Source organism: Mustela putorius, unplaced genomic scaffold (assembly GCF_011764305.1).
Source record: "Mustela putorius furo isolate JIRA1106 unplaced genomic scaffold, ASM1176430v1.1 tig00000743_pilon_pilon_pilon, whole genome shotgun sequence".
NCBI lineage: Eukaryota > Metazoa > Chordata > Mammalia > Carnivora > Mustelidae > Mustela > Mustela putorius.
Genome location: NW_025421464.1, coordinates 549,114 through 619,407, shown reverse-complemented (window position 1 = coordinate 619,407; position 70,294 = coordinate 549,114). Strand labels below are relative to the sequence as shown.

Genomic DNA, 70,294 nt, shown 5'->3' with positions numbered 1-70,294 from the left:
CTGCTGACCAGGGAGCCTGATACAGGGTTCAATCCCAGGACCTTGAGATCATGACCTGAGCAGAAGTCAGACCCTTAACCAACGGAGCCACCCAGGCATCCCGGATTGTGCTTTTAAATAGCTTGGTCAGGGGTGCCTGAGTGGCTCTGTTGGTTAAGGGTCTGACTTTGGTTCAAGTCATGATCTTGCGGTCCTGGGATCGAACCCCACATCGGGCTCCCTGCTCAGCGGAGAGCCAGCTTCTCCCTCTCCCTCTGCCACTCCCCCTGCTCGTGTGTTCTTTCTCTCTCTCTGTCAAATAAGTAAATAAAATCTTAAAAAAATAAATAAAATAGTGTGGTCAGGGCAGGATTCCACAAGCAGGTAATATTTTAGCGGAGACTGGAAGGGGGCACGGGAAGCCTCATGGCTGTGGGCAGCAAGACTGTTGTGGCAGAGGAATGGGGTGAGTGGTGTCACTGCTGTGTTTGAGGAACAACATGGAGGCCAGCTGGTGGGAATGGAGTGAGCGAGGGGGTCAGGGCTTGGAGGTGGGGTCAGTGTGTAACAGGACTAAATAGGGTAGGGCCTACAGGTCATGGTGAGGATGTTGGCTTTTGCTCTGAGAACCCATGGGTGGTTTCTGAGCAGAGGTGGGACAGGATCAGACTTGAATTTGAACATCCTCCCCCGCGCCAGGCTGCCCAGTGCAAATGGGCTGCAGCCAGGGACGCAGCGGGGAGGCCAGTGAGGAGGGTACTGCAGCAGTCCTGGCGGGAGATGAAGGAGTGGGGCTGGGGTAGCAGGGGCAGAGGATGTGGATGCTCAGATTCTGGATCTGCTCTGAAAGTGGAGCCGACTGGGCAAGAATTGGATGTAGAGGGAGGGAAAGAGGACATGAAGGGTGATAGACAGACTCTTAGGTGGCCTCTCAGATAGGGGCCGAGAGTCTTCCCCCCAGCCAATAGCCAGCAAGGAAATGTGCACTTCAGATGGCAACCCCCAGGACCTGAACTTGGCCAACCACAGGAATCGCTCCGAGCCTCCACAAAGAAACAATGCCCAGCTGACGGCTAGATTGCAGCCCAGAGAGACCCTGAATGGAGACCCCAGGCTATGCCTGGACTTGTTATCTACAGAAACTGTAAGGTTGTGGTTTTCAGTCACTGCATTTGTGATAATGTTTACTCAGCAAAAGATGACTGATACAAGCATCCTAGAGTGGGGAAACTGAGGCCCAGCGAGTGGCTGGTACTCGAACACAGGTTCTTGCAGGGAGACACCATCAGGCAGAACCTGCCCCAGTTGCAGAGGCCCCACTAGGCCCAGCCTCTCGTCTCCTAGGAGGCTGTGGTCTGAGCCCCTCTGCCAATACCTCCTCTGTCAGGGCCCTGGCCCCCCAGAGAGCCGGCTTCTGGCCACCCACTAAATGCCCAGAGCTCCTAGGGCAGCAAGCTCAGGCAGGCTCCCAGCTGGGCCAAGCCAGGTGGCCGGGAAGTAGAGTTCTCACCCCCACAGCAGAACAGGTCCCGAGGGCATAGGAGCCAGGTCCAAATCTGAGACCCCAGGCGAGAAGGACAAAGCACAGGCTTAGACCTGTGGTTAGGATCCCAGCCCTGCTACTCACCAGCTGCAGGACTCCGGTCACAGGGCAGTGTCCAGTAGGTAAACTGGGAGCAAGAATACCCTCCTCCAGATAGTCAGTGAGCTAAGGTGCGTGAAACTCTTGGCAGGAGCCCCGTTAACGTTCAAGTTCAAGGCCCCAAACTCTACCTTCTTATGGGCCTTGGTTTCCCCATCTGCGAAATGATCTTGTTCCCTAGATGGGTTTGGAGGGCCCTGGTAGCTCTAACAGTTGGCCACTTGGGGGTTCAAATTCTGGCTCTGCCTCTAATTAGCTGTGACCATGGATAAGTCACTTACGCCCTCTGAGCCCCAGTCTTCTCACCTGTAAAATGGAGCTATGAGTCATTCCTCCCATTTCATGAGATGCAGGTCAGAGACCGAGTTGAGTGCCTCAAAAAACTGTCAGCTGGTTTTACCATCCTCACTGTTGTTCCAAGTGCCTGCTGGAAAGGGCGGCAGGCTAGACACCCCAGGGCGAGGGAAGTTTGGTTTCCTTGGAGACAAACGTTTGAGGGCTGGGCCAGGCCTACATATATTTCTGGTCAAAGCTAGTTTTTTCCACCCAACTCTCTGGCCCTGCACCATCTAAAACCAAGCCCCAGGTATCACAATGCTTCTAAACACTAAACCCACAGGCAAGTTTTGGGAAACAAAAATGTGCATTCATTTCTGTTTGCAGTTCTGGGAACTACCTCCTAGTTTTCTCTAGAGGGATGGCAGTAGCTTTGTGCAAATGCCTGGAGGTGGGAATGTGTGTCATAGGCACAAATGGGTGGCGACAGCGATGTCCCCACTGGCCACATTTGAATTATGCCTGCTGTCCTCTGCACAGACTCGCTGGTGGGAACAGACACCTGCCTGCAGGCTGGACAGCCAGGGTCTCTCCTGGGAAGTTGATACTTGAATGGAGGTCACATAGGCAGAGGGTGGTTGGAGATGTGTTGTCCCTGGCCAGTACCCTAGAGAGGACAGCCATAGGCTCTGTCACTGAGTCCTCTGCACATGCCTGAGTCCTCATGCTTGGGCTTTGTTCTTTCCCCATCCGGGGGACCCCTTCCCATAAATCTATGGCTGGTCTTCTTGCTTAGTCCCTGTCTGGTGTTTGTCACCCAACTCCCCTTTGCCAATGTGGTGTTGGGGGGTGGTGGGGATAGAGCCTTGTTGGGGGTTGAGGGCAGACTGTGAGATGAAGCAGTTACCCTTCTGGTCTGTGAAGGTAGTTTGGGGCGCTTCTGTGCAGAAAGAGCACTGGACTCAGAGTCTGTTTCTGTACATGTGACTTTAGGCCAATCACTTAGCCTCCCCATATGGTCCAGTGGGATGGTACCGGGGAGGGGGGAGAATCTCCATCAGCGGATGGGGAAACTGAGGACCAGAGAGAGGGAGGCTTTATTTAAAGCCACACAGCAGGTTTGGGACAGACCCTGGAGAGCTCCTGAGTCCCCTAGGTCCTGGCCCTGTGGGGGAGGAGTGGAGTGGGCAGGAATAGTTTCCCCCAGACGAACCTCAGGCCCACCAGCAAGTCACAGATCAGATTCCTTTCCCAATTAATGGTCCCATTTGGCTCTGCAGTACCATCAACATCCCATTTGGACACTGAGCAAACTGATTCCAGAGAGGGGCTTGTCCACGGTCACAGCACAAGTTCATAGCAGAATGAGTCTGAGCCAGATATGAAACACCCATGCTTTTTGCTCTAAATCAGTGTTTTCCAAGCTGATGAATGGGGATGTTTGGGGATGGTGGTTAATGAGTTCTTCAGAAAAATTTTTAAATGGTTTGATTTCATTTTGGTGATAACCCTAGATGATCTCAAACAGCTCATGCATCACCTGCATGACCCCAGGTGAGTCCTGCTGGAGACGGTGCTTAGGATCACACTGGACCACACAACTATGTTTCCTGAGCACTAATTAGGGGCCAGGCACTGTGCTTGGCACTTTTCACAGAGTGTTCATTTAATCCTCGCAACAACTGTCTAAGATAGGGACTACTCACATCCCCATTTCACAGATCAGGACATTGATGCACAGAAAGGTGAAGTAACTTGCAACAAAGTCAACAGCGAGCAGGGGGTACAGCCAAAATTTGAACTCAGGCTGACTCCAGAGCCTGTGATCTTGACTCCTGTGCTCTCCCACTGTCACCAGCTCTGAGGGATGAGAAGAGGGCAGGAGTGGCTTTGATATGCTAGGACGAGTTTCTGCCAAGTGAAGGACAGGTGACGCAGACGTAGAGGGTGGGAAGGAATTTTCACCGTGGGTGAAATAGAGCCCAGTGGTGGGAGAATAATGTCATTAGGACGCGGAGTTGGGCAGAAGCGTGTGAGCAACCGACAGAAATGGCAGCTGGATCGAGTGTCCCACATTCTCACTGCTAGTGGCAATTCAGGTTTAGCAAAACAACATCATCCCTATCACCAAATTAATGTTGTTACATTGATGCCATGGCAGCATCCATGCCTCGGTAGTTAGGGCCACAAGCTTCAGAGTTATGGCTTTTGAGGTCAGATCCATCTTCCTCCTTGCTTGGTTCTCAGATCACTGGCAAGTCACTGATTTCTCTCAAGTTCATTTTTTCTCATCTCTAAATGGAATTCTAATAGCACCCAAAAGGCTGCCAGTTGCCTATGGAATTCCCTTCTTTCCTTAATCTTTGTTGACCAAACCCTGATTTTATTGCGGTTGCAATGTACACAGTTAGAAGACTCCATTCTCAACCTCTTGCAGCTACTGGTGGCCAATGTGTAGAAGTTGTTAGGTGGGATTTCTGGGAAATATCCTTGGAAGACACAGATGCAGCTGGGATGAAAGCCGATTTGCCCTTCTTTCTGCTTCTTCCTACATGGGACTCGGGCATTATGGCTAGAGCCCCAGTAGCCATTTTGGGTCAATAACTGATCTTGAGGATGAAGCCACAAAGTAAGAATGAAGCAACACAAAACTAGCAGGAAGATGAAATGTTGATGATACCATACAGACTGTACCAGCCCCGGCCTGGATTGATCTTAAAGACTTATTTTTTTAAAATATGCTTTTAATTTTTTTACAACAGCTGTTAATTCACAGAATTGTTGCAAAGATAGTGCAACATTTTTATATAACCCACATCCAGTTGTCTACCTTATTAACATCTTGGTTATTATTATATTTATATATTATCATATATATTATAATATTAACATACTGGTATGGTACATGTGTCGCAATTAACAAACCAATACTGTTATATTACTATTAACTAAAAACAATCTATACTTCATTCAGATTTCCTCAGGTTTTCCTAAATGTCCTTTTCCCATTTTAGGATCCCATCCAAGATCCCAAATCACATTTAGTTGTCATGTTTTCTTCGACTTCTCATGGCTGTGACAGTTTCTCAGATTTTTTTGTTTTTGTTTTTCATGACCTAAACAGTTTTGCGGAGGACTGGTCAGATATGTTGTGCCTGACTTGTCTGAAGATTTTATGATTAGACCAGGGGAATATATTTTTTGAGGAAGACCACAGAGATAAAGCGGCTCTTCTCACGTTCCCTCCAGGATAGATACTGGCAATGTGACTTATCCATATAGATCCGAACTTTGATCACTGTCAGATTCTCTGCTGTCAAGTTACTCTTTTTTCTTTCTTCCCATGCTGTGCTATTTGGAATCAGGTCACTATATACCACCCACACTTAAGGCGTGGGGACTTATTTTCCCCGTCCTGAAGGGTAGACCATCTTACATAAATTACTTGGAGCTCTTCAGCACAAGAGATTTATTTCTCCTATCTTATCTGTCTGTCTGTCTATCCATATATCCATCACTGATTTACTCAATCATTTATTTGATATATTTGATTTGATAAATATCGTATTTGAATATATCCATATTCCAGAAAGGACTCATGGATATTTATTTTATTCTTTAAGTTATAACTCTACATACAACTTTATATTTTCATTCAAATTGTTCCAACTTTGGTCATTGAGCTTTTCCTGATTGGCTCCCCAGACTTTTTTCATTTCTTTCTTTTTTTTTTTAAGATTTTATTTATTTATTTTACAGAGAGAGAGAGAGATCACAAGTAGGCAGAGAGGCAGGCAGGGGCTGGGGTGGGGTGGGGAAGAAGGCTCTCTGCTGAGCCGAAAGCCCGATGTGGGACTCGATCCCAGGACCCTGAGATCATGACCTGAGTGAAGGCAGAAGCTTAACCCACTGAGCCACCCCAGCGCCCATCCCCAGACTTTTTGACACGAGAGAAAAACAAACTGAGGTGGGTCTTTTGCAGTCATGATCTCAACTTCCTCCCATTCCTGTATGCTCACCCTTTGCAATGTGATTTTGCAGTTTTCCTCATCAAGACCCGAGTCCCTGGAATCTGGGCTGAGCTGTGTGACTTGTTTTGGTCAATGGGGAAAAGCCAAAGCTTGGAAAGGCCTTGTGCCTGGGGCTTGCTGCCCTAGGGGCTCTGAGAGCACCATGGGGGCAACCCTCCAGCCTGGGGAGATAGAGGGTGTGTGGCCCACTTGCCTCCACTGCCCTTGCCCACAGCAGTGGGAGGGAGGCCTTTTACCACAGCTGATAGCAGATGGGAAATGAGCTCAGACACAAGCTGTTCCCACTGAGCCCCGTCCAAACTGCCAGGCCGAGGAGTCAGGAACAAAGCCCAGGTTAGTTTAAGCCTGCACATGGTTGGGGGAGAGGGGCACCCACATAAGCCACTTTCTTTCTAAGTCTATGTTGTTTGAGTTTTCTGTTATGTGATGTTGAACCTAATCCTACAGGGACACAAAGTTGATTTCATGGGAGGTGGTGAAAGTTGAATGAGTGAGACAGGTCAGTACATAGAACTGCTTGAGTTGATTAATAATAATAGTAATAAAATAACTAATTTTATAGTGTGTTATTATTTAATTTGTAGTTTTATCCCCAAATTTTAGTTTTTTAAGAACCGTGTTCAGATTTTTTCTTCCTTTTTCAAAATTTTAAAAAGATTTACTTATTTATTTTACAGAGAGAGACACAGCAAGAGAGGGACCACAAGCAGGGAGAAGCAGGCTTCCTGCCAAGCAGAGGGCCCCATGTGGGGCTCAATCACAGGACCCTGGAATCATGACCTGAGCCAAAGGCAGATGCTTAACAACTGAGCCATCCAGATGCCCCTCTTCTTTTCTTTAAGTAGGCTCCACGCCCAGTGTGGGGCTTGAACTCATGACCCTGAAATCAACAGTCACGCGCTCTACTGACTGAGCCAGCCAGGTGCCCCTAGTTGTTTGGGAACCACAAGAAGCTGAGAGCCCATCTTTATGCATATACACAAACAGTGTTTTTTTGTCCATGCCCTCCAGCCTGAGACCACCAGGAGTGCTGGGAGTCAGACAAGCTGGGCTGATGACTCATTGCAGTGGGAGAGAACGCACACCCGAGGGGAACTCTGTGGCATCTCAGTGAGATGCTGTTGGAAAAGGCTTATTATAAGATCTGGGCTTGTGTTGGATGATCTAGAGGAGAGTTTAAGGAAGTAGGTTTTCCTCTAGGTTGTGTGCTGTCAGGAAGTGGGAGTAGTTCCACAGATAGGCTCTTGATAAGCCTGCTCTGCGCGGAAGGCGGACTGGAGCAGGGCAAAGACTCCGAGTGAGTCCTGCAGGGGCCGGGACACTGGACCAGCCAGGGTGGCGGCCTGTGCCATCATTTTGGTGGCTTGGAAGTTGTTGAGTTTTGTCTTTGTTCAGCCAGATTACAGAGCGTCTTGCTTTTGTCTTGGCTCATCAGGCACAGAACACCTTGTCTTGGTTCGGTTCAGTAGGACATCATCTGTTACCTGTGAGTATTGGGCTCCGCCAGTCACATCCAAGCCAGCTCCCCGGATACTGGGACTGCTCTCTCTTTCCTACTTGAAATCAATGCTGGTAGGTCCAGGAGGATCCTTCTCCCTAAAGATCTCCAGCGATTACTCACCTTGGAGCCACAGGCTCATTCCTGCTCCAATCGGGCAGGCATCTTTAGGTAATTTTTTGCCAAAAGTGTTTCCTTTCCCATTTATGTATTCTATTAACAATATCTTAATCTCACTTTCGGTATTGATTATACATAAATGGATTCTATTAGTAACAAGATATGATGATACTAATATTTATCAAGCATTTGCTATGTACCAGGTGCTGTTCTAAGCATCTTATATGTCTTAGCTCAAGGATTCTTAACTTGCGGTCCTTCTGGGGTCCATAAATGCCACTTATCTTCATTCATCTATAATTAAATTCAGCATTTCCTTCAATATGAACGCAGGATACAAGCACAGAGTGTCAACAGTGCTTGGAACTTGGCCACCATTAGAAATCATAGCTACTTGCGTATCCCGCCACAGTAGTTAAGAGTATCTCCAAGTATCCTTGGCACTCATCATTACTTTGCCATTACAGTACTTATGAATCTTAGACGATGAGAGCTTGTTATTTAAGTGTTCACCAAATACCATGATAATACCATATCACATATCACAACTATGTTCTTAAAACTATTTTGAGTACCATGTTTCTAATGAATATAATTGGTTTCCTTCAGAATTCAATGTATTTTATTTCAAGCAGTTGAAAGCCGCTTTCTGAGAAGGGTTCTCCAAGGAGAACCCTGTGCATTGATTCACTCCTCCAGTGACCCCACAGACAGGTCTCATCATCAGCTAGTTAATGGAGGAAACATGAGGCACAGGGAAGGTGTGTAGTGTGCCCAAGATCACACAGATATTGAGTGGTTGTGCTTATTAAATCTGCCGGCTCTTTGCACAGCCTATGGGCTGCTGTGGGGTTGTTCTCTGTATTATGCACGTGCGTATGATTATCCCGAGGCTGGTGTCAGGCACATGGGCCTGTGGATCTCCATTTCTGCATGTGGGTGTGTGTAATGCGTATGTGTAGCAAAGGGAACCATTCTGGGCCTTCTGACTCCTGGGATCACTTTGAGGAACCGCATCCTCATATCATAACTTCATCCTCATATCCGGCTGAAGGGCTGGGCTGGGGAAAGCTCAGGGGCCAGGCTGGGCGTGAGGTGGGCAGCAGGTGAAGCAGGGGTAAGAGGGCCAGCATCGTTTTGGGTTTTGGCCTCTGGCCTGAACCTACTCTTGTGACCTGGGACAGCATGGGGACAGGGAATGTGGAGGAAAGAGGATGAGACCTTCTGCCCAGGGACATGTGAGTCAAGAACACCTGAGACCATGATTCTTGTGCCAGGCTGCCTGGTGGGGTTGCTGTGGGCAGCTGGAAGGGAAAGCCACCTTCAGGTAAGGCCCCTGGGCTCTCAGCACTCCACTGCAGCACCCCTACCCTTCAGAGCCCAGACGTGTGGTTTTCCCAGGATCAAGGAGTTGTGTGACACTAGCTGGGTGTCCCACCACTTAAGTCCATTCTGACACCCTCCCTCCCTTCAGTTTCAAGTTCAAGTTATCATCAGATTTGAAAAATCGCTGAAGCAGCTCCCAGAACTCAGGGAAACGGTTTATTTCCTAGATCGCCTGTCTGTCATAAAGGGATCCGACTTAGGAATGTGGAAAGGATGCGTGGGGCAAGGTAAGTGGGAAGGGCCCAGAGCTTCCGTGTCCCCTGGAGTGTGTTCCTCAGCCTGCTGCCCCACGTGCTCACCAACCCCGCGGCTCTCAAAGCCCAGCCTCTGGGGTTTGAATGGAGGCTTTTTTATATAAGCACAATCGATGAAATCATTGGCCAAAGATTCTACCTTCAGTTCCTAGCTGCTGCACACGGTCCTGGGGGTGCGGGTGGGGTGGGGCCCGAAAGTCTGAGGCTGGTTGGGTCCCCTGACAACCAGTCCCCAGCCATGGGGCTTTCCGAGAGACTCACCTCATGAACAAACACTCAGGTGAGGAAAAGGAAATTCCTTTCACCTTCAGGGCTGGGAGCGTTTTCAGGAACCAATGACAAACCACCAAACCATGATGAAGGCTACTTTCCTGGATCTTATCACTCAGGGAATTCCAAGCATTTAGGAACTGTGTGCCAGGAATGGAGATGAAGACCAAACCGGGATGTTTCTTATGACAGATCATAACGTCGCAGGAACCTAGGAAAGCCTGCCACCCACACAGGGGCTTTGCGGTCCCCAGCCTGAAGGCAATTAGCCCCCAGAAAGGTCTTTGGATGTGGGCCATCCGAGTCACAGAGCGGAGGGCTCCTCCTACCCTGTGGGCCTTGGGACGGGGAGTCACAAAGAAGAGTCCCTTTGATCGCAACTCTGGCTGGTTGTGTGCCTCTCCAAGGTGAAGTGACAGCAGTAAACATAACACATTTTTGTCCCCTGGATTACTTGTGGTCATTATTTGCTAATCCTCATATCTGTGTCATGTTGGATCAATTATTACAGTTTTGTGAGATGCTTTACAAGGAGCGGGGGCAGCATGGAAAAATCACAGCAAGTCACTTTACTTCATTTTCTCGTTTAGAGAACAGGGATAGGGGCGCCTGGGTGGCTTAGTTGGTTAAGTGTCTGACTCTTGGTGTTGGCTCAGGTCATGATCTCAGGATCCTGAGATCGAGCCCCACATCGGGCTCTGTACTCAGTGAGGAATCTGCTTGTCATTTTCCCTCTGTTCCCCCCCGCAGCCAAATACATAAATAAAATCTTTAAAGAACATGGACAATTACGTGGTAAGCTGTGAGGACTAAATGAAGTATTGCATTTTCTCAGTTCTAAATGGTAGCCTCCCTGTCTGGTGGATGCTGTGTGTCTGAGGAACTTTGGACAGGAAGAGAAAACAGTAGCTTGCCTCTTATCTAGTGTTTAATTCAGTAACTTTTCTTGCTTTATTGAAGTAAAATTGACATGTGATAAACTGCCCATATTTAAAGTGAATCATTTGAGAAGTTTTAACATATGTGTGCACCTGTGAAGCCACACCCATGGTCAAGGTAATGAGCCTGTGCATCCCCCATAAATGCTTCCACATGAGTAACTTAGAGGAAAGTGTTGTCTCAAAGCAGGAGCTCTGGAAGTTCTCATTTGTTTGAGTTTTTTTTTTTTTTTTTTTTTTTTTTTTTTTTTTTAAGATTTATTTATTGGGGGTGCCTGGGTGGCTCAGTCATTAAGTATCTGCCTTTGGCTCAGGTCATGATCCCAGGGCCTTTGCATGTGCTATCACCTCTGCCTGGAACCCTTTTGCCTTTGCTCCAATAGTACCATATAGTTTCCCTCTCACATTCATTGTACTTCAGGTGGTTTGGTTAATTTGTATTGAATTTGTCTCTTTCTACCCACCCCAGACTATTAGCACCTGAGGACAAGTGTCGGTCTGTCTTGTTCATGGCCATGTCCCCAGTGCCTAGCACAGCTGCTGGCACATAGAAGTAAATACTGAATGAGGGAAGGGACCATCTTATTTGAATCTCATGACAACCCCATGAAGCAAGCAGAGCAGGGCTGCTCACTCCCTCTTTACAGATGAGGAGAGTGGGGTCCAGAGAGAGAAGGGGTTGGTCCAGTCTTCTCATTTGTGGACACAGCCAGACCTGGGCAGCTGTGGTCCTGACGCCTCTCCCAGACACCAATGGGCCGGTAGAGGCGGAGGGAAGAGACCTCGGCCAGCCAGGAGGTTTTCAGTCTCCCCAGATTAAAGTGGCCTGTTCCTGTCCCTCCACTGCTCAGGCCACAGGGGGCAGGTCAAGGAGGTCGACAAGGAAGAAAGCTAAGTCCTACTCGGAAAAGCTTTGGGGCCAGTGAGCCTGTGGCCATGTGTTCTGAAGCCGGGACAGGGAAATCAGGAAGTCAGAAGCAGGAAGGAAGGTCCTATCCCTGCCCTGGGGGTGGGGGTGGGGTGGACGTCAGGCAGGGACAGCAGGACTTTATTTTCCTGTATGAGCTTCAAACACTGGCAGCTTGGCAACTGCTTATGCATTTATTTATTTTCCTTGAACCCTGGTCACTGGGAACACGAGACCCAGGTGAAGCAACCCCTATAGCCGGGGATTCGGGTCCCGACCCACCTCGGTAAATTCTTCCTGTGTGACTTTGGCCAAGTGACTCAGTTTCTCCATTGGGAAAGGGGAGAGATGATAATAGTACCTATCCCGTAAGGTCATTAAGGGGCTTCCGTGGAGAGTCTAAGGGAAGCTCTTCATGGGGTGGCTGGCACAGAGAAATAATTGGAGACAATTTGCAGAGCGTTTACTATGTACAGGTTCTCTGATGGGTGCCTGACAATTTACTAAGCCGTCACGGGGATTTTGGAGGCTCTTAAGTTATCCTTGTAAGGAGCAGAAGTGGACTTGGGCCCAGCTCTTGGCAGAACCAGAGGGTTGAACCAATACATTGTGCTATCTACAAATAGTAGCCACTGCATCCTGGGCCCGGAATTCGGTGCCATGGGGATGTGAAAGTCCAGTGGAAATGGACCATCCTCCAGGACAACTGATGGCTGCCTGGCACCCAGAAGGAATTCCTCAGGCCCATAGCCTCTGAATTCCAGTGTAAGAACAGAGCAGAGGTGGAGCTAAAGAAATACTTGAGATGGATGGTGAAGAGCCCTGATCGCAGGCTAAGCACCCAGTACTGGGGAGCCACTGAAGGTTTCAGGCAGGGGAAATGACATGACTATAGGCCAGGAGGGAGCAAACCTGGAGAGGGAGCCCTTAGGGAGACTGCTGGGATATTCTGAGCCAAAGATGAGTCTGGAATAAAGAGGGTAAGTGCTGGAGGGGAAGCGGTGCTGGACAGCCTGTTTCCCTTCCTGCCAGGTATGAAATGGCAACTTTGGCTGCAGCTGCCCTGGCTGGAGAGGGAAGCTCAGGTTGAGGATGGCAGAGCTGCCCACCAGCCATGGACTGCTTAGCTCCAGACTTTACAGAGAAGAAAAATACTTAACCTGCTGAGTTTTGGGGTCCTCTTGGTACAGCAGCTTAGCTTAGACCCTAAGTCACTGTGCAAGTATAGGCAAGGCACTGTATTTCTCTGAGCCTCTGTTTCCACATCTATAAAATGGGGTAATACTAGAACCCATTAGGATTCAGAGGTGGTGCATGTAAACTAGCACAGAGGAGGCAGACAGTGCCCCATGTTCCCACCCAAGCCCCATTGTTGACCACGTGGAGGAGGCACTTCCAACCTCCCATTCAGTGCAAGGGTAAGTCCCTTACTTTCTTTTCCTCCTTTGGACTCCCTCACTGTCACCCAGCGCAGGGCAGTGCACACAATAAGGCCTTTGACTCAGTTTTATACAATAACAGGATCTGGATGGCTTTCAGACGGAGGTGCTCCCTCTCCTGTATTTTACAGAGAAACTGAGGTTTAGTGAGGGGCAGGAACTTGCTTCCAGTCCATAATGACTCAGGCAGAGTGGTGACCAGATTCAGTCCCTGGCAGGCATTGGAATGGGGAGTGATCTCTGATGTAAGTCCTGGGCAGGCACACTATCCCACCCCTTCCCCCTTGCTCACTGTGACTGCAGTCACACTGGCCCCCTTGTAGTTCCCCGTGATCACCTCAGGGCCTTTGCACCTGCTGTTCCTCCTAATAAACCCAGCCTTCCCTGGCTTCCTCACTATATAGTCCTCCAGTTAGGTACTATCTTTTCAGAGAGGACTTCCCCTGATCACCTGAAGTTGGACCTTCTGTAATCGGTCTCTACTTCCTGTTTGTTCTCTTTGTTTGCAATATATTGTCAATTTAGTTTTATAAATTAAAAAAAAAAATTGGATTGGGCCAGCCTCTCTCTCTAGCCTATTAAGTTCTGTGAGTATACGACTGTCTTGTTGGCTCTGTCCCCATCACTTAGCTTGGCCTTGACCCAGACAGATCCTCAGCATATGTGAACGAGTGCATGCATGCATGACTGACTGCACGAGAGAATGTTCCAGGCCTGGATGTCCACCATCATCTGGAATCCACATGATTTCCCTGTGAACCAGCCCCCAGTGCCCCCAGTGTGCAGAGAGGGAAAGGGAGGCTCTGAGTGTCCTTATGAAGTAGCGCAGAAATGTGTCGGGTGTTAAAGACCATTGGACTTCCCTGACCTCAGGACACACGAGAACCTCTGTTGTGCAACCTCACGTTCATCTAATGCAGGAAAGTAACACATTTATGCTGGGTGTGGCCTGGACCAGCCTCTATTCTCCCAAGCGCTGCCCTTCGGAAAATGCTGCTCCTGCTGTTGCCAAGGCAATGCTGTTAGTTTTCGGAAGCATCTTTAAATGGAAGTCGTGAAGGCTTGCATGGACATCAAGGTGGAGGGAAATCTTGAAAATGGACTCAAATCCCCCCAGCCAGCATGACAGACCATCCTGATGCTGGCTGTTCCCCTACTCCCTGCAAAGGGCCACCTTTGACCTTGGCCATAGCTCTGGAGTGTGCACAGTGACTCTCTCCCTCAGTGTGGAAGCTGCTTTTGCTAGGGACATGCAGAGACCTTAGGAACAATGTGATCGAGTGCCAGTGGTAAAGGCAGACTGGTCTTGGAGAGCTTTCCAGAATTTTCCTTCAGTCCTTGAGATAAGGAGAGGGGACCCTACTCCAGAACTTTTGTGGTTGGTGCCAAGATGTCCCAGAGAGGCCTGGACAAGCGAGGCAGCTCATAGATACAAGTGCACTGGAGGTGGTGATTGGCTGTGCCACCTTGGCTGAAAGCCTTTCCCTCTCTGAGCTCTGGGCAGACTGCTGGGCTGGTGTAGGGAGAGGTGAAAAGGATTCTGCACAGGAACCTGCAGAGTCATGTATCCCAGAAGCCAGGTCCTACATGTAGGGGCCCGGAGGAGATCCAGCCAGGGCCAAGGCCACACCAACCATGCCCCCCACAGGGACATTGTGCCACCCAGAGTCCTTCCACTGGTCTTGTCCGCAGCCGCTGTGGGTCAGCATCACTGTCAGGGGCTTACAGAGGTCAGGAGCTGCTCTGTCCTAATTGCACGGATGGGAAACATTGGCTCAGGGCGGGAGAGGGACTCTGTTTCAGGGACACAGCCAGGACAGCAAACCAGAGTCTGACATCCCTAGACAGGCCACAGCTGTGTCCTTGATAGTTTGGGGCAACCCTGGGATGAGCAGAAGCTTGGGGGCGAGGAGGATGGGAGAGGGTGCAGAGATGGAGAGAAGGGAAAGGGGAGGCAGAGAGATGGAAGGAGGAAAAGTGATTGTCAGCCTGGAAATAGTGCCTGCAAACTGCTAGTCCGTGTGACTTGGGTGGGATTAACCCCAGCCCTGTTCCAGGCATGATCAGGTGGCCCAGGTCTGGTCAATCAGATGCCCAGTGATAAATGCAGAGATGGGCACAGGAGGACCAGTCCCAGCTGGAGAAAATCATGCCTTTGCCAGAATCACTGGGACAGGGGAACTCTCTGCCTTAGGGATGCTAAGGCAGAACTCTCTGCCTTAGGGATGCTCACCTCGGAGGATGTGAGCCTAGGGCTGCCGGAGCCACCTCTCAGGAGAGTAAAGTCAACATGTTGGATGCAGGGCTGATAGGTGAAGACAGGTATGAGTTGAGCCCCTGGATCTAACCGTGCCTGTGCCCACCCCTGGACTTCCTGGTATGTGAGTCAATCCGTTCCTTAGGACCAGTTCCTTTCTATCTCCTGGGCTAGAAAGTCCTGGCATGGAGGAGGAAGGAAGGTAGGAAGGAAGCATGAATGTTTAACAACAGGCATCTGAGGATAACCCAAATCAGCTTCTCAGCCTTTTGTAGAAAATGAGCACAGACCAGGATTTGGGACTCAGCCCATCCAGAGGGGTCTGTCTCTGGGGCTCCCAGCTCTGCCTTCATCTCCTCTCCAGCACACAACTGGCCCATACATAAATGCAAACATAAGTGCCACGGATTCAAAAACAAATGCTCACCTTACTTGGGTTTGGAAGAAGGGGGGCATGCACTTAGGGGTGAATTTCCTCACCCCACTTTCCTCTTTGGGAACTAAACTTTATTAGGCACCTGCTTGTGCCGAGCCCTGTTACAAAGCTGACATACACAGTTTCATCGCCTCCTGCCATGGCCCAGCCAGGAGGGAGCATCATTTCCATTTCACAGACAAGGCAACTGAGGCCTTGAGAGGCTGAGCCATGGGCCTCAAGTCGAGGAGCTGGAGCAGGTCTGTCCAATTCCAGAGCCCCACCCACAGCACGACCGGGCACACAGTAGACGCTAAATAAAAGCCTGGCTAGCAAATGGTGTGCGAGGCCACGTGGGCCTTCTGGGCAGCGCCCTGCCCTTTGGTACTTTCCCCCTCATGCCCGCAAGGCCACCATTGGCAACCACCTCTTTGTTTTTTTCAAAGAGATCAGCGTTAATCTCTGTTGGCTTTGCTTGGGGGACTGTCTGAGGTGAGACTCAAGGACAGGTGGGACCCATTTCCACCACTCCAGCCTTATCCAGGAGAAACCCTCCCGAAGGCAGAGGCGTACCCTAGTGGGAAAGCAGGATGATCTCGGCTGGTCTAGGTGTTGGCTGAGGACGGCAGGGCAGTGCTGGTCTCATCAGGCCTGAGGAGGGTGACCGTGATGGGAGTAGGTGGCAGAGTGGCTGTGGCCCTTCTCTGACCCTGTCCTCTGATGGAAGCTCATGGGGAGCCCCTGATCTTCCAGACCCAGGCCAAGGCCGGCTCTGCACCCCACACCTACCTCCCTCGAACCCCCAGCTGTAGCATGACTGTTGGATCAGGTGGGAGGAGAGGGCTAGGGTCCTGGCTTGGAGGCTGGAAGGTTCTGGACATGAAGACTGGCGTCCTGCCCAAGGCAGAGTGGATAGTCCCTAACAGTTCCTGAACTTGAGCTGAGGTGAGCTAGGATCGCAGGGTAGCCTCCAGGCAGAGATCTGGCTTCTTAGGGCCAGAAGGAACCTAGCAGGACCCCAGCCCAAAGCACAGACTAGAAACTTAGTTCTAGACCCTTCTTCAGGGGTGGCATGTGTCTTCTTTAAACCAAAGCTTCTTCCAGTTGTTTTTAGAGGCTGTTTGAGATCGTCACTCTGTCTCTTGTAGTTAGAAAGGGTGAGTGCAGATGGGGGTGGGGAGAAGCGGCTCCTTCTGGTCACACTTGACCAACTTTTTCCAAGGGCATCTTAGATGTTCTGGGATAAAGAGGACCTGTTTTCAAATAAGGACACTTGGAGAAAGCTGCCCACTTTAAACAAAGACATATGACCTCTCTAAAGTCTCTGACATGTCCTGCAACTAAGAATGCCTGTTCATATTGATTTAACCAGGTGTTTCCTTCCCTCACTTGACCATAGGTAATTTTTGAGGGGAGCCTGAGTTATATTTCTCTCCAGAACATATTCTAGGACATGCTGGGGGTAAAGAAATCCTTGTTAGATCTTCTGACGCCTCCAAGAGACCAGGTCAGGGCTCCAGATGCTGAGGCCTCGGAGGAGTGGACTGTTAGTCATGTATTTCTTCGAACACCTAAAAGAATTCTGTTCTCAGCTCATTCAGTGTGTTGTGACCCTCAAGCTGGCAGGGGACCCGTGTAGGAGACAGAAAGGAAGAGGACAGAGGGGCACTATAGAGGCAGGATCTCCCCATGACCCACCATTTCTCAACTGGAGGGGAACAGGGAGGCTGTGAACCCTCTGACTTTGGGCAAGGAGCGCTGGGCTTGTCCCCCCTGGGGACACAGGGGACCCAGGACAACGCCCAGCGCTCTGTCCCATGTTTGGAGTCCAGCTTTCCCAGGAGATGCCCAGTCCCGTCTCTTCCTCTGGGTCCAACCTCCAGGCGCATCTGCTTCTCAGATGCCCACGGGGCGCAGCATCATGCGAGTGGCCCGCAGCGAGTAGCTGGGGCCCTGGAAGTAGTGCCAGCGAATGCCGTTGAGCTTGCGCACGTGGTGGCGAGCTGGGTAGTAGATGCCGTTGAGATTCGAGAGGCCGCAGGCGTCAAACCACCATCCTGGGGGAGGGAGAGGGAGGTGGGGGCCAGCCAGTGGGCAGAGGGCAGTCCCCCACCCCAGGGACTCATCAGGGCTGCTGCCTCCTCTGGGAAGCCAGCTCTCAGGGGATGGGGCCGAGTGTCAAGGGCATGGGGGCAGCAGGGAGACTCCCAGACCCTCTGCTCAGCCTGCAGCCACTGAAGGCAGCACCTCGATAGCCCACAGCTTGTGACAAGTATCTCTTTGGGGCTCTGTCTGATGTCTCTGTCTCTCTCTTTGGTCTGCGTTTCCTTGCCTTTCCTGGTCTGTCTCTCACATACCGTGTCCATCTGTCTTTCTCTATCTCCCCCTCTGGACTTCTATCCCCACAGAGCTCTCTGTGTCCACTGCTCCATGTCTCTATGTCCTGCTGTTCCTCTCTCTGACCTCTGTCCTTCCCAAGGAACACCACTGGAACCAGGATTGGTGGAGAGGTGCCCCTTATTCCCCTGCCCAGATCTCCCCATCCTGGTCCTGCTCGGCCTGGGAAGCAGATTCTTAGGCTTGGGGCTGGGACTGATCAGGCATCATACCCCATCCTCAGTGTTCCCCTAGCCCAGGCTCAGAGGAAGATCCGTGGTGCCTGTAGAATGAGGGGAAACCCCAAGGGAACCTCAAGGACTTGGTAGGGGAAGGGATGGAGGAGTGTGGCCAGGCCAGCATGCAGGTGGGGTACCCCCACCTGCACACTTTTCCCGACAACACCTGGCCACCCAGGACCTGGATGGGAGGTAATAGGGGTGTCCCGCCAGGTGAACTTGGGGACACATGGGGCTTCAGCCCCCCGCACCCACCTCCAGATAGCATCTGGGCACACTTGCAGAGGCAGTTGTCATTGTCTGCATCACGGGTGCTGAAGTTGGTGCCCTGCAAGACCAGGCTGCTCTGGCGCCCTGCTGACCCGCTGTACCCGCTCAGAGAAAGCCTGGAGGCCACCCGGAGGTGGTGATGGGAGATGGGGTCCAGAGTTAGGTCAGGACTGGTTAAAAAAGGTCTCCCCCTGCCCAAGAGGCTTTGCTGAGACTGGGGCTCCCCCTCCAGTTATTCTGGGAGGGGGAGCCCCAGTCTAGGCTGCTTGGGCTGTCCGGGCCCCTGGATTGCCCTCCCTGCCTGCTGCCTCCCAGGGACAGAGCACCCTCTGTGTGCCAGGCCTCCCCCATCTCACTGACCCTGAGTCTTGGACAGGAGTGAAAAGGATCAAAATAATAATACTAATAATGAGAGCAATGCCCAACATTTTTTTGAACACCTTCTATGTGCTAGGCATTCTGTGGTTTAGCTCCTGCTCCTGGCATCCTCACAACACCCTCTTATTTCCATCTTACAGATGAAGAAACAGAGATCCCAAGAACCAAGGGAGACTGCCCTAGGCCTCGGAATGAAAGACAGTGAAAACCAGGTCCCCGCCTAGGGTGGCCTGTCTGGAGAGCTGTGTGCATTTTGCTCCCCAGCTGACCACCCTGCAACCCCAGCCTGCCACCTCCAGGAAGCCTTCCCTGACCACACCAGCCCACATGGATCTGCAGCATCCCCAGCCCTGTGACTTGCACATCTGCAGCCAGTTTGTGGTTTCTCTTTCTCTGCCAGGCTATGAGACCCTGGTGGGCATGGCCAAGGCTGTGTGGCAATTACAACCATGGACTCTGGGGATAGAATGCCTGGATTCGAATCCCAGCTCTGCCACTCGCCAATGGTATGACCGTGGGCAGACTGTGTTGCCTGTCAGCTGCAGTTTCTCCTTCTGTGAAATGGTAACGATAGTCCTGTTACCCGTGACAACTTCATCATGTTATTGTGATCCAAGGCCCCCGGGGTTGAGGAGGGCAGAACTGCACGTTAGTGCTTGTTAGCCATTGTCCCTGTGGTCCCACTCGGGACACACAGCCACCATGGGCTCTTGTTCAACCTGATGGGAGAGGGTATTGGGTGCTTGCAGCCCTGGGGGTTGAGCATCCTAAGGGTGGAGAAAAATGGACACCAGATGCAGCCAGAGCAGCTCGGGGCAGCTCTGGTTCCCTCAGGGCAGGGCCTGGGAGATGCCACTGGTGGGATCAAGAGAGAACGTGGGACCTGGGTGTGGGGACTGGCTCAGTCCCTGCTCCTCCCACCGTGGGCTCTGCCTGTCTGTAGAGTCGCAGTGGCATGGCCGTTAGGGTCCAGGTGCCCCAACTGGGAAACCCTAACTGTGCCCTTAAACATGTAGCCCGGGACTTATGGGATTGGTGTCGCAACCTCCCTGTAAAGGGACCCATCTGGCCAAGAGCTCCCACGGGTGGGGATGGCAGGTTGGCCTGGCTTCTCTCCGTGGCCATTAGAGGCTCCCCTTGATGTTTCAGTGATGTCAGTTCAAGGTCAGTCTTGGAGCTCAGGCTGAGGTTTGGGGGTCCCTTTCAGTCTGAGGTGCGTGGAATCATGGCTGGACAAAGCCAATGGTCTCACGAGATCATTCCAGCAGCACTGGCCTCCCTAAATGTCTCCAAGTCCTCAGCTTGGGCTCTGCCTCTCTTCCCTTCTTCTGTGGGAACTAGCATGGGGAATCTTGTGACCTTTGGAAAAATCTTAAGTCGGGGACCAGGAACCCCATGTGACCCATCGTTCAGAGGCACTTTGAACATGTTCACAGCTCAAGCCCAGGGACTTCAAATACACAAGTCTCTGGGTATTCCCAAGTTATTAGACACACAAGGTATGTTTCCACGTGTCTGTGGATCTGTGGGTGGGGTCTGTGTGTCTACTGGTGTGAGCATTTGTGTACAGCTCTTCATGCCTGCGTGTGTGTGTGTGTGTGTGTGTTTGACGTTTGTGCAGCAAGAGCTATGGTGGGTCCCGGAGTGTGCCCTGGAATCTGTCTCTATGTCTGATGGTGTGTATGTCTGTTTGTGTAGCTGTGCGCTTATAGCCCGGGCACTCTGTAGGCCCAGTGCACCCTCCCATCACCCTCCACATGGGCATGTATGTCTCTGCATGCCCCTGGGTACCTCTGTGTGGGTTTCTATGTGGATCCTGCCTTTGTAAGCAAATCTGGCTGTGTGGGCACCTCTAGGGGGCACACACCTGGCATCTGTGTGTGTGCGTGCCTGTCCGTGCCTCTTCTCCCTTGCTCTGTGGGCCACTTCCTCTTGCGGGCTAATGCGTGTGCTTCAGCCAGGCTCCAGAAGGCCCCCATTATTGTGTCTGATACCTAGAGGCACCCCTCCTGCCCCTGACCCCCAGGCCCCAGGGCTGAATCGGCTTCCCTGCAGGGGATGCTCCCCATCTCACCAGCCAGCTGACTCTATGGTGGGGGCACGGAGGCCGGCCTCTGTTCTGTCACCATCTCCTTGGCTCTACTCTGGCAGTTTCCAGGTTTGTGTCTTCTAGGATCTCTACCTCCTCTGCCCCCCACCCCCTGCCCCGGCTCCCAAGCTTTTCCTGAATGAGTGGGGGATTCTCCCTTATGATCTTGATAGAGACTTGCTCAGGTTTGGGGTATCTGTCACCAGTTGGATGTAACTTATCCCCTCTGCCTGAGATGCCCTTCCTTGTCTCTCTTTGTCTGGAGGATACCTACCATTTATAGGCCTTACCTCCTCCTAGGAGTCCTCCCTGTTTGCATGAGCATTTCTGTGCCCTTGCAGTATCCCCATAGGCAGCTACTGTCTTCCTGGGAGTGTGGGACTGCCTGTGGACCTGCTCACCCCCAGACACACAGGACACACTGGACTGTGAAGTAGGCACTGGGGATGAGAACAGCAGTGAACTCACACAGAGCAGGCCTGCTGAGTGTGTTAAGGCTGCCTTGGGGACAGCAATTACAACATTATTTGCTGAGCACTTACTAAGTGCCAGGCACTGTGTTAATGCTCTATGGGCAGTATCTCATTTGAGCTTCATAACATGTTGAATGAAGCAGATGTATGCAGGGCACCCATTTTACAGATGAGAAGGTGGAGGTAGTCCTTTGGGGATGCTCAGGGAGGTCGCTAAGGTCGCTCAGGGAGTCAGGACTTAAACCTTGGCTTTGGTGGCTTAAAGGGGAGTCAGCAGGGTGTTGTGGTGACTCATTGGTCACCTTGAGGAGTACAGGGGCATCCAGCTTTGCCCTGCCTAGCCCAAACCCAGGGCATGGTCCATTCAGCTCTGAAACTTGCAGTTTAAGGAGGACTATTATCAGATTGAGGTGGGTCCCCATAAAGAGGATGCCAGGACAATGTAGCTGGAGAATCCGGGAGCATTTTAAAAGACCAGAGAAGGGCAGGGCACTCATTGAAAAGCTCCCAAGTTGGAATTAGACGTAAAGTGTAGGAGGACAGAGAGCCTCCAGAGATTCCTTTGGAGGAAGTGACCTTCCTGTCAGTGGAGGGATTCCTGGCTGGCTGATGACTATGGCTGTGGAGGAGATTCTAGCATCATGGGAAGACCCAGATGACACCGTGAGGTCCTTTGCAGACCCATGAGTGTGAGTCTATGATTTCAATCCTCTCCTGTTCAAAGAGAACTTTGAGTTTCTCAAAGAGGCAACATCACGTAGTGGAAACACCCCGAGTTTTGGTAGCAGTGAGATCTGAGTTCAAGTCCTAGCTCTACGTAACTTGTAACTTTGGGCAGAGGACTTAAGCTCTGTGCCTGCTCCCAACTCCCTAGAGCAAGTACAGCAATGATTACCTCAGAGTGTTGTAGAAAGACTAAATGGAATAATATGCTTTGGGAACACAGTAGGTGCTCAATAAATGCTCTTTTCTTTTCCTAAACAGAGCTAAGAACCAAGCCAAGGGAGGTGTGGGAGACCTTGCTGGTTTTACATTATACTTATTTAAGCCCATCCTACAGTTAACAAGCAGAGGTACAGAGAAGCCAGAACATTGACTTGCTCAATTTCACAAAGTGAGCTGAAACAGAGCCAGAATAAGCTCAGGTCCCCTGATTCCCTTCCCTTTCCACCTCACCCCACAGCATGGATAGCCTGGACTCCCTGCTCTGGGCCTCAGTAATATGGCTGACTCGGGATGACTGACCTTAGAAGGCCCTTTCCTGCTCCTAGGCCGGCAACGTCAGCGACATGCTCTCCACCCCGCCCAGTGGCTAGGAGGTGTTGAGTGTTAACCAGCCGCCTCCAGAACCCGTGACGTGTGCCCAAATGGGGGACAGATGGTAGAAACAGGAGACGCCCAGGGACTGACCCATAGTGCAGACTCTACAGCCACTAGCCCAGGACCCTGGCCCGCCCACCAGCCTGGGCCCCAAGCCCACCTGTACAACTGCCCCTCACTGCCCAGCTGGAAATGCTCATACTGGGCATAGGCCTCGTTGCCCTCCCAGTCTTGCAGCTCCACGCGCAGAGAATAGGCTGTCCTGCTGGTGAGCTGGTGCACCACCTCATTGCCCAGCCAGTGCTCCCCCGCCAGGTCACCGAAGCCCTACGGAGAGGGAAGGGTAGGGGTGGGTTTCGTGCTGTGATGGGAGGCTGCCCCGCTGGCTAAGGAGTTGGGCTGGGCCAGGCTCCAGAGCCACTTAATCCAAAACCACTTTGCCTGATGATCAAGTCCATAAAGTACAGTGTGGGCAGGCCTAGGGATGGGAGTTCCCCACCTCCTGGAGCAAAAAGACTAAGATTTTTGTAAATGTAAATTTCTGTTCAAAATAATTGAAATCACATTTCTACAGAGTTTGAGAACAAACAAAATGAATCTGTGGTGATAGAAGTCAGAATAGCTTCTTGACCGGGATGCACAGAGGCAGAGGGGAGCACAGGGAGGGCTTCCATGGTGCCAGGAGTGTTGTATACCTAAATTTGACTGGTGGTCACATTGGTGAATACGTATGTAAAAATCCACTAAATAACTTACACCTAAGATCTGTGCCTTTAGCGGCAAAAATTTAAAGATTTTAATCAGCTGCATACAATGTAGAGAAAACTTTGTTTAGTGACATGGCAGCTGCTACAAAATTTCAGCAACATAGAAATACAAAGCTAAGCATGTTAGGAGTTACCAGTGTCCCTGAGCGAGGAGAAACCAATGCCCTGGACAGAGCCACAATTCAGCACCAAGGACAGGGACACACCTAAGCCCCACTCCCCATTTCAGTCATGCATCGCTGCTGATCAGCCTAATGATTAATAATCATTGCCCTTGTGTGTTTCTGTGTCTGCGCACTTATTCCTTTTTGTCCTTTCAATAATTGTTTAAAACCCAACTGGCTCAAGAACACTCCTATCTTAATTTGGTATTTCTTTTTTAAGTATTTATCAAATGAACAGTAAGCAGACACAACTAATGACACTGTTGCATTTCCACGTATCCTTTTCTATTTCTTTTGCTTGTGGAAACTTTAAGAGCTTTTAAGTCAGCTTGCCAAAGGTCCTTTATTCAAAATTTAATTAAAAAATTGGAAGACAATCTAGCACTATGCCTCATCTTGTAAAATGCATGGGGTCTTTTTGAACCAACAATTCCATGTTAAGAATCTCTCTTGCAGATGTAATGATATTAGTATGTGCGAAGACAAGGACATTGACTTAAGCAACGCAGCCGGGGTGGGCAGGGGAGATTATTTTCTTCTGTTCCATTTTTTTTGTATTCTTAAAAAAAAATTTCTAAGCAACATGTATATATGATCTTTCCACAAATAAAGAAATAAAGTTAAACTTTTATTCTTAGGGTCTGTCTTAGAACTTGCAAAAAGAAGGTCTGATTTTCAATGACAGGGTCCCTGACAGCGAATGTGCACTGGGAAAATTTGTTTGAGGGTAATTGGTCTTAGGTGGGTTTCTGTTTTTTTTTTTTTTTTTTTTCTTTCTGGGAAAGGCTGAGGGTAAACCAGTGCCCTGCCTCCGATCCATCTCCACCAGGCTTCAGGGTGGAGAAGCCCCTTCCCAGGGTAGTAGTGTTACCTGTTTGTAATCTCTCCAGTTCCGCTGGAAATTCACGCTGCCATTCTCACGGCGCTGGATGAGAGTCCACCCGCCTCCATTGGCCTCCATGTCACAGAACACCTGGAAGGAGTTGGGTGGTGGTTGGTAGGGATTCGGAAGCCCCTGGGAGTGTCAGAGACAGGTCTGGGCCAGCCCATTTTTGATCTGGCTGACATTCTCACAGAACAACAAGTGAGCCTGGTGCTTGAGGACATCAGAAATATCCAGGTCCACATTTCCCACTTCTCGTCATCATTTTTCTAAAGTCATAGGCAAGTGATGCCCCCCTCAGAGCCTTCCTTTCCTCATTCATAAAATGCAAGTATTAAGACCGTAACCTCTTTGTGCCTCAGTTTCTCATCTGCAGATGGGCTTGATGTAAGAACTATATAAGCTGAGCCATCTGAAGAACAGAGCCTGGGTGTACTGGGCACTCAGTAAGTGGAGGCTTTTCCCTTGTTGGTATTGTGAGGTTGTTGTAAGGATTAAATGCAGAGAGGTGTAAAGCACTTGGCCCACAGTGCAGATTCAGGAATTGCTCTTACGTTCAGCAGACAAATGTTTTCTGAGCACTGCTACATACCAAGCTCTATTCAGGACAAGGAGGGTTGCCAGTATGGATAAGACAGAAAAAGTCTTTCTCTCAAAGGCTCACCATCCGTTGTATCATAATCTTCTCTTTCAGCCCAATCTTTGTTCACATATCCCTTTTCCAGCCAGTTCAGTATAAGTTAAGTGTTCAGTGAGAGATAAATCAACCCTCAGGGCTGGCTTGGTCTGGAGGAGGCCATGATGGGGATTATGAACATCTGGGTAGCTAGAAGGAGAGCTTCTAAGGAGTCACTGGGCAACCCTGGAAGTCTTCTCAGAGGAGATAGCATTAGAACAGGGCCTTGGCATGTGCCTGACAGGCAGACAAAGGGAATGGCCCCTCCAGGGGAGGGAGCAGCTCTGACAAGGTAGAGGCCAGCTCAGGGAGAGAAGACAGTTGCTTTTGTTGTGGAAGTAGCAGAAGGTGCAAGAAGGGAAATTAAGGTCCAGAGAGGAGAAGGGACTTGCTCAAGGCAAGGGAGACAAGAAAAGCTGAGGGGCGCTGAGTGGCTCAGTGGGTTAAGTCTCTGCCTTCAGCTGAGGTCATGGTCTCAGGGTCCTGGGCTCGAGCCCCACATCGGGCTCTCTGCTCAATGGGGAGCCTGCTTCCCCCTCTCTCTCTCTGCCTGTCTCTCTGCCTACTTGTGATCTCTGTAAATAAGTAAGTAAAATCTTAAAAAAAAAAAAAAAAGAAAAGAAAAAAAGAAAAGCTGAGGTGTGAGCCCAGAACTTGGGTCTCCCAGAATTCTACGATAGCTGAACTTACTTAGTTTCATGTAGAATATTTACTTAAAAAGTCATGTCGCTTAAAAACAAACAAACAAACAAACAAACTTAAATACTTAGATTAACTGCATTTTAAAAGGAAATCTTATAGTACTATAAATTGAAAACTAGTAACCCTTGTTTTTATTCAGATAATTATAAAAATAAACAAAAACGTGAAATTCTAGCTAAAAATTAAGGGCTTGATCTCTGTGTCAAAAGAAGAGTTGAGCAGGTATACATGAAGTGGTAAACATAGTCTGGAGACAAACTAATATGGAATCCAAAGGAATTCAAACAGAATTAGGAAGAACAAAGACTGGTTAGTTGTTCCCCATAGTCTTTCAGGTCAAGGGCCTGGTCCCTTGACCCCTCATCCACCTGCTAACTGGAGCTCAAAGCCCAGGGCAAACTTGGAAACATTCACTGGGGTCTCTGTTGGTCCTGGTCCCTAATTTCCCACATGGAGCAGAGCCCCCACACCTGCATCAATTGGGCTATATGTAAATTAGAAATAATCTTCTTTTGAGATGCCTGGGTGGTGTAGTTGCTTAGGTGTCTGGTCTGCCTTTGGCTCAGGTCTTGATCCTAGGGTCCTGGGGTGGTCCTGGGGTGGAGTCTGGCATTGGGATCCTTGCTTAGGGGGAAGCCTGCTTCTCCCTTTGCCTGCTGCTCCCCCACTTGTGTTCTTTCTCTCTCTCTGACAAATAAATAAAATCAGAAAGAAAGAAAGAAAGAAAAAAAGAAAGAAAGAAACTTCTTTGTGTTAAGCCCCTGGATTTTCAGGGTTGATTTACTGAATCAGCTAACATTACTTTAAGAAACACAAGACTATTTTCTGCCCTTCCAACTGAAAGCATTCTGGGAACTTCTCTACCCCCACATTCTGACCTCTGATTGGATGGGGGCTCCAGAAGGTAGGGTCCGCCCACCTTCTCTGACAGGTCAGATGTTGTAGAAAGCCTGAAGCTGATGGGGGATGGCCTGCCAGGGACGCCCTTGACTCAACACCCTTGGATAGTCTCAGCCCCCAGGGAGTCCCCTAACCTTCCTGGGCTCCGTCATATTGGCCACATGGATGGTGTAGATGCCGCTGGCATTGGCCCCGAAGCGCTGGATCTCTGCACAGTCCTGGAACACGTGCTCAGCGGCCCTCACAGAGGCTGCAATGGGACAAAGTAGAAGCAATTGGAGGTAAGCTAAGGAGAGAGGGAAGGGGCCAGGTGGGCACTACTTCCTGCCAGCTTCTGGGTTGGGAGATGCCAGGCACAGGGAGAGGTGTCAGACCTGGGAAAATTTCTTAGGGGAGGTGACCATGAGCTGGGATGTGGATACAGGGCAGGAGTGACCTAGGAGAAGGGGAAAATGTTCCAAGCAGAGGTAACAGCAAGTTCAAGGGCTCTAAGGTGGGAACAGTCCTGGTGTGTGCAGTGATGGGAAGTGGTGGAGGCCAAGGAAGGAAAAGATCCACCACCCATGAGAGCAGAGCTGAGGCCAGAGAGAACTCTGGCTGTCCGATGAACTTGATGGGAGTAGGGCAAAGCCAGCACAGGCATGGTCACCAAAGAAGGAGAGACGAGGCTGAGTTTCAGCAAGGGGCCAAGTCAGCCTTGTGAGCCAGGATGAGGAGCCTCGGCTGTGCCAAGGAGGAGCGCTCTGGCTAGAGTGTGGAACAGGGACCGGAGGGGATGAGACTCAAAGCAGGGTGGCCACGGACCAGGCTTCTAGAGTCTTCCAGGACTTCCAGGAGAGGTAACTGGGGTCTGAACTCCAAGGAGATCTTTCCCCCTTTCTTAGACCAGGAATCCAAGGCCCAAGAGTAAGGTTACTGACTCAAGGGCGCATAGCTGGGGGCACAGGCAAAGCCTCCCCTCTCTCTAGGTCATACGAAGGAGTCCTTAGAGCCTTGGGCTGGAGGCACAAATCGACAATGCCCTTCTTTGGTGACAGTGGGGCAGGGGGACAGGGTGTTTGGGCAAAGTGTGCCTGAGGCGAGGTGCCCAAAGCAACCTGCTCTCCAGACTGGGGAGCAGACACTGGGTCACAGCTGGAGACCGGGCTAGCTGTGGGGAGAGGCCTTGGGGAAAGGTCTTGGGCCGGGGCCTGCAACGGGGGCTGAGCTACAGTACCCCACACATGGGACTCATTTAGGCGGCTTCCCTGCCAGGGTTACGCACAAGCCAGTGATGGGTTCGGGTCACTCCATATCGCATGGTTTGGAAGGCATCCACTTCTCCTGCCGGTGGTTTCCTTGGGGCCTCAAATCTCTTAACCCAGCAGGGCCTGCCCGACCTAGACAAGCTCCTGGTGCCATCCTCTGGCCCCAAATCCTTGCCAGCCATCGTACCGGGAACCCATCACTATTGCTTGATTCCTTGTAACTTAAAGGCTTCCCAGGCTCCACTATGGCAATCCTAGAAACCCCTTCCTATGCCATTCTCCACTGCCCAGTTCCAGTTAGGCTTCCCCAAATATAGTCCCACTTGATGCAAAACCCTCATGTGGCTTTTGGCTGTCCTCAAGTTCATGTTCTCTCTCCTCATCACAGCCTTTCAAGGCCTTCAGTGGCTTGGAAATTTCAAACACACAGCTAGCACATAGTGGCACATACTGAAAAAATTCACTTCCTGCTTCTTCACTTAGAGACCCAGAGAGGGGCAGGTGGGTATTTTTGCAAGACTAGGCTGTTCACTGCTGCATTCCCAGAACCCAGCATTGGGCCTGGCACATAGTGGATGCTCAGTAATGGCTTCGCTGACTGAGTGAAGCTGAAACCAGCAATGCCTTGGCCACCCTAAATGGACTCCATCAGAAGGAGTCAGTGAGAGTTGGTGGTGGTGTGTGTGGGGGGGGGGCACCAGGCATTGTTCCCCCTTCTCAGAAGCTAGGGCCAGAGTCACCTCCTCACTTCTGTTTGGCTCTCCTGGGCTTAGGGACAAGGGCAACAGGGTGACAGGAGACTTTGGGGGAACGGTGAGTCTAAACTCTCCATTCTACAGAGAGGGAAACTGAGGACAGGGGAGGGGTGGGGCAAGTCTGAGCAAGCGAGGATGGAGCATGTGGATCCTGGAACCCAAACTTGTCTGGGCTGGTGGTATCCTTATTAGCTTCACTTCTTTAAACAGATGGGGAACTGAGGCCAAGAGAGGGACGGGGGCCTGCCCAAGGTCACTCACGGAGTCAAGAGGTAGAGTCTGGATTGGTTCCTCCTGGCACACTCGTCCTCACCACTATCATTACTGGTGGTTATTTCTGTTTCACAGGTGCTGGGAGAGGGGCCGGGCCCTTCCCCGCCCCACAGTGGCTTCTGGGCGACCCTTACCCCCACCTCGAAAGCGAGCCGGCAGGGTAAGCAGGATCTCCCTCTCCGCTCCTGCCCTCCTCCCACACCGCGCAGGCGCCCCGCTCGCTCACCCGGGCCCTGGGCCACGACGCGCACCAGGCGCTGTACGGATTCCAGCAGCTGCCGCTGCTGCCGCTGCAGGAGACTGGAGTTGCCGCTGGCGGCGCGCAGGCTGCGCTCCAGGCCCGCGAGGGCGCCGCTCTGGCGCCCCAGCAGACGCCGCAGCCGCTCCTTCTCGCCCCGGAGGGAAGCCAGCTCCGCCTGCTGCTGTGTCTCCAGGGCCTGCACCCGCGTCTCCAGCGCGCTGCGGGGCGGGGGTGCACGCGGGTCATCCCGCGGGTCCCCACACACGGCCACATTCGCGCGCTTGCCTCTGGGGCTTGAGGTGGGGGGCACTCCGCGGAACAGATCCGCACGGAGGCCCAGAGAGGCAGAGCGCGCTGTCCTGGATTACACAGCGGAGGGGATGGAGGGGAAGAAGTGCACCGGGGGCAGAGAGTGAGGAGGGGAGGAAATACCCCGCCCTGGAAGAAGATAGATTGGGATCCATAGAAGAAAGAGGTGCGGGTGGGGGGACATGCCAGTCATCTGGGCAGTGGTTACCAGATCCCCAGTATGCCTGCCCTTGGAGCCAGCAGTCCGCTCTCAGGAGATAAGCTCCAGGGAGCAGGCGCGAGAGTGCCCCTTGGGGGATTAGTTATACTAGAGAAAAAGGAAACAGTTTCGACGTCCAACAGACAGAGCTGGCTGAGTCTGTTTGCTTTCCGTGTCCCTGGAAATGTTCTGGAGCCGCGAAGAGGAAGGAGGCAGAGCGCATCTGCACGAAACTGGAAAGACGCCCAGGGCGCGGAGGGAACTGCGCCGGCACATCAGTGCCTCTAGTGCAGCCCCACGTGTGGGAAGACAAAACAAGAGAAAGAAAAAAGGTCTACAGGGAAATGGAGAGGGAAACCGGGGAACTGATAGGAAAAGGCATGGAAAGACACGTGGAAGGACACAGCGGAGCCTGAGCGCATCCTCCTGATGAGGTGGTTCTGGAGGTGAGCGATGGACAGGGAGGAAGAAGATGGAGGCAGTTGGAGGGAACCCACCTTCCCTTTCGTTTTATAGGTCCTTATGGTCTGGTGATATAGTAAACATGGAGCATATTTGTCATGAATTTTTAAAAAAAGTTTTAGAAAAAGCAAAAAAAAAAAAATCTTTTGACTCAGCAATCCACTTTTGGCATTTTATCTTGGTTTGTTCCTGCGTGTGTGCGAGGAGATATGGGGACATAATTAGGGGCTCGGTGTTGAACAGGAGTAAGAGACAGGAAGCAACCTTAATCCCCCAAATTGGGGACTGGGGATATAAGCGTGGGCGCAGCCATAGGGTGCAACATGATACAATTAGAGAGAAGAATGGACAAGTGTGTCGTGCAATTATGGAACAGTTTTTAGGATACTTGGAAAATAGAGGTGCAGAGTGGTAAGCTCTATTTGGGTTCAAGAAGGGCAACAAAAGGACTATGCGCACGTATTTGTTTACATATTCATAGGAAACCCTCAAATGTCAGCTTGTAGAATATCTGCTGTGGGATAGGGATTTTTGTCTCTGTGTTCACTTTGTCAAAACAATGTCTCCCATGTGGTAAAGCTCAAAAAAGTGATTGTTGGTTGAATGACTGGAAGAGGACAAGACACCAGGAAGAGGGGTCACCTCTGCTGTGGGCAGGTGTGTGGCCGAGGGATAGGATGGGAGGGAGACATCCTCCTATTTATGAGGTTATGCTGACCCATTCTCCAGACAAGAACAACGAGTCTAGCCAGGGCACAAGGAATTTCCCCTGAGCCCCGAATTCTGCGGCAGGAAGAGAAAAAGTTGGGGGCACACTCGGGTTCTAGAATTTTAGCTCTCTCCATGGGCCAAGTGCTTATTGATGACATCGTCTGTCTTCTGTGACTTCTAGGCACCTGGTGACAATTCAGACTGTCCCAGTCCCTGCTCTCCCCCACCTCGGGGTGGGGACACAAAAATAAGGAAGTGGACAAACTATCATTAGCTGCACACAGATCAGAGGGAGCTGGGCGGGCCTGATGGCCTGATCTTGACCCAGCACGTGAGCGACAATGACATCTCCCCTTGCACCCGGGCCGGTGGCTGCTTCAGAGCGTGGGTTTTGCCTCCCCTAACACCTTGACCTTGACAGTTTTTCTCCACTCAGCTCGAAACCAAGATGAAATCAGCCTCAGAAGTCCATTTCTCTGCCTTATCTGTACCCCATGACTTTTTTATTCTTTGTAATTTGCAGGGTGTTCCCCTCAAGTATATTTGCTTACAAATGCTGAGACTCTCTCTTCTCTGCCTGTGTAGGCAAGAGGCTGGCAATGCGGTTGCTTCTGGGAAAGGCAACTAGTGGATAAGATCAGATTTACTTATTTACAAGCAAGTAAATCAAATAGAAATTTACAGGGTGAATTGCACAGCATATAAACTAAACTGAAGCTCAATAAAACTGTTAAAAATTTATAAAATAAAGGAACAAAGAAGGAAAGGAGAAAGAATGGAGAAAGAATCAGGGTGTCCCGAACTCCCGGGGGAAATGTCTGTCTCCTGTCTCCACCCAGCGATGCCTGTCTGACCCCCAGCCCTGCCCCAGGGCCCACCTTCACTCCCAGCTTGAGTCTGGACTCTAGCCCTGGTTTTAGTCCTTACCCCAGCTCTGGCTCCAGCCTGAGACCCCCCTGTAAATGGTCCTTCACTTCAGTCCTAAGCCGGGCCCCCAGCTCTGACTCCAGCCCTGGGGCCCAGGCACTAGCCCCCAGTCCAATTTCCAACCCTGGCCCCGGCCTCAGTCCAGCCCTGGCTCTGGTGCCCCCCAGCCCCACCCCATCCTGAGTCCCAGCTGACTTGGGTCCCAGGCTGGCCCTCGCCCCCAGGTCTGGCCTGGTGCCAGGGCACTAGCACCCACCTGTTGCGGCCGTGCAGCCTGTGGAGCTCGTGGCCCTGCAAGAGTAGCTGTTTCTCCAGCTTGTTGGTGGACAGTGAGGTCTCCAGTAGCTGGATCTCCATTCGGGATGTCTGGTTCAGGACCTGTCCCAGCAAACAAGAAGGGGAAGGGGGCGACGACACAGACCCTGCAGGAGCCCTGATTGGCAGCCGCCCCCCTCTCTGGGGGCTCTGCCATTCTAGCAAGGTGCTGATCTATTTCCTCCTAGAAGTTAGATCCTATAGTCGTTCATTTATCCCTTCCTTTCTTCACTCACTCACAGGCCCTTGCTGAGTTTGTGGTCTGTTTCTTGACAGCAGTTCCATTTTTCCTGATGCTAAGGCTCCAGGAGGAGTCCCCGTGACCAGCCCCCCTCCTACCCCATCTGATCTTGTCAGATCCAGCTTCCACTCCCCTCCCTTGGCCCATACCCGGCTCTTGGCCTCTGTCATCTCTTGCCCTGTGTCCTGTGCCATTCTCCTCAAGGACTCCCTGTCCCCACCCTTGTCCTCTACACTCCTTCCTCTGCGGAGCAGCCCCAGGCATCCTTTTAAAATGTGGCCCATCTGCTCAGAATCTTCCTGTGGCTCCCACAGCACGTAATGGAAAAGTCCCAGTGCTCGCCATGGCCTGCCAGGTCCTGTGATGTCCTCTGCCCCAGTGGCTCTGTGAACCCTTGCCCACCCTCTCCCCCTGGTTGCTCCAGCTACACTGACCTCCTCGATGTTCCTGGAGCTTGCCAGCACAGTCCTGCTGCTGGACCTTTGCACATGCTGTTCTCCCTGTTCCCGGAAGGCCCTCCCGGTGAGCCTGGCTCTGATCCTGCCTCCTCGGAGGTGCCTTCCCTGCCTAAACTTGCAGGCCCTCCGCTTACCACTCCTAGCACATACTCCCTCCCTTCTGTCCATGCCGGTTTCTCCTGAGACTCTCACCCTCTCCCATATACAGGGGGTTTATCATGTTCATTCTCCTGGGGGTCATTAGAAAGGAGATGCTTGAGGGTAGGGATGCATGCCTGTTTCATTTACTGCTCTAAACTAGAACCAGGCACCTCCTGCCGTGCCTGGCACACAGTAGGGTTTCAACAGACATGTGCCTATTTGTCATTCAGTCCTTTTGTCCATTCCTTTACTCGCCTTCCTCTTTATACGTTTGTTCCCTCCCTCCCCTTCTGTCGCTCCCACCGCCTCCCATCTCAGAGCTGCTGGCCCCATGAGGTTGAATGAATTCTTCACAATCCATTTTTCCCTGGAGCTCTTGGAGCCCCCTGAGTGCTGCTACCCTCTCTCATGCCAGTGCCCAGCACAGACGCCGAGTCACTGGAGTCACAGAGGCAGAAGACCCAAGCCCAGGGCCCGCCCCCAGGGGCACTGCCTGGTGGTCAGAGTGGTTCGTGATGGGGGTCATCGGGGAAGGGCCCCAGGGTGCTACAGGCCCAGAGGAGGCCCAGATTTTATCCAGGGACAGAGGTCAAGGCCAGATGGTCCAGGCTGTAAGTCAGCGAGGCTGGCCACAGTCCTTCCCCCCACCCCCCAATGCCACAGACTTGGCCTCCGTACCTGAGCCTCCACGTCAGTCAGCTTGCGGGTTTGGGCGGTGGTCTGGTTCAAGAGGCTGGTGCCTAGCTCCAGCATGGTGGCCGTCTGGTTCTGGACCATGTGCTGTTGGACTTGGGCCAGCTCTGACCTCAAGTTCATCTGGATGTACCTTTCTAGCTGTGGGGAGACCATGGGCTGGTGTTATGTGTAGGGACTGGAGGAAGGCTCCCGTCCCTTCCTGTGCCTTCATGAAGGACATAGAGCAACGAGCACAGGCCTTCCTGTCAGGCCAGGCCACCATTACCTCTCACCTGGACTATTCCAGTAGCTTCCTCCCTGGCTTCTCTGCCTCCATCCTTGTCCCATGTACAATCCATCCTCTACTCAGCAGCCAGAGTGAACTTGTTAAACTTAAGTCAAATAAAATTCCTCCTTTGCTAGAAAGAAACCCTCCCAGGATTCCTATCTTAGAGGAAAAGCCAAATTCTTCCCTCCATGACCTAGCTTTCTGCTCCCACTCTGATTTCTTCTCCCAGTCCTCTCCCACACTCTGCTCCAGATGCACCGGCATCTGCCATATCCCTCCAACACAGCAAGCAGACACCTACCTCAGGGCCTTTGCACATGCTGTTCCCTCTGCCTGGAAACTCCCTCCTCCCCACCTCCATCTAAATGGCTCACTCCCTCATGGCATTTCAGGTCTCTTCCTATCTCTTTTCACTCCTCGAGTTTATATTACATATTTATTGTCTGTCTTACCACTGGAATGTTAATTCCATGAAGACAGAGACTGGGTCTTACCCCTTTAGCTCTGTATCTAGCACAATCCTTTGTGCTTAGTGGATACTCAATACATACATGATCAATGAATCGATGGAAAAGGGGGAGCAGCAAGGGTCGGAGAATAGCCCCCAGTGTCATGCCTATTATAAGAGTTTGCAGGTCTGTCCACCCCGCTGGACTTTCTATTTTCCGGCCCCCTCCAACTGCCAGACAGACTGAACCGGACAGTCTCCAATGGTTCTCTCAGCTCGGATGTTCTGGGATCCCACGAACTAACATTCATATCTTTGACAGGGCTGCTCTCTTTCCCAAGGGCAGTTGAAACTTGTCTGGCATGAGACCAGGATCAAGTTGCAAAGGTGAACAGAGTGTTCTCAGGGATCTGTGCCTACAGGCAGAGAGCCGGTGCCCCTCCTCCACTCCCTCTCCATTCTGCACACAAACTGGCTTCCAGCCATCACCACCCCCCCCACCTCAGCCCTGGCTCCTTCCCTTGCCCTCTTGCTCAGTCTTCCAGGAGGTCTGACAGACAAGGCAGCTCCCAGGGTCCCTGGGAAGACCAGCGCTCCCCAGGGAGAGGTGGTGACCTTGGCTGGGCGGGGAGGGTGATGGGGTAGACTCTGGCTGTTTCCTCCTTGGTCTCTTCTCCCCTTTGCCATTCTTTTTTTTTTTTTTTCTTTTCCTTTTTAAAAGATTTATTTATTTTAGAGAGAGAGAGAGAACATGAGCGGGTGGGGGCAGAGGCAGAGGCAGAGGGAGGGAGCATCTCAAGTGGAGATTCTGTGCTCACTGCGGAGCCTGACATGGGGCTTAAAGTGGGGTTCCATCACGATCTGAGTCAAAACTGACAGTCAGAGTTTAATGGATTGTGCTACCTGGGCACCCCTCCCTTCTCCTGTCTTAACAGTCTGTTCCTGTCCCTTCCTCGTACCCCTGTTTTTGAAGGAGGGCAACGTGCAACGTCAGACCCTGGAGGGGGCGCATGTGGGTCGTGCCATATTGACTACAGCGGTGGTTCTCGAAGTGGGTACCCTGGGGCAGTGTCCTGGGAGCTTGTTAAAAATGCAGATTTCTACCTCCCGCCGTAGACCTCCTGAAACAGAAATTCTGGGGTGGTGCCCAGCCATGCAGGTGAATCTGATGCTCACTCAAGGGTGAGAACTCCCAGGGAGGCAGTCACAAAAGGGACCAAGGACTAGGGAGACTGGCCCATTGGAGCTTCTCAAGTCTTTGTCATGTGGGCCCCTCAGTCATCTCCTGCACCATCAGCTCCCCGCCCCGCTGTCCCAGCCGCTCCCATCTAAGAACAAATTCTTGACCCCGCAGTCCCTCCAGCTGTGCTGCAATTTCCTTGGTCCCCTCAAAGGCAAAACTTCTTCAACTTGCCTCCAGTTTCTCACCTGTATCCCCACCTTTGCCTCTAAAAACATTAACAGTATTATTTGGTGTATGGCCCGCATACAAAGAAGCATAAGGAACGATATAATGAGGTCTGTGTCTTTACCCCGTTCCAGAAAAAAGTATAACCCATACTGGAGTGCTTGGGCGGCTCAGCGGGCTGAGCAGCTGACCTGACTTTTGGTTTCAGCTCAGTGTGTGGTCTTGGGTCATGAGACACCCCCAACCCCTGCATCAAGCTCTGCACTCAGCAGGAAGTCTGCTTCTCTTCTCTCCCTGCTCAGTCTCTCAAATCAATCAGTCTATATCATCTATATCTATATCTATATCTATATCTATAACCCATCCTGTTGAATCCTGTGTCCTGCCTGCCTCCCCAGCCCTGGGAGCCCCTTCTCTCCTTAACTTGCCTCGTTGTTGTCTTCTCCTGAACAAGGGAGGCCCAGGGACCCTTCCATGTCCTCTTACTTGTCCCCTAGTAGCACTCAGGGCAGATGGCCACTCCCGAGTTCTGGAAGCACTTCCCAGATGCTCCTCCTATTTGTCCTTCCACTCGTGGTCACCCTTTCTCTGCCTCCTCTTCTACCAGGCTTCTACATGTCAGGGGGGCTCTTGGCCCAGTTCTGTGCCCTTGTCTCTCTGTATGTTCTCTCCCTAGGTCAGAGATCCTCAGTGGGGACCTCAGGGTCTGCAGAAAGAATTCAGGGAGTCCATGACCTTGGGTGAGAAAAAACTCTTTTGTTTGCTAACCTGTAAGGAAAGTTTGGCATTGCCTTCTATTATGAGCATAGGCCACACACAGCATTATTAGCGGATCTTGCAACTTCATTACCAATAGAAATCACCAATATTTCCACACCATAGTGCAAGTGTTATAGAACCTTTAAAAAAAAAAATCTTTCATCTATTTATTTGAGAGAGAGAGAGTGAGCGAGCATGAGGGGAGGCCCGAGGGAAAGGAAGAAGCAGGCTCTCCGCTAAGCCAGGAGCCCAATGCAGGACTCCATCCGAGATCATGACCTGAGCTGAAGGCAGATGCTTAACCAACAGAGCCACCCAGGCGCCGCCTTACAGCATCTTAAATACTGGTTTTACTCATCGTGACCTGAGAATGATGAACCTTCTCAAACCCATCCTGGGGACGGCTTTCCCACTAGAGCGCAGACTTGCTATATGCTGGTTTTGATGACAGCAGCGACAACATCGCTGGGTGGTCTTGGGCTTTTGTTTTACGCATTTAAAAGCGTTGCTCTGAAAACAGATTTACTAGCTTCACCCAGGACCAGAGGACAAAGTGTTCGGGGCCCCAAATGCATCAGGCCCCGCGCTGCAGGTGCTCCTGTTGGTCCTACGACTGTCAAGTGCTGACGGTGCCACCTCTGCCTCCCACCGCCCTTCTCCCCTCCACAGCCACCAACCTGACATCCTCACGTGGGCTTCCAACAAGCGTCTTCAGGCAAAAATATCCAACGTGGACCCCTTGGTTCCTCTGCGCTCACTGCCCTGTCTCTGCATCCCCACCGGCTCTCCCCCACTCCCCCATCTTTCCCATCTCCGCAACTGGTCCCAAACAGAGACCTTATCCTTGATGCTTTTTATTTTTCTCATCTGCTGTGCTCCATCCCCCTAGGGAGTTCTGACCACTAAGATCCCAATGCCAGTTTTGAATCTGCTCTCTTCCCTGGGCCCTGGGCCAGGCTACTGCTGTCCCCCGGGGTTGGCTTCAGGTGCGCTGGACACCATGCCTCTGTCAGCTCCCTGGGATTGCTAATGTGTGGTTGCTGGGGTTCCCAGGGGGGATAGGGGAGGCAGAGCTATAAGGAGGCTGCTCTTGCTCACTCTCAGGAGTCACAGACCTCCTGGAGCCTGGCTTAAAATGCAGCAAATGCAGACTCCCAGACCCTAAGCAGACAAATAGTATGTGCGTTCAGGTGATGAGACTCATGTGCATCTCCCCCAAGCCTCTCATTTGTAGATGGACAAACTGAGGCCCAGAAGACTTGCCCAAGGTCACTGCCTGGTAGGCTAGGTTTCCCAACTCCTTGCCCAGGGTCTGCAGAGCTGGGTTGGGGACTCAGGGTAGCTTAGGGGTCACCTCAAGTGACAGGAGTTCCCTAAGTACCCTCATTGGTCCCCCACTTGTCTTGTGGCTGTGAGTGGCTGGGTGGGACCCAGGCCACCCACAGCTGGGGCCCATCACCCAATTTGCCACACCCGCCCACCAGCATGGGTCCTGGGATGGGTAATTTGGGCCAGATGGACCCATTTTGGCCATGCTGGACTCTGGTGAGTAATGCTGGCCTGCTTGGTGGGGATTGGGTCTGGTCCAGGGTTCAGGCACAGGCTGGAAGGATGGGGGAAGTGTCCTAATGACGGAGCCAGCCCAGGATGAGATCTGCCAAAGTCCCCTCCCCACCCCCACCCCCAACCTTAGGATTGGACCTGCCTCTTCCCTGTCACCGTCATGCTGGCAGATTCTCAGGGTTGAGATGGAGGACAGGGGCCTTGACCTGTGATGATGACAGGTTCCTGTCCTCCATCTCTCCAGCCCACAAAGAGGCTGATCTCTGGCCTTGGGGCTACCAATACCCCCCCCCTTCGCCACGGGTTTTAGTTTGGCTCTACGACATTCCAACTGTGGGCCTCTAGTAATTGAGGGCTACAATTCTCTGAGCCTCACTTTATTGATCTGTGACACGGGGACAGGAGCCCTTGCTCCTTGTTGGGTAGGGGGCAGCTGAAAAGGGCCTTGAAGGAAAGGAAAGGAGTTTAGACTCCAGGGGCTGGGTAAGGAAGGAAGGTATTCTGGACAGATCGCAGATGGGCATCCCCTCAAGCCTGCTTTTCTCCCACGTTATTTGTACAAAAAAAGTTTACAACTAGAGAATGGAGAAGCAACCGTCTACGGATAAGTAACCATCCTTGACTCCATCCAGGGAGCTAGTGATGTGCGCAAACAAAAAGAATGAACTACACAGAGTGAAGTAAGCCAGACTTAAAAGCCTACATACTGTAGGACTCCATTGATATGACTTCTGGAAAAGTCGGAATCCATGGTGTTGTCAGGAACGGGAGTCTGGGGTTGGGAATTGACTGCAAAAGGTCATAGAAATTTCTGAGGTGTTGACAGTATTCTGTGTCATGATTGTGGTTGTGGTTGCATGTCTGTAAACATTCGTCATACTCATGAAACCATATGTTAGACGGGTGTGCCTCACCTTGTGTCTACACCTCGGTAAAAAACAAACCCACTGAAACAAGATTCTAGAAAATGTCCCATATGAAAGCACGTATTACAATGATAAATACAGTTTTTCAAACGAATCCCTCTGAGTGCTATTATGTATTCACTCAGGAATTTCTTGAGCACCTATTGTGTGCTCGGCCTTGTGCTAGGGACTAGGAAATCAGGAATGAACAAAATTGGCAACAAAATTCTGATTCCAGCCCACAGTCCCTAAGTCATCGGTTAAATTCCAATAGTGACCAGTGCGCTGAAGGAGATGAGCCAGGGCAATGAGTGAGGTCAGGGTAGAGCTTGGCTGGAATGGCAGGAAACCCCTCACTGGAGCTGAGAGGCTTGCCCACTGTGCCAGGTTCAGGAGGAAGGGAGTTCTAGACAGAGGGAAAGGCAAAGGCACAAGCCCTGAGGTGTGAGTGCATCTTGCATGTTCGAGAATCAGAAAGAAGGTCAGTGACGGTGACCTGGCCTGCCTGTCTCTTCCTTGGAAAACGGTGCCCGAGGTTCATATTTGGGGAAAGCATTTTGTCAATGACAGATAAAATCCAATGAGGAAAGAGTAGTTAGTTCTTTGTATCTGATGACCCTGGGTTCGAATCAAAGCTCTCAACCTAGAGGCGGTGTGACCTTGGGCAGGTGCCTCTACCTGGCTGGGCCTCTTCTCTAGAATGAGGGTAAATCATGGCTCCTATCTCTGGGTTGTGGGGAGGAGGAGGATTCCTGACATGACCTACCTAAAGGGCTTGGGGTGTGGTTATATAACCAGCACAGGACAAATTCCAGTATGGCTGTGTCATGGATGACCAGCCAGCTGTTAAAAAGAAGGAGGCTGACCTTCATCGGAGGCTGGTCTAAAAAGAAGTCCCAGTTATACTCTTGAAGGAAATCAGCAAGATGCAGAACATTTCCCACAGTGGGCCTGCTAATCTCTAACTGAACCGAGCTCCACCCACAGTGAGGACTATGGGCCACAGAATGCTACTATGGTGGTACTAATGCCCATGACTTTGTTACCAGGAGACATCCCAGACATCCCTTTGTCTCACCACAGTGACTGCGGACATACAGGACATCCTGTTTACATGCATCATGACTGCAAAATGATGGAAAGTACTAGATTGTCAGATTTTGTTATTTACTGTATTAATACAGGAACCATAGGGGTCAGTATTGCAAATCTGTTTAAAAAGTATTGGGATACCTGTCTCTCAAGGCAATGTGTTTCCTCTGTCAATCTATGCATTTAATTTTACATTTGAAAAAAATCTGCTTCAGAGAGAGGGTCCAGAGCTTTGCCGGATGCCAGAGAGGCCCAGGGCACGAGGAAGGTGAACACAGATGTCCTCACTGGTGCTCCCTGAGTGGAGCATGTGCCCCAGAGTGCATGTGGGGCTCGGCCCCCTTTGGCTTCTGGAGCCTCAGGGGGTGACTGGCTATTCATAGTTCCATGGATGCTCGTTTATTTGAATGAATGAATGGATTGGACACCTCCCCTCCTGGAAGAATTGCCTTTGAAAGAAATACCACTGCGTGGCTCTGTGGGGCAGCCTCTGGGAAACAGAACAATGGCTAAGGACAGAATCGCACTTAAAAAAAATTAAAAATTAAAATTAAATTAAATCCCTGCCCGAGCTACCTCACAGCTTGTCCCTTCTGGCCTTTGTGCCAGGAAGCCAGTAAGGGAGAGCCCACCATCATGACCCCCACTGGCCAAAGCTGCTCTGGAATGGGCGACTGGGGTCCCCTACAACCTTTGTGGGACCCCTTGGAAGTCAAGGCCATTTCTGTACGGTGTCTAGCTCTGAGTCACTGCGGGCGGGATCTTGTAGGAGGGTGTAGGACTGGCCCCCTGGGGTGGGAAGGACACTGGAGGAGAATGAGGCCTCGTAGCAATCCTTCCAGAGGCTGTGAGGCTTCTAGTGTCAGAACTCTAGGCTCTGGGTGTGAATCCTACCTGCTCCACACACTGGCGATAGGAACTGAGTGGAATGTCTTCCGTCTGAGTCTCGATTTCCTTATCTGTCAGATGGGAAATGGGGGAACCAAGAAACCCCCTTTTGGGATTAGCATGAAGGCTAAACGAGACCCCTGGACAAAGAACCCAAGGGTGTCTGGCCCATAGCAGATGCTCCCTGCATCTCCCCTTAGGAGACTCTGGAACCTTCAACTTCCATTAACCGGACTTCTTTTCTACAGGCCTGGAGAAAGCCTCTGTTTATATCTAGCTTTGAGGCCTCCTGGCTGTGTGGTCTCTCAGAGTCTCAGTTTCCCCAGCTGTAAAATGGACACAGTAGTGGGGTCTATCACATGAGACTTGGGGGTGAGGGGAAGGTTCAGCGAACCCGTACCTGGCGCGTGCCAGGTGCACAGTGACTTTAGCTGTTACTGTTGTTGTCATCGTGGGGGCTGGGCACCCCTCCACCTGCAGCACCCCAGGAAGGCTGGAGCTTCTGTCCTTATGGAGAACATATGTCTCAGCCTCTGGTCCTTCTGTCCTTTGCTGGTGGGACTTTGCCAGGAGTGAGAGTGGGGACAGGAGTTGGGGGCCCTTGGGGGATAGTTGTCCCAGTAACTCATTATGGCACCCCATGATTGCTGGTTGTGCTTGGGCACCTTAGAAATCGCCTCTCCTCCCCCTGCGTGGGGCCTCTGCTATTGACCCCATTTTATGGATGAGCAAATGAAGTCTCACTATCCTGAGGTCATCTGTCAAGCTAGCAGATCCTGGAATCATCCCCAGATCTGCTGATTCTGGAAGCCAGGAGGTCAGGTCCGGCGGGCACAGGAGGTTTGGGGCAGGAGCTAAGCAAGTGGAAGCCGTGTCCCCCTCACCTGGTGCAGGAGTCGGGTGTAGTGCTCCTGCCAGGGAGCACCAAGGACAAGTGAGCCAAGCATCAGGACAACATCTCCCTGATGTTGGCTTCTGCCTGTCGCCCGAGTTTCTGGGTCCCCTGCTCAGGCTTATGCCTGAATCAGATCAAAAGAGAATCAGGGGCTTCCAAGAGCTGAGATGTCTGTTAAGGTACAGAAAGGCCAGGGATTCGCCCCAAAACAACCCCCATGAAACTTCAGGGAGGCAGTGGGGAGCACGGTTTCTCATCTCAGCTCCCCAGCTCTGAGCTACGTGACTTTGGTGAAATGACTTCATCTCTGAGCAAATGCCATCCTTCCCATGGCTCAGGCCCAAACTCTTTGAGCCCTTCTTCACTCCTCCTCCCCCAAGCCCACATCTGATCTGTGGTCCCTACTCTGCAATCATGTGCAGAAACTGACCACTTTCCCCAGCCCCACCACCTCTACCTGCACCCAGCCTCCATCATCTCCTGTGCGGCTTCCCAGCCTCGCCACCCCAAACTGCTGTTCGTGTCCCCCAGCCCCCAGTCTGTGCCCCACCCAGCAGCCAGAGAGAGCGCAGCACGCCTAAGCCGGGTCATAGCACCTTCTGCTCAAAAGCCTGCTGGGGGAGTCCCACGTTAATAGAGGAAACCATGCTTCTTTGCAAATTCCTTTCCAGGAGGAAAAAAAAAAAAAAAAAAAGTCTGTGCTTTGGAAACAGGCAAAACTACCCCAAAGAGCAGGATCTGAACTGGGCTGCATTGGAGGTGAGGGAGGGGGGAATTAGGGTCAAGCCAGCCAGGCTGAACCCAGGCCCAAGGTACAGGGTAGCGGGAGATGAGAGGATGGCCTGGTGATAAAGAGGAAAGCAGCACCACCCCCACTCCCACCCCCACCAACCAGAGATCCGAGCCCAGGCAGGAGGAATATGGGAATCTGAAAGACCTGCAGGGACCACACAGCCAGCTCTATTTCCCATGTGGGGAAACCGAAGCCCTGATCAGGAAAGTACTTTATAGGAGGCTGCACACAGGAGCTAATGGCCCAAGGTAGCCAGACCATGAAAATCTGGAAGAACAGAACTTTGATATCTGTGTGTGTGTGTGTGTGTGTGTGTGTGTGTGTTTCAATTTAAATGTGTATTTTTATAATTTTAATTTTTTTTCTTTTTGGGTGGGGAATGGGTGATATGAGCACATTGTCAGAAGTCCAAGGACTCAAAGGACGAGGAAGGCTAACGCCTCTCGCAGCCCTGCCCTGGTTCCCCTCCCACAGGCCACTGAAGGACATGCGGGGCTCACTTCCAGGGAGACTCCATGTCCATGCTGGTGCCCCCAGCGAGCACGCTCACATCTCCCGCACTTTGGGCTCGTAAAGGTTCTGCACCCCCTTCTGCACCTGCCACTTCTCTGTGAGAACACGGTGTGGAGCCTGCATCCAGAGCCATCCAGACAGCCCTGCCTCACGGCTTTAACAGCTCACGGCCCTCTGTCCGCTGTCACCGCTATTTGTGCAACCGGTCCCCGACAGCTGCGGTCATCTCCAGGCTTTTGCCATCACGCCGGGGCTGCTAGGAGCATCCTTACCCACAGGTCACCTAGCTCTCCTGCACCGCTGTGTCAGGCATGAGGTCTTTGATGCAGAACTGCCAAGTCCAAGGGCATGGACACTTGTGATGTGAACAAACGACCCTTGGCAGAGGTCCTGTCTGCGGTTTCCACACTCATATCGGAGGAGGAGGGCCCTGGGGCTGCGGCAGGTGCCACAGGAGCTAGAGTGTTGCCCGACCGAGTCCTCTGGACACCAATCCACAGCCCCGAGCTCAGGAGCACCCTGTCAGCCTCCTTCTGACTCTCGGGTCTCCCCACAAATGTCACCACTCCAGAGACAGGTTCCCTGGCTACCCCATCAAAGGTGAACACGGAGCCCCTCTCCCTCCTCCTCCCACTGCAGCCACCTGGTTTCTTCAGGGCACTCCACACATCTGAGATCACGGCCGGGATCTCCTAGCTGTCTGTTTTCTCCCCAGGAATACCAGCCCCAGGCACGCAGGACTGCCATGGTCACGGCCACATCCTCTAAGCTCAACACGTCCCAGGCCCCCGAGAGGTACTTAGTAAATATTTGTTGAAAGGACGAATAGTCGGTGTTATGTCAGGAGTGGCAGATTTCCACGGAATAATTGGCTGCTGGAAATCAGTTTGGAGACACCTGGAGAGAGGCGGACGGACAGGAGCAGAAACGCTGGCGAAGCTGCTGTGGCCTCCTCAACAGCTGGAGCTCGGGGAGGTCCCCAGCAAGGCAGGGAGCCAGCCGGGGTTGCCTTCAGGAGACACGTTCTAGAAATGACGTGACACTCATTCGTCGGTTCAACAGATTTGCTCAGATGTGGCGGGACCGGTGCATGGACCCTGGGGAGAGCGCAGAGACCAGAGCAGGCCTTTTTCCCGCTTGAAAGGTGGGCCGGGCTCTGCCCTGCAGCTAGGCACCTCGGAAGGCCATCAGGTCTCCAAAGCACTAGGTGTGTGTGGGCCTGGCCTGGCCTCGAGGGCCCGACACATAGAGCCTCTCTCGTCCTTGGCTCTCTCATCATCCCCATTTTATAGGTGAGGAAAAGAAGCACGAGAAGATGAGCCCATCGCCCGTGTCACACAGCCTCTGAGCGGCAGAGGTGACTCAGAACTCGGGCCTGCAGCTGTGGAGAGCACAACCTTCACTGCTCAGGGGGCACCTGGAGGCAGCCAGACTCCAAGACTCCAGGCTCCAAGGGTCCCACCTCCTGGTATGTGCTCCAGGCACGGTGTGTCCCTCACTGGGCCAGGACTGGCCACGATGACCATGGCACCTTGTAGAAATGTCTGAGTGAGGCTTTCTGCTTTGCACCCTTTTGGGCCTCTGGTTTGGGGGGGTGCTACTGGCCGCCTTGTCCTGAGGACCCGCCAGCAGCCCGACTACAGGAGTGGAGCCTCCCCACCCCCACCCCGCGGGCCGACACCCACCTACAAGCCCTGGGAGTGGGCCGCCCAGAGCCTGGTCCTCCATCTCCAGGGGTGCCTCCAGAGGACCCCAGCCCCAGCTGGCATGAGTACAGCACATGAAGAAAACCCGTGTCAGAGCTACCTTGTCAAGCTGCGCCTGAATTTCAGACTCTCAGAGACCGAGGGATGGTAACTGTGTTTGTTTCTTTTAAGCTGTGACATTTTGGAGGGGAATGTGTTGTGCCACAGTTGTGAAGGAACGCACTACTTTTGCTGTGGTTGCCAGAGTCAGACCCTCTTGTTCCCAGGTGCTCCCCCTACCAGGCTGAGTGCGTCACACCCCTGCCCCATTGTCTCATTGCCTCATGACTCAGTTTCCTCATTTTTGCAACAAGGCTGACTTTGTGGCTCTGAGCCTGATGGCCAAGGGTTGGCCCTTCCTCCTCTGCCTTGCTCCAGCCCCCTCCCTTTCCCCTGGGGGCCCACACAGACCCTGACCCTGCAGTTCTGAGCCGCCAGGACCGGCCCTCCTGGCTGCTTTCCCCTCCGTTGCTCTTCTTCTGGGCCAGGGCTCAGAGAGTGTAGAGCAAGTGGGCAGGGGGCCAGAGGTGGAGTATGTCAGGGACCAGTGGGCTGTTGTGGAGGGAGGCGCTGTTCCGCCCAGCCCACGATTCCCGGCACAGGCCGGCCTTCTCCAAACTTCGCGCTGCAGCCCTGAGTCTAGCAGGGACCCGGAGCACCGAGTCGGGCACTGGTCCAGTCACAGTTTTGCCATTTCGTTTCTGTGCCAGTGATGGAGCTTCTCTGGGCCTCAGTGGCCTTGTCAGAAAATGAGGCTCATTGTTTCCATTTGGCAGACGGGCCAGTGGAATAAAGGCGGCTAGTGCTGGATTCTGTGCCCAACAGGGGCTGGGTTTCTTTCATCTTGTTCACTGGTATAGCCCGGGACCTAGTGCGGAGCCTGGCATGTGGAGGGGTTTATCAATATCTGTTGAATATTCGTGGCTGTCCCACTCTTGGAGCCTTAAGTCGAATGAGGTGCGTGTCTGTGTGTCTGTGTGTGTGTGTGTCTTTGGGCTGCCCAGTGTCTGTTCAAGCAAAGGCAGCTACAGGGAGAAGAGAAGGGGAGTGGGGAAGGGAGAGCAGGGGGAGGGGAGGCTAGGCCTACATTTGCTGTCTGAAGTTGGGGTGCTTCTCAGAAGATGGAAACAGGCTGCCGGGGCCATTGGCCTTCCAAGGCTCCACTCTCCTTTTGTAGCTGTCTGAGTCTCAACCTTGATCTTGGAAGGTTTGTCTAAAAGGGGGCCCATTAGATGAGTCCTCCTTATTCTCCCTTGTGCAGAGATTGAGAATTTAATGGGGAGAAAGTGAAGAAGCATGTTTCTCCTAATTGCTCACCTTGCTGCCACCTGGGGACCAGCTTCTACATAGGACGGGGTAGTGTGTCCATTTTGCTTCGCATACATAGTATGTGCTGGGCACTGTTCTAGCCACTGTGCTTATTAGATCTTTGTCCCCACTCTCTGTGCTATCATCCCATTTTACGGATGAGCCCCAGCGTGGTTAAGCAACGTATCCAAGGTCAGGCAGCTTGTCATGGGCAAACCCAGGCTGTCTGGGAGCAGATCGACCAGGTCACACTTCTGCAAAGTCTCCTTGACTGAAGTGATCATTTGGCAGCACCCCCCACCCCGCCTCCCAACCCAGCTCTACCTTGGGAAATCGAGCCAAGCAGGTTCTAGAAAGAGGGAGGCCTTGCTGGGGTATCTCACCATGTGGCCCCAGGCTTTCCTGCAGCAAAACTCTGGTGTGTGACTGTTCTTGTCTGATTCCCAGCAGCCTGGAGGAAAAGAGGGATTGCTCCCCCACTCGACAAAGGAATAAGCAGAGGCCTGGAGAGGCCGAGCAGTACCCACAGCTTGTACATTCAGATCTGAATCCAGTGGCTGAGCTCTTGCCACTCACCCATCTTGCATCTTTGGTTTCTGAGGCTGACCCTGAAAACAGGGTGATGGAGGAGGGATCAGGGAGGAGCAGGTCCAGAAGTCCGTAGCTCATTACAAAGCAAATTTGCAGAGCAACCCTCACTAGGCACAGGGCAGAAAAGTGCCCAGCACCCAAGATCCCTGACAGCAGGATCGGGACCAGGGGGGTGTGGTCTGGCCCCTGATGAGCACTCCAGTCTCAGCTTGACCACACGTCTCCTGGCTCTCTATGCTTTAGCCACAAGGAATTCTTTCCCCTTCCTCTAAATCACTTGTTCATTCCACCCCAGGGCCTTTGCACTGGCTATTCCCTGTGCCTGGAATGCTTTTCCTTTCTCTTCCTCTTTCCTTTCCTTTCCTTTCTCCAGGTCTGTCCTTCCTCCTAGAGCCCTTCCTCCATCAAGGTCGGGTCCCACGTTATCTACTCCTAGAACAGGTGAGGTCTTCCTCACAGCGTGTATCATGGTTGATCATTACACATGAGAAATTACTAGGTTGGTGTCTCTCCTGCTGCTGCAGAGGGGAGGGATTGAGTTTCCCTTGCTTACTGCGGGATCTGCATCCCCGGCACAGTGCCTAACAATGCAAGCTCTTAATAAACCTCTGTGGAAAGAGTTTCTATCTGTGGATTGAGTGGATGGAGAAGAACATTTTCGCCTGTGTGAAAGCGTGCCTGCACATGAGCCCAGAACTTAGTAACTGTAAGGACGCATTAATTTTTCATGAGGTTTGTGACATGCAGTGTGTCATGTTGCTATAGGGAAGGAGGGACAAGATGCCCTCAGCTAGGTGTCAGGAGCCCTGAGTTCTGATCTAACCCCTGTCACTGTCAGAGTGAGGATAGTTGAGTCACTCCCCATGCCCAGGGGCAGTGTCCCCATCTGTAAGATGCGGGGGGGGGCCTAGAGAGGCCATCCATGGTGTTTGCGTGTGAGGTCTGGACCCCACTTGGGTTCAAATCCACCTCTTTCCCTTCCTAGCTATGTGAACTCCCTGGGCCTCAGTGTCCCCTTAATTAAAGTAGATCGTGGGCGCCTGGGTGGTTCAGTCGTTAAGCGTCTGCCTTCAGCTCAGGTCATGATCCCAGGGTCCCAAGATCAAGCCCCAAGTCGGGCTCCCTGCTCAGCAGGAAGCCTGCTCTCCCTTTCCCAATCCCCCTGCTTGTGTTCTCTCTTTCGCTGTGTCTCTCCCTGTCAAATAAATAAAATATTAAAAAAATATATATATATGTAAAAAAAAAAATCAAAGGGGATTGTAACCATCCTCAGCATTGAGGATGTTGTGATGTTTAATGGATTGATCTTTGTGTCACACGATAGGCAGCCAGTGCCTGGCACAGAGGAAGTCTGTGGCCATCACACACCCCAGAAAGGAGGAGAAACTTCCCTGACAGCTGAAGCTGCATCAGGTTCGTGCCCGGACCTTGGCATGCGCTGGGCATCTGGGCCTCATGGTAAACCCAGACAGAAGCGTACCACTGCTCCCAGTTTACAGCTGGAAAGACTGAAGCTCAGGCCTTTCCCACATTTGCAGAGTTACACATCTCACAGCTGTGAGGTTGAGTGGACAAAAGTGAGTTGTAGAAAGATCTAGATCGTGCAACACTGTTTATAGAGGAAACAAATACTATACATTGGTTAGGGAGGGTGAGCCATGGGGTAAGAGATGACTGACACCGAATTCACAGTGACTCTCTCTGATTGGAAGGAAGAGGGAGGGGCAGGAGCTGAGACGCATCGGGAAGCTTTTGCTTCTTAAGCTGGGTTGTGGGAACGAGAGCTTTATCTGATTTTTCTATCTTTTTGTACTTCTGAAACATTTCTGTGGATATTTAACAAGTAGAGAATACACCGAAAGGGAATTAACTGGGAGGTGACCAGGGAATTGGGATGACAGGTGATTATTTTTCCCTCTGTGTCCTACCCGGCCCTGCACATGTGTTAACTCATGCTCCCCCAATTCACAGATCAGGAAACTGAGGCACAGAAGGGGCAAAGTAATTGAGAACACGCAGCCAACAAGCAGTGGAGCAGCTGGGGTTCAAACTGCGTGCGTGGGAGGCTCGGAGGAGGCTCCAAGGTCCACACTCTGTCTGCCTCTGTGGGATTTAGTGTAGGCTCTGGCCAAGGATGGGGATACCATGGTGTTCTGGGTCCCCTTGGCTTTCAAGAGCTGCTGAGGCTTGCTGAGATGCTTATCAAATCTTCTCTGGCACAGAGTCTTCCAGAAGCCCTCGGTGGTTGAGGGGCTCGTGAGGAAGGGAAAAATCTAGCAGCAGTGAGTTTCTCTCGGGTGACCAGGGTTCTCTCCGTTCTGCAGACCCCAGCTGGGTATCCAGGGACCAGGCCACAATGGACACGTCTGATTTATTAGCCAGGAAACTGGTCTTAGTGCCCAGAGTGTGGGTTCAGGCAGCAGACAGCTCGAGGGTTAGATCTGATCTCCTCCTTTCTGGCCATGTGACCTGGGGCAAGCCCCCGAACCTCTGGGTGCCTCATTTTCCTCATCTGTGAAGGGGCAAACAGTCTGGTTTCAGAGGCTCGCTGTGAGACTCCAACACAGGAACTCTCACGAGGCATGTAGGACGGTGTGTGGCACATGGTAAATGCTCCGTGAACCCTGCGCTTGAATTCTGTTCTCTTTCCTTTGTCTTGTGTGCTCTCCAGGAGGCAGTGAGTGTTTTGATTTCCACTTTACAGGGACCAAGTGATGCTGGTGGCTTCCCCAGGGTCCCACAGCTGGTCAGTAGCCCCACTGGGACATGACCACCCCCACCCTCACCCCCCTGCATCTGGGTCCATTCCAGACATTTCAGAGCTGACTCTGAGGTTAAGCAAATGCTCCAAGGCCAGAGGTGCAGACGTAGGGGCTGACCTGGGGCCTGTCTTCTCACATTTCCTGCCCTAGTTGACGATGGGGGGAGAGGGTCTGTGTGCGTCCCAGCCCAGCTTAGCTGTTGAGCCCCAGAGGAGAGAGCCAGAAAAGCAAGGCCCTGCCCCCATGGGATGGCCTGGCCCAGGAGCTTGAACAAATAAACCTGTCCTTCGCTAGGGGGAAGCTGCTTGGGGGGCCACTGCCCCTGTGGCGCCCTCGGTCATCCCTAGGCCAAGGGCATCTGTGCCAGCCATTTCTAGTTTCCCTTCTTGGGAAAATAGCCCCATTTCTCCAAGAAGCAGATGCTATTCTCTCTCCCCGCCCCCCAGCCCCAAACTGCTTAGAAAGCAGCCAGCGGTGAGGTTAGGAAACCAAACCCCAAGACATTCTGTTCGGCAACTGAGACTCATTTCTTGTTTGGATAACCGAAGGCCGAAAATGCCAAGAATTTACGGGCAGCCTGGGGAGGCTGGGGCAGCTGGGAGTCCTGGGCCAGTTTGGGAGGGTCTTGGGCTGGGCCAGGAACCCACGCTGCGCTCTGCTGGATGTGCTTTTGACCCACATCCAGCCGGGCAGGGCTTTGCAAGCGCTGAGCTGAGGTCTGGAGCTCTTCTGAGGTTTGGCGTCAGGGATCTGGAGTGAGTAGCAGAAGCTGGGGCAGTGCCAGGTTGGGAGGCTGCTGTCCAGCCCCTCTTCCCTCCCCATTTGGCTTTGGGGTGCAGAGAGGGAAGAGAAAGAGGCCCCAGATGAGCGCCCTGGCTGAAGGGTGGACACTGGGCCATTGGCTTGTGGGTCCTGTGTGTTCTGGGGTGGACAGAGCCTGTGGACACCCAGGAAGGTAGAGATGGGAGGGCTGGCCCATCTAGGGGGGGAGGGAAGGAGGGTCTGAGAGAGAGGCAGGGAGAGACCAGTGGCAGAGACACACACAGAAATAGAGGCAATGTCAGGGCCAAGGTGAAGGTCTCAGGAGAGAGACCCCACGAGAGGCAAAGAGACACAGAGATAAAAAGGGAGAGGCAGAGATACATGAAGAGGTGAGCAGAGAGGGCCCACTGTCACTGGGACCAGGGTTTTGGGGTCTGACATCTGCCCTGCCCCTGGAACTCCAGCAGCTCAGAGGAAGTTGGGCTGCCCTTGTGTCTGGCCTGGGTTTCCCTGCTCTCCTCATCTGTAGAATGGATCCTGCAACGGGAGAAGACAGAGTGGGGCACTTTCTGGCAGAGACTCGGGTCAGCTCAGGGAATGACAATAACAAGAGGGACCCTTCCCTGAGCACCTGTTGCAGGCAGATGCTTTCCCAGTTCTGCTTCTCTTTGGCTCACATCAAACTCTCTTATCACACGGACGAGGCATGGAACGCAGGGCCAGCGCGAGGTTGCCCAGGCAGTGGACCCAGGAGGCCCCACCATGCTGCACAGCCTGCTGGGGAAGCCTGCCCACCCCCGCCCCCTCTGGCTCTGTCCACTCACCCCCTCAACATTCCTGGCTGCAGCTTTCCACCCACATGAGAGGGTGGAGCAGAGCCAGGAGCTGATGCGCAACCGACCCAGACCACCGAGAGAAGACTCCAGACGTGAGTCATTAGGGCAGAGGCGGTCTAGGGGGAGGGGGGAGGAGGAGGAGAAGAATAGAGGTGGAGAAAGGGGAGAAGAGTAGAAGGAAGAAGCGGAGGGGAGTGAGGAAAGGGGAGAGGGAGTAGCCCCCCACCCCATGCACCCCAGCACAGGCAGGAGGACACCAGCCAGCTGGCGGGTGTGCTGGGAGAAGGGAGTGAGTGTCAGGGATTCGGGAATTCTGAGGCACTATGGAACACCCCCGCCCCCCCATACCATCTTTCGGATCTTGCCTCACCCACCTCCCTGGCACCCTCCAGAGTCAGGAGAAAGGACCTGGAGTTTGGAGTGAGACTGCAGGCTTGCTGTCACTGCAGGTGCCTCCCGGAAGTCCCCTTTCCCTGTTTCCTCACCTGTGTACTGGGCGGGTGGGGGGGGTGGGCAGGGGACAGGGGCTGGAGTCCTCAGAGTCCTGAGATCATGACCTGAGCTGAAGACAGAGCCTTAACCCACTGAGCCACCCAAGCGCCCTGATGATTGGAATCTTGCCAAGAGCTTGATCTGGGGAGGCCAGACCTCTCTGCTCATCCCCAGGAATCCCTAATGGCGATGGTGGTGATGATGATGCTTCTACAACAGCATATTGTGAATCTCATTTTTTTTTTTTTTTCTTCTCTGGGATGTTACCACAGAAACCAAGAAGAGGTCTTTGGGTTTCAAAGACTCTGAGATAGGCCCAGCCCAAAGGGCACGAAGGGGGCATTCAACCAAGAGCAAACACCTACTTGGACCCCAGCAGAGATCAGGCAGGACTGGGAAGCCCTAGAGGACACCAGCAGGGACGAGCGACATTGCCAGCCCCCAGGTGATTGGGCTCGGGCCCTTGGACTGACTTGTCCAAGGGCTGAGCCGCCCTCACCCAGCAGTGCCGGGCTCGAACTAGTGATGCGGCTGAATGAAGTAAGAGCCCATTGATCCTTCCCATCTGGCTGGGTCTTACGGAGCACACGCTCTGCCCGGAGGGCAGCGGGCTGAGAGCAGCGTGGGAGCCATCTCAGTGGTCCTCCCGCCATCCCCCAGCATGTTGCCATTTGCTCCATTTTGCAGATGGGGAAACTGAGACTTGCTCATCCACAACCACGTGGCAAGTGTCAGACCAGGATGTGAACTCAGGTTGGCCTGACTCCAACACTGGCATTCTCTGCTCCGTGGACATCTAGAGAAGACATTGCACTTCAGGCTGAAGAGGTGGCCCGGGGGGACCTCACCTGAGAACCTCTGGTCTAAATTCATCCTTCGGCTCAGTCCATGTTGCCCGAGCACCAGGTGCCCAGGGGAATCAAAGAGGGATGAGTGGGTGATGCTCGGAGTAGAGAAGCCAGTGGGGAGGTGACAAGGCCTGCGTGGGGTGGCAGCTGGGGAGATAGGACAATGAACCACAAGGAGAGAGGCCAAGGCCACAAGGCGGGTGGGACCTGCTGCCTGGGGACAGGTGGGCGTGAAGGACAGCCCAGAGCTGCAGAAGGCCTTAACAGAGACAGGTAGGCAGGAAGGGAAGAGCTGAGAGTCAGGCAGCTTCGGGGTTGAGGCACCATGACCTCTCAGAGGAGAGACACCTGCGGGGTCACGGTCATGGATTTGGGGCTCAGGAGACTGTCAGATGCCGATTCTGTGTCATCAGGGGGAAGGTGGGAGACAGTGCCACAGGAGTGCTGGGGGCAGCCTTGGGGACGGTGTCATGAAGTGTGAGAGGAAAGGAAGAGCGGGGACAGAGTCCTGGGCAACACTAGCATTTCGGGGGGTGGGGGAGGGGGCCCGGAGCGACTGGAGGGACTCAGGGATGTTCATGCATCCGTGCGTTCGTTCACTCCGCAGACATGTAAGGAGCACCTGCTCTGCCAGGCGCTGTGCCAGGCTCTGGGCACTCAGTCATGAACAAAGCAGCTATGATCCTTGCTCTTCTGGAGCACAAAGACCCACAGAAGTGCTTTAAGAATGGGTAGTGGGACGTGCAAAGACAGAAAACCAAAGTAAGGTTGAGAGGATGCAGAAACGGAGGCAGGGCGGCTGTTTTAAATGGAGCAGACAGGGAGAGCCTCCCTATGGAGGTGACATTTAAGCAGAGACCCGAGGGGGGCTGGGTGAGCCATGTGGGCATCTGGGAGAAGGGGTGTCCTAGGAACTAAGGATTTTTGCTTTCATTCCAAAGAGATGGGAGCCCCTAAGAGGGTTTTATGCAGAGGATGGACAGGATCTAACTTAGGATCCCTCTGTCTGCTAAGAGAATGGACTGTGGGGGCCAGGGTGGAAATAGGGAGCCCATGGTGGCTGCAGAGGGAGGGAAAGCGGTTGGGAGGTAGGTCAGGGGAGGCATGTTTTGTGGCTGAGGACTTGCTGATGGAGACCGTTTCTGGAAGGATAGTCCTGGCCAGCAACATTATATTTGTCATGAGATCAAGTATGATGAAGACCGAGTCGTGGCCTTGGGATGTGGGAGGTGGCATGTGGGAGGTGACTTTTGGGGGAAGGAGTACATGGGAGGTGAGGAAATGGAGGCAGGTTGTGCGGACTTCTGAGAGCCAGGCCAGAAGTCCGAGAGGGTGGGGCCTGGGGAGGAGGCTTGTTTCTACTCCTCCTCTGTCTTCTACTTCTACTTCTTTTTTTTTTCCTTCCCTTTTTTTTTTTTTTTTTTTTAAATGGATGATACTTAGATGGGATCAAACCCTGAGGGGAAGAATCAGCAGAGAGGGAGCACAGGAGGGGATAGTCGGCCTGGGGAAGTTCAGGGGCTGTAGGGGTTGGGGATGGGATCTGTATCCTAGGAGGGAACAGTGGCCTTGGCCCCTGAAGGAACCTCTTCCTTCTGAGCTGAAGAAAACTCCTGGGGACTAATGGATGCGTGGGTGAACGTGCAGGTGTGGGAGAGGCAGCTGACGGGGAGCTGTCCCTTTGTCCCCATCTTTCACTGAAGCAGGGCATCGTTGTTCTGGTGAGAGGAGGGGCGACAGTAAAGATGGAGGCTTGAGGAGGAGGTGAGGTTTGGAATGACCCTCATGGAACAGGAAACACACAGACTTCAAGGCTGCATGGAGCTCCCACTCCAGCAGGGGAGGGCAAGAACCTTCTCGAGGGGACTTTGGGGTAGGATTATGGCAGGCTGGCAATGTGGCAGAGTGGGGGGGGTGGTGAGAGGGCAGGTAGGCAAGGGCCTATGGGGAGATGGTGAATGAGGGGACTGAGATCAGGGCAGGAGCAAGACAGGCGGTTAAGTGTGCGTGCCCGTAAGTGAGATGCGAGTGTGTGCAAAGCGGGTTGGTTAGTCTCACGTAGGGCAGTCTCCCCACCTTGGGGACAGATAAACCCAGGTGTGCTCAAGGCAATTCTTTGGAAAACAGAGGAAACCATCAGAACTTCAATTGAAATGATGATTTCATAGGTCATCTTTTTGAAAATGGAGGGTTCCTTTTCATTTTATTCCCTGTACTTGCATTAATATGGGTACATGTGCAAAAATTATTAACTAAATGTGCATGGACACTCTTTGGTGATTGGGTGCACGATCTGAACAGTTTGGAAAGCAAGGAGTGAGAAGGCACTGCTCCTTGGAGAAGTTCCCTGTCGGTTGCTGTGTGCTGTTTAATACACCCGAAGGCTCTAGAAGTCGGGCCACTTCCCTCCATCATATGTCGCTGCTCAGGCCATCCTCTGCACCTGCGGCCTGGGTCTCACTCTCTCCTTCCATTGCTCCTACTTAGGGCCTCCTGCAACCCGGCTTTGTTCATCTCTGTGCTCAGTGCCTTGTCGCAGGCCGCAGGCCGACACACAATGGGAGCTCACTGTTTGCTGGAAGAATGAGAACAGAGGACTCTGGAGCGGTTCTGGCCTTGGGCCAGAGCAGCCAGGGGTGTCCTCAGCTCCTCATCAACAGGGCTGAGTGGCCCCCTGCAGAATAAAGCAGGATCTGCCCAGCCCCGTCCTGCTCCATCCAGGCCTCCATCTCTGCTTGCCTGGCAGCTGAGCAGCCCCCTCCTTGGGCTCCCAGAATGCACCCTGCTCCCTGCAGCGTATTTTGTTCAGAACAAATCAGCTGTGTCTCCCCTGTTCCAAGGTCTGCACTGGTTCCTGCAAAGTTCAAGCAAGAGCCAAAGTCCTCCCAGTGCCCCCCGCCCCACCCCAAGGCACGACATGGCCTGCCTCCCCTCACCTCTCTGATCAGCTCCAGCTCGAGTAGCCGTCTCTTTCCTCCTTTGCTCCACCGAGGTCCCCACGGTTCCCCAGGCACCCTGACTGCATTCCCTTTGCACTCACAGCCTTTGCACCTGCTGGCCCCTTTGTAGCGAACGCCTTCCCAGCAGGTATCCGCATGTATCCGCATGGGCTGCTACATTACCTTACTTGTTCTCTGGGTTTAAACATCACCTCCTCTGAGAAGTCCTCTCAGATTATCTGACCTCAAATAGCCGCCCCCCCCCCCCCGTCACTGCTCTCCCTCTTTCCGCCTTCATCTTGCTTCACCATCTGTCACCATCTGACATAGCTCTTTATGGCCCCCACCAGGCCAGCAGGGGTCATATTGTTCTGTGTACAGTTATATCCCTGGTACTTAGGATGGGCCAGGCCCCGGATCAGAGCTCAGTGGATTTTCCTCAGATAAGGGAATGAATGAGGGAGCCAGGTTTCCAGCTCTGAGCCTGCCTCGTTTTGCTGTGTGGCATCAGGGCCATCGCTGTCCCTCTCTGTTCCCCATTAGCCCAGTCTGTACAAATCAGAGACACGGGTCCGATCAGCCTGGCCTTTGCACTGGGGAAGGCTTCTGGGGAGGACCCCCCACCTATCCACCGGACAGGCCCCTGTGCCTCCCCACACCACGTCCCCTGCAGGCCCAGCCCTTACCTTCTGCAACCACTGAGTGTTGTTCTCCAGCACCTTCTCCAGCTGTCGCACTCGCTGGGCAGGCCAGTCCCCTAGGTTCAGGGTGGCAGCTGGCGAGTCCCTCTGGAGGCTGTTGGAGCCCCCGAAAGGCTCCGGCTCTGGCGGGCAGGGCTCCGGCTCGGGCAGCACGAAGGTGTAGCTACACTGGCCGTGCTGGACACGGTGTGCCCGGCGGCGCCCGCCTGCCTCCTGCCCCCTCCGCTGGGCCACGGTCACGGCGGCCACGACGAGGAGGAGGCCACCCAGCAGCATGGCCAGCCGGGAGAGCATCAGGAGAAGCGGCAAGGGCGAGGGCTGCGGGCTCAGAGCCCCCCCAGCGCTCCGCCTGCCCCCCGCCTTGCTCTGCACCCGGGATGTGCTGCCGTGGCCAGCCGCGGGCGGACAGGCCTGCCCCCGAGCCCTGCAGCGGCAAACCCCTGCTTGGCCGATCTCTGTCCAGGCGGCTATTTATACTTGCTCCAAATACCACAGCTGCTCGGCTTCCTCCCACCGCCCGTGCTCCCGCCCGCAGACACCCCCTCACCTCCAATCTTCCCCCTCTCCCTTCCTTCCTCCTCGCGCTCCTGCCCACGGCTGCCCTGTCCCCACACCGGCCCTGCTCCCCCGGCTTGGCCTGGACCCTGAGTTCTTTTATTATCCAGTGGAGGCTTGGCCTCCCTGTGAGAAAGAAAACAACACACACACACATACACACACACACACACACACACTCACATGCACCAAACCCCCAAAGCTGCCTGCTTCAGAAAACCAAGCCCAACTGAACCCTCTCTTCCTGTCTCTGTCTCTCTCTCTCTCTCTCTCTCTGTGTCTCTCCAAACTCCCCCCACCAAGGCTGGGATCTCAAGTTTCAGCTCCCCTTCCCCTTCCCGCTCCCCCCCACCTTCCCCCCTCTGATTCCATGTCAGCACTTGGAACATGAGTGAAGTGACCCCAGAGAGAGCAAGGGGGGGCAGAGGGGTGAGGCTGGGGAGGAGGTGGTGAGTCCAAACTGTTCCTAGAGAAGGAGAAGATCCTTTCGAGGCCAGGGAAGTGGATGCTTTAGCCAGGCCAGGGAAAGTGGGTGCTTTAGCCGGGAGCTGGCTCCAGGCCTCCCTTCTCCCTTGGGGCCTGGGGAGATGTTGTGACCTAGGGTGGCTCTGGTTCAGCGGCTGGGACACTAATGAGAGGCTGTCCTGTCCTGGGGCAGATTGTTCTAGAACTGCCTTTGGCCAGAGTGGGGAAATGGATTGCAAAGAGAATAGCTTGGGGTAAAGAAGTGTCTCTGCCAGCCCTGGAGCCAGAGGGGGCTGCCTCTAAATCCTTCTCTCCAGCCCCTGGCCCTTGAGTAGGCAGCTGAATTTCTCTGTGTCCCCATATCCTGCTTTGTCAGCAGGGCCACTCCCTTCTCTTACAGGATGAATGTATGTGAGTCCTCTGCCTGGAAACTGAGGAATGTTTGATTTACTCGCTTACCTGTTTACTGGTCTAAATCCTGGCAATGCCAGCTGTGTGACTTTGGGCAAGTCACTTAACCTCTCTGTGCCACTGTTTCCTCTTGGCGAACTGAGGAAAATAATACCACCCACTTCACAGAGTGTGAAAATTCAGTAAGTTGGAGCAGGGATGGCAGAGGTGAGCACTAAATAAATACTTTGTACAGCTGTGATCAGCATCATAGTTACTGTGTATCTGTTCCCTGAGCTCTTGGGAATGTAAACCCCACGAGGGCAGGACTTATTTTGGGGGGACACGGTCACTGGACAGGAGGTGCCCAGGAGTGCTGGCTCCTCTCCTGGGTGTGCTGCCTTCTGTCTTCTTCTGCTGCTTTTCCCAGAGCTGGGGGCGGGGGGAGTGCATCCAGCTGTTTGGTATTGTTTTTTTTTTTTCCCTTTGTTTTCCCAAATCCTACAGAGTTTTGAATGGGGAAGCCTGCTTGGGGGCAGCAGGAACCAGGGGGCTCATCCGGCCAATTGAGAACTTTAAACCAGGTGTGTGGGGCTTTGGCAGGAAAAGGAAAGACAGCTGGTTATCAGCCACCAGCATTCGCTGAACTTCCTGTGTGCTCAGGACCCTGCTTGCCCACCTCTGCCTCAATTGTCTTGACTGTAAATGGGGTCATACCATCCCCGATCTTGTGAGGAAGAAGTGTGCTAACTCAAGTCAGGTGTCTGTCCTGGTGCCTGGCACAGATGAGCCCAGAGTAAGGGGCGACTCTCATGAGGATGTAATGATTAAGTCACACGGTATGAGCCCAAGGTTGTGTCATTATCATCCCCATTAACAGAGGAGAAACCCAAACCCAGAGCAGGAGGGTGATTCGCCCGAAGCCTGGAGACGGCTTGACCTGGAGCTGGGGCAGGAAGGCAAGCTCTGCTGCCATGTGGGTCTGGAGCCCATCTCACTTCCTCCCACTTATCCCTCTGGGCAGTGCAGGAGCCTGGCTTCCACCTGTTCCCCGCCCACCTCCAGCCCACCTCCGGCCCCAGGCCCCTCCTCGGTGCACAGCAGGGAGCATCTATACCACCTCTGAGAGCATTGGAGCTCTCCCTTCCTCCCCACCCACAGACACCCAGGCCATGCATTTAATCTTAAAGAATGAATGTAATTTTCTTCCCAAGGTCCCATTATTATGTGAATGGCTCTCTGCACAGAAGAGGAAACGAGATTACCTGTTCGTGGGAGAAATGTGGATAGGACCAAAAGAAGAGCTCTGGAAAGCTTGGGAAATGATGACCCTGGCAGCCTCAGCACCTTCATTTCAGCACCTCTTTCTCACCTCAGGGCCTTTGCACATGCTGCTTGCTCTGTCCAGAGCACTGCTGTCTGCCCATCCCCACCTTTCAGAAGTGTTTCTGTTACTGTGGCTGTCAACCAATTACCCCAACACTTGGTGGCTTAAAACAAAAATAACCATTTCTTATCTCTCAGGGTTTCTGTGGGTCAGGAATTCAGGAGTAGCGCAGCCGGGCCATCAAGAGGTTGCAGTTGGATGGTGGCTGAATGACAGTCATCCCGAAGGCTTCTTCCATCACCTGTCAGCACCTCAGCCTTCCACCCGCTGCCCTGGCTCCCTCATGGTCTCCTTAGATGGTGTCTCCAGCACGCCAGCTTCAGGTTTTACAAGGTTTCTGAGGGCTACAAAGGTTCTTGTCTCCAAAGAGCCAGGTGGAAGTGATATAGTACTTCATGACCTAGGCTTGGAACTTCTGCCTCTGTTTGTTCATCAGGGTCTGCCCAGTTCAAGGCTGGGAACATGGACCCCACCTTTTGATGGAAGTCATTGTCCCAAGAAGAGCACACAGGACGGGAGTTACATTGATGTAGCCATCGCTGGGAAATGCTACAGGCAAGGGAACTGATGCATGCTCAGCCCGGGCCTGGAGCCCTGTTCCTGTCGTAGTTCAGAATCCCCTCTCATAGTCCCACCTTTTATTGTAACCCTCTTCAAGGTGTTAAGAGATGAATTACTTGTGTAATTACTCAGCTTTCTCTATTTGGCCCCAGCATTTGATATGTAGTATGTTCTCAATATCTGCCAATGAATGAATGAATGAGTGAATGAATGAATGAGTCTGTGAATGAATGAGTGAATGAATGAATGAGTAAATGAGTCAGTGAATGAGTGGATGAATGAGTGAGTGAGTGAATGCAGTGCTTGACCAAGGCTCTCCCAGATGGGCTGCTGTGGAGCAGGAGGCAGGGGCGGCACCAACAGAGCAAGACCGGCTGACACAGACATGACAGTGGCCTTGGGCAGATGGCTGACGTCTTTGGCCTGCAGATTCCTCTTCCTCAGTCAAAGGGAGGGTCAAACAGACTCTACGAACGCCTCCAGGAGATCTCTCAGAGGTGAGCTCTAGGCAGAGTTTACAAACTCTCAGGCTGGTGAGGATCTTCAAATATGGGTCCTTAAGGCCAGTGTCCAAGGTAGTTGGGGGCAAAATCTAGACCAGAGGCAGAGGGTTTCCAAAAAACCTCCCTGCCCTCAGGGAAATGGGAATCAGCCAATCCCTGGAGGAGCAGCTGGAACCCAGGTGGTAGCAGGGACAGGCTGGCGGCAGGACCCAGAGAAGGAACCTGAGAAGCATCATTGGGGATCAGTTGGCAATGTCAGGGAGCACATGCGCTGGTGTTGAACTCAACATTGAACTTGGTAACCTGGTGCTCTGTGCGGACTTGTGGCCCCCACCTCACTTCTGAGTGCCAAACCCAGAGCCATCCACCCGGACGCAAACCTCAGAGTTTCAAACAGAACTCCCCACTTTCTTTCTTTCTTTTTTTCTTTTTTTAGATTTTTTTTTAAATTTATCAGAGAGAGAGAGAGAGAGAGAGAGCGAGCACAGGCAGACAGAATGGCAGGCAGAGGCAGAGGGAGAAGCAGGCTCCCTGACGAGCAAGGAGCCCGATGTGGGACTCGATCCCAGGACGCTGGGATCATGCCCTGAGCCGAAGGCAGCTGCTCAACCAACTGAGCTCCCCACTTTCTATTCCCCCACTCTGCCCTAAGAAAACTTCTGGATTTTTCCATCACTAGTAACTGCCCAACCTTCTCCAGGCACCTGGGACAGAAACCAGGGAGCAGGCCTGTCACGGGGGGAGTTCTGGCTTTCTCACTTCCAGACGTATGCTTCATCTGCTTGGAGCTGAGTTTCCACTTCCGTCGAATGGGGTTGATGCTGGTGATGACCTGATAGGGTTGTTCAAAGGATGAGAAAGCTGATTGCTGTAAAAGGCTTAACACAGAGCCTGGCACATACTAAGGGCTCAATAAATGACAGCCCAATAATGTCATCATTCCTCCCTGTTGTCACTCTCTGAGGCCAGGCTGATTCATCTCTTGCCGAGGGGAGAACAAGAGCCTCAGAACTGAACTCTTGTTAATCCATCTTTGCTGCTGCAGCCAGAGTGATTTTTCCAAGACACAAATCCAGCCCCTGACCTCTTTGCTTAAACCCTTCAGTTTTAAATGCCAAACTTTTTAGTGGTTTACAGATCCCTGCAGAATCTGGCCTCCAGCCTCATCGCTCTTTCCCTAAGTCTTTGCACCTCATGACGAGGAGCTGGTTTTCCTTTCCAGCACCCTCTCTGCTCTCTCCAGCCTCTGGAACTTTGCTCTGATAGTTACCTCTACATGGATAAATCCTTTCCACTGGTATTCCTTGGCTTACTACTACTTGTCCTTTGGGTCTTATTTCGGACATCACCTCCTCCGGGAAGCCTTCCTTTATTGCCTCCCCACTGTAGTGGGAATAGACCCTCTCTGGTAGAGATACTCTCTCTGCACCGCCTCTACCTCTGGGATCCAAATGCTCCTTGCCTGTGTGCCCCCCACCAAAGCATCAAACTGCATTATAAAGGCTTGTTTGCAGACCTTTGTCCCTCTCCAATCTGAAAACCCTTCCAGGGCGTTGACCATCTTTCCATTTCTGTGTCTGTGGTATGCCCTAGGGTCAAGCTCATCCTAGATTCTCACCAGTGTTTGTTGAATGAATAGTCACCACTTTGGGGTGGGAGCTGGACTGGTAGTCCCAAAGTGGAGACTAAGGAAGCCTTTCTAAGGCAGAGGCAGCAGGAAGTTTCTGTCCAGGGTATTTCTATTTGGGTCCTGCCCGAACATGTAAAACAACCCCCCACCCCAGTTTATTCTCCCTCTGCTAGCCTCTTGTTACCATGGCGCCAGAACATGGAGAAAATACTTATATCTACCTGGAGAATTTGGCTTTTGCTCAAATGGCTTAGGCAAAAAGAGAACTTCTTGGCCGATGTAACTGAAGAGTGTAGGGGTTTCTAGCTTCAGGCATAGCTGGATCCAGATGCTTAAATGATATCAGGAATCTTCTGGGCCCCTGTTTTCCTTTTGGCTTAAATCTCTGAGAGTTCCCACCACCGTTCCCTCCACCACTGGTGGCAACAGTTCCAATCTATCCACTTAGCAACCCCTCCCGAAACAGAGTGTCCCTTTCCTGAAAGTTCTTGGGAAAGTTCTGGCTCGGGTCACAAGGACATTCCTGAACCAAACACTGTAGCCAGAGGGATGGGGTACTCTGGTCGGTCAGGCTGGGCCATTTGCCCAGCCCGGGAGCGCTGGAGTAGGGGCAACCTCATGGGACCAAGAAGGATTGAGGGAAGGGTAGGAAACCTGGGATAGAATGACCAGAGGGAGATGGATGTTGAGGGTGCAAAGCATCCGCCCACTTGCCTCCCCATCCTGGCCACTCACCAGGTGAACTGGCTCCCCTGCTGCCACTGCCACCTCCAGCCAGTGGAGCCCGGACATCACCAGGGATGCCGTGGGTCCTTACCTCCCATTTAGCTTATGAGAAAACACACCCAGAGGGGGAGGCAACTTGCCCAAATTCGCACCCTGTAATCTATTTTCTTGGAAGCACTGATCTTCCTGTTCTTGGGAACAGAGGCAGGGGAATCGAGATCATTCCTGGAGAACCATGTGCTGCTTTGGGGCTCCTTGAGTATTTGGATCTGAAGAAGGAGATGAAACCACAAGCCTGGGTCTCCCACCCGGGACCTCATCTCCACAACCCAGCACTTCTCCCAGCCCCCTTCCTCTTCAGCTCCCCGCATTTCAGCACCCAGGATGATAACCGAGGCTCATAAGTGGAGCAGCATGGTGGGCCCCCAAAGCTTCTTGTATGCGCTGGGCGTGGCCCGGAGGACATCACCCAGGGCATCTCAGGGGGCCGCGGTGGCGGCGTGGCAAGTCCTGGCATGAGGCTCAGGGGCTGCTGACCACCTTGGGGATGGCTTGTCAGTGTCCCCAGGAGGTTGAGGGGCAGCTCTCATGCAGCAAGAATCACCATGTCTTGGTGAGACTTTCTGCTCAGGACCACCGCCTGTCTGTCAGTTGCTTTCTGCATCCCCTTTCCGCCACCCCAAACCCAGAACCACCACACAGTTCACAGATCAGAAGGCACCCAAGGCTGGGTTTTGAGGTCACTCCTATGACCCAGGCCTATCAGTTAAGAGTCCTTCACTCCGGGCACTGAAACTTGATTTCTTGATACCCCTTTAGTCAGCAAGACACTGCTTCCTCATCTCTGAGAAGGGATAACAGTCCCTCGTTTAGTAAGTTACAGTCTAGTAAGTCTAGTAACTTCCAGTTACCAGTGCTGCGGAGCAAAGCACTCCAATACTTAATGGTTTTTAACAATGGCAACGTGACGTTACTCATATATGCACAGTTTTGACTGGATTCATTGGGGATGGCTTGACTCGACTCCATCAGACAGCACCTGGAGCAGCTTGAAGGCCTGGAATCATCTGGAAGCTCATGCGTTCACATATCTGTGACTCAGCTGGGGCCATCAGCGAGAATAGCTACACGGGGGGCTTCCTTGCGGCCTAGGGGGCTGGGTTCCCAGGGCCCAGATCTTATGGCCTAGCCTCACAAGTCACTCAGGGTCAATCTTCTCCATGCTATTCATAGAGGCAGTAACGAAGGCCCACCCAAGTTCAAGGGGAGCGGGAAGAGACTCCCTCTAGGTGGGGAGAGGTAAGGTTTCAGAAGATCACATAGGTTGGGAGAGATTGCTTGTGTTAGAAAACACAGCTGGCCACAAGAGGCTAGGATGAGAAGATGTCATTTAAGAATTTAGCACGTAGGTGCTCAAGAGTCAGTAGTGTTGTTATCCTTGCTATTATTGGAAAGATCCAGCATCTCTTGGCATGAAAATATCCTTTAGACCCTCTGATAGTGAAAGGTGCAGTAGGAAGTGGCTTTATTTCCATCGGGGCTGCCAGAGAAATTGACCTAGAGGTGTTCCGGGATTTGTCCAAAGTCACCGAGCATATCCGCACCTAGCAAGATGGGCTCTCTTACAGCTGCCTCTGTGGTTAGCATCACTTGTCTCTCTGGGGGCAACCACCCTAGCCTCAGTTTCCCCTCTGAACAGGGGGAGAGTCCGGGCTCTGCCACCCCAGAAGCTGAGGGGTCCAGTGTGGAGGATATTCTTGGCTGTGCCTCTCAGCCTGGGTCACAAGCCTGCCCATCCTTTCCCAGGCCAGGGGAGCTCGGCTGCCTCTGAGCCCGCCTCTGAGCCCGAGTCTGGCACTCACTCCAGGATGTGAAGAATGAGCCTGCCAGGTCGGAGGGCAGATCTATTTTTGAACCTGGGACCCCGAGGAGGTCCAGAAGAGCCTGTGACCCAGGGAACCAGCATACCCCTATATATTTTGTTTGTTTTTCTTAGAGAAGCACAGCATGTCCTTCAGAGAAAAGTCAGAAAATGCATGTTAGCATGAGGGAAAAATAAACGGAGCTTGAATTGTCACCAGCCGGAGGCAAAGACAGTTGCTCACATTTTTGGAGTATGACCTCCCCTCCTCCCAATCATTTCCCTCTATGTATAGATGCATGTATTTTGAGGTTGGGTTTTCTAACACACACACACTGGAAAATTCTCTAAATGGTGTTTTATTGTATTTTACTTATTTTTGGATTTACCTTTTGAAAAAAGAAATCAGAGATGTGCACAGGATCATATGATTTGATCCTATATATCAATCACTGTAAATGGCCACGTGCTAGCATTTTGCGTATCTGTTCTGGAGTTTTTAAAGAAATAAAATATTATTACACATTAGGTTGGCCTCTCTCCCGTCCTGCGTCCCAGTCTCATTTTTCTCTCCCTTCCCACACACAGGTCCCTAAACATGTATCCATAAACAATGTATACTGTTTTTGTGCTTTCAAAATTCAAATATATGCTATGAAGATGTAAACAATGTTCTCTGTGCACGCTGTTTTCCAGCTCTACCTAAATGACACATACAGATCAAGAGCCTAGGTCACTTTCTCGTCACTGCTATGCAGCTTTGCACCGTGTAATTACATGACTCTTGATTTATCCAGCCCCGGGCTGACGGGCAGTGGGGTTGATCTAGTTCTTCTCTCACTCCTAAGGAGGCTCCTGTGGCTATCTTATCCATGAGCCCTTGTGCCCGCAAATAGATTGCCAAATTGTGCTTCCAGCGACTGCTGCGCCTGGTTACCTTCCGCCCGTGGGCACCAGGGTTTCTTTGCTCCATGTTCTTTGCTGTCCTTTGGTATCACAGGCTTTACTCTGTGGAATCCGATGGCTATGAAATGATACACGTATCTCATGGCCTACTTTTCCTACTTTTTTTTTTTTTTTGAAGATTTTATTTATTTATTTGACAGAGATCACAAGTAGGCAGAGTGGCAGGCTGGAGAGGAAGGGGGAACCAGGCTCCCTGCCGAGCAGAGAGCCCAATGCCGGGCTCCATCCCAGGATCCCGGGATCATGACCTGAGCCCAGGGCAGAGGCTTTAACCCACTGAGCCACTCAGGCGCCCCTGCTTTTCCTACTTAACAATATGCTATGAACTCCTGTCCTCTGCAGACGTTTTTTCTATAAGCGCATGTTTAATGGCGGCAAAAATCTCCACTGGGGCCCTGCCAGGATTTTCTGAACTGATTCCCTGTTGTTGGACACTGGGCTTGTTTTCTCGGTAGACCGCAAAACTGACCACAACTGCCTCCCATCCCTGTGAGCACCGGCCTTTGCAAGGTGACTTCCCAGCTCCTCCCACCAAGAGGCGGAGTCTATTTCTCCATCCCAGTGAATGGGGGTTTGCCCATGTGACTTGCTTTGGCCAATGAAACAGTTTCACATGTGAGGCTCTGGGCTGTGCGCTGGGGCTTGCTCTCTCGCTCCCCGGGACACGGGGACCAGGGTGGGAACAAGCCTTGCTCCTCTGTTCGATGAAGAAACACCTGTGGTCGTTTCATCCTGTCACCCCCGCTGACATTGGACCAACCCCAGATCGGCAGTGTGAGGCCATCCTAGACCAGCCGGCCCACACGAGAAGAATCGTCCAATTGACCCACCGAAACGTGGGGGAATAATACACGTTTGCTGTTGGAAGCTACCAAAGTTTGAGAACGGTTTGTCAGGCAAACTCCATGGTGATACAGCACCGTCAGCTCTTTACTTCTTTACTAATTGCTGTGGACATTGGGCTCAAAGCCAGTGCAAAATAGAATGAGATGACATTTGTCAGTATCATAGAACAGGACTCAATATCCGAGGGGATCCTCTTTCACATCCTGGTGGGCTGAGATGGGACTTGTGGCCCACCTTATTTCCCCTTGGTTCTCCCTCTGCTCCTCCTTATCTCAAGTGGACTCATTCCTCCAGGTTTTTCTGGATGGTACCAATACATAAATGGAAATGTGACCATGCGGACTAAAGTATTTAATGAAATTTGTAGGAACATCTCTAGTACTGGATTTCCAGGTGTCCTGTCCTTCTAGACACTCTCCCTTAAAGTCAGGCATGGCCACATGACTTGTTTTGCCCACTGAATGTGCAAGGTAACATTTAGGAAACATTGCGTGATGCTCTGTGCTTCCCTCCCCGACTGCAGAGAACCAGGAGCCTTGTGTTAAGAGAGCTGCAGCACCAAATGGCCGAAATCTTGGTCCCTGTGAGGTTTCAATGAGCTCACCTGATGATCTCCACTGGACAAGAAGCATGAGAAAGAATAACATTCTTTCCTGTGTTGTGCTTTTTGTCATGGCAGCATTGCTTATTTTGGGTTGAACTCTGTTCCCCCCCAAATATATGTTGAAATCCTAACCCCCCAGACTGTGACCTTATTTGGGGAAAAGGGTAATTGGTTAAGATGAGGTCATACTGGAGTAGGTTTGCCCTTAATCCAATAGGCCTGTTGTCCATATAAGAAGATGGTGTGGAGATGTGAGGGCAGGACACCATGTGAGGACAGAGGCAGAGATTGGAGCGATGCAGCCACAAGCCAACGAACTGCAAGGATCTGGGGCGATCACTAGAAGCCAGGGAGAGGCAAGGGAACATTCTATCCAGAGTCTTAGAGGGAACATGGCCCCACCTCCGGAGCTCTGAGACAATCCATTTCCATGGTTTTCAGCCACCCAGTCTGCTGGACTTGGTTACAGCGGGGCCCCAGGAAATGAATACCCTGACACTCCCGGCTAGATAAAACTATCAGTGAAGGCAGCCTCTTTCAGTCCAGGCATCCCCTGTCTGCTTAGTGACACTTTCCGTGCACCAGGCGCATGCTCCGGACTCAGCATGAGTACCCATTCATTCATTGTGTTATTTATGGTTCACCTGTTTATGTTACTTACTATGTGCCTACCGTGTGCCTGGCTCTTCTCTCTAGGCACTGGGGAAGCCCAGCAAAGGCCCTCGCTGTCACAGAGCTGGCTGACTAGAGGGGTAGACACTGAGCAGGATGACTAAGTGGGTATGTATTTGGCTTTACTGAGGAGGTGGCCCTTGGACAGGGACCAGAAGGAGACCCCCTAGGTCCAGCTTTGAAGATTTAGTGGCTCTCTGCCTGGCTCCTCTTCCAGAAGGGGAATGGGAAACTGTAGCAAGTTCATGGGCTAGAAAACCAAGGTGCTATTAAAAGTGAAGTTGTAGGAGAAAGATTTATGATGCACTGTTAACTTAAAAAAACACTTGAGCCAAGATTTCTTAGATAGAAAACAAAACCAGAGATTGTAAAATAAAAAGACAGGTGAATTGAATTTCATTGAAATGGTTGGATTTATCTTCCCAAAGGCATGATTAAGAACGAGAAGGCAAGTCACAGACTAGGAAGAGAATATCTGCAAAACATATTGAGGGGCACCTGACTGGCTCAGTGGGTCAAGTTCATGACTCTTGATCTCAAGGTTGTGAGTTTGAGCCCCATGTTGGGTGTAGAGATTACTTAAAAATAATAAAAAAATCTTTAAAAAAAACCCACTTATATTTAATAAAGGACTTCTATCCAGGATACATAAAGAAGTCCCCAAATTCACTAACAAGAAAACAAACAACCCAAGAAAAACATGGGCAAAAATTTTGAATAATTTCTCACTGAAAGACGGAAATGGCACATAAGCACACGAAAAGGTATTTGGGATGACCCATCATTCCGGAAATGCAAAAGCCACAGTGAGACACCAATACACGTTCATAGAAATGACTATCATCAGAAAGTTTGACGATGAGTCTTGGTAAGTGTTGGGCTGGCAGGAAGGGCTACCAAAGATGGCGAAAATTCCCGCCACAAGACCTGAACTTGGACAGGAGAACAAAGGACCAAGATGGCGAAAGTTCCCGCCACACCACCTGAGCTCAGACAGGAGAACAAAGGCCCAAGCAGGAACCTGAGACCCCCGCCCCGGGCTCCTGTGGACCAATGGGATCCCAATGAGCAGGAGGGATATCCAAATAAGGGAAACTTGCCAAAAGACCCCTGAGCTTTCCCCAAGACCCCTTAAAAGCCCCCTCCTCCCTGCCTTGGGCGCGACTTCCCCCACTCTGCTTTCCAGAGTTGCGGAACCTCGCCCGAGGGTGCCCACCTCCTCCCGGTGCAACTTTCTCGGCTCCCCTTCACCTGGGCCCTGAAACTTCACCGGAGAGAACCTTTAATAAACCTTGCCTTACACTCACTTTGCCTGGTGTTGTGTTTATCTCGCCGGAAAAACCTTACAGTAAGGATTCGAAGCAGGTAGATCTCTGATTCATTGCGAGTGGGAATGCAGAATGCTACAGCCATTTTGGAAAACAGCTTGGTGGTTTCTTTAAAATTAAACATATATTTAACCTAACTCATTAATTCCCTTCCTAGGCATTTTTCCAAAAGAGATGAAAATGTATGTCCATTTGTATGTATGCTAAAATTCTTATGAACAACATTATTCATAATTGCACCAAACAGGAAACAACCCAAATGTCCATTAACAGGTGAATGGGTAAACCATTTGGTATATCCACACAATGGGGTCCTACTCAACCATGAAAAGGAATGAACCACAGATACACAGAACAACACAGATGGATCTCAAAAGCCTTATATTCAGCAAAGGAAGCAAAACTATGGAAGAGTTCTTACTGAGCGATTCCCTAGAAAAAAGCAGATCTAATCTATGGTGACAGAAAGCAGATCACTGGTTACCGGGACCAGGGCAGGGGGCTGAAGGGCAGGGATTGACTGGGAAGAGACACACAGGAAGTTTCTGGGATGATAGAAGCATTCTTTACTGGATCAGACAGGTAGCAGCACAGGTGTACAAATTTGTTAAAATGCAACAAACTATAACTATAAAATGGGTAAAGTTTACCGTACGCAAATGATACCTTAACAAAGCTCATTAAAGTAGTAACAGGTCTTAGGGAAATGGTCGACTCAGTGATCACCAAAGTGTTTGACCACTGCCTGCTTGTAAAGACTGGGTCCAGGGTGCCTGGGTGGCTCGGTTGGCTAAGCGGGTGCCTTCAGCTTAGGTCATGATCCTGGAGTCCTGGAATCGAGTCCTGCATTGGGCTCCCTGCTTGGTGGGGAGTCTGCTTCTCCCTCTGACCTTCTCCCCTCTCATGCTCTCTCTCTCTCAAATAAATAAAATCTTAAAAAAAAAAAAAAAAGACTAGCTCCAAGTCACTGTGCCTCATCAGCAAATAAGAAATACCACCCACTTCATCGTGCCATCCCTTGTGAGCATTAGAGGTGATTCAGGGGAAGACCCCAAAAGACTGTAGTACATGGTAGTTAATGATTGTTACCTTTCATAATCATAGGAGGGGTAAGGTTCCGTAAGGGGTCTTAGCATCCCCCCCCCCTCGGTCTACTGAGAATCATGAATCCAGTCACACACCCATCCATGCCCCCAAGCACCTGTTTATTGAGCATTTGCTATGTAATGAGCACTGTGATCCATCCTATGGGTTCAGCAACAAAGAAGAAATGCTGTCCCCTCCATTTGTATTTTATGGCAAGAAAATGATACCAAGCAGGGGCACCTGGGTGACTCAGTCAGTTAAGCGGCTGACTCTTGATTTCGGTTCAGGTCATGATCTTGAGGTTGTGAGATTGAGCCCCATGTCGGGCTCCTCTGTGCTCGGCAGGAAGTCTACCGGAGATTCTTTCCCTCTCCCCCCTTCTCTACTCCTCTTCGAACAGGTTCTCTCTCTCTAAAAATAAATAAAATATTAAAAAAAAAAGAAAAGAAAGAAATAGAGAAGGATACCAAGCAAAGAATGGACAGAAGATGAATTCCAGTGTGACAAATGCTGGGAAGGAGGCTCCAAGGACCCCTGGTCTTAACCTAATCACGGTCAGAAGATGCTTCCTTGA

At 52.0% G+C, this 70,294-nt stretch overlaps 1 protein-coding gene across 2 annotated transcripts; it reads right to left on the bottom strand.

Moving 5' to 3' along the window:
- Window positions 1–15,482: 15,482 nt before the first annotated feature.
- ANGPT4 (angiopoietin 4) lies at window positions 15,483–56,795 on the bottom strand. 2 transcript variants are annotated; one of them, XM_004746735.3, is made up of 9 exons: window positions 56,126–56,776; window positions 33,607–33,762; window positions 32,030–32,151; window positions 29,151–29,383; window positions 26,784–26,899; window positions 24,360–24,461; window positions 22,718–22,884; window positions 18,283–18,413; window positions 15,483–17,469 (listed from the first exon to the last, which is right to left on the bottom strand). In XM_004746735.3, the coding sequence occupies exons 1-9, from the start codon at window positions 56,432–56,434 to the stop codon at window positions 17,309–17,311; spliced, it is 1,497 nt and encodes a 498-aa protein (XP_004746792.1). In that variant the 5' UTR covers window positions 56,435–56,776; the 3' UTR covers window positions 15,483–17,308. The 2 variants fall into 2 exon arrangements, with proteins under 2 accessions (XP_004746792.1, XP_004746793.1); XM_004746736.3 differs by lacking the exon at window positions 18,283–18,413 and having other exon boundaries at window positions 17,321–17,469; window positions 56,126–56,795.
- Between the last annotated feature and the right edge of the window lie 13,499 nt (window positions 56,796–70,294).

Coding starts and splice junctions, on each gene's coding strand:
- ANGPT4 (XM_004746735.3), bottom strand. CDS start 56,434: ATGCTCTCCCGGCTGGCCATGCTGCTGGGTGGCCTCCTCCTCGTCGTG. Junction 29,384..32,029: donor AGGCTGCACGGCCGCAACAG/GTGGGTGCTAGT, acceptor CCCGCCCCGCAG/CGCGCTGGAGACGCGGGTGC. Junction 17,470..18,282: donor TGCCCAGATGCTATCTGGAG/GTGGGTGCGGGG, acceptor TCCCTCCCCCAG/GATGGTGGTTTGACGCCTGC.